The sequence below is a fragment of the Acomys minous genome (genome assembly GCF_964271855.1).
Source record: "Acomys minous genome assembly, chromosome: 15".
NCBI classification, from domain to species: Eukaryota; Metazoa; Chordata; class Mammalia; order Rodentia; family Muridae; genus Acomys; species Acomys minous.
The window spans coordinates 99,423,632-99,474,114 of NC_140497.1; the positions used below are offsets into that span (position 1 = coordinate 99,423,632).

At 51.3% G+C, this 50,483-nt stretch overlaps 4 protein-coding genes across 10 annotated transcripts; 2 read left to right on the forward strand and 2 right to left on the reverse strand.

The window, feature by feature from the left end:
• The first annotated feature begins 4,653 nt into the window (after nucleotides 1-4,653).
• MARS1 (methionyl-tRNA synthetase 1) lies at nucleotides 4,654-18,803 on the forward strand. Of its 2 annotated transcripts, XM_084759606.1 has the most exons (21): nucleotides 4,654-4,841; nucleotides 5,709-5,799; nucleotides 5,964-6,042; nucleotides 6,119-6,253; nucleotides 7,621-7,696; nucleotides 8,050-8,335; nucleotides 9,966-10,082; nucleotides 10,175-10,378; nucleotides 11,359-11,560; nucleotides 13,733-13,807; nucleotides 14,505-14,675; nucleotides 14,970-15,065; nucleotides 15,170-15,287; nucleotides 15,627-15,840; nucleotides 16,806-16,937; nucleotides 17,025-17,129; nucleotides 17,216-17,402; nucleotides 18,084-18,155; nucleotides 18,292-18,315; nucleotides 18,404-18,496; nucleotides 18,592-18,803. In XM_084759606.1, exons 1-21 carry the CDS (start codon nucleotides 4,733-4,735, stop codon nucleotides 18,736-18,738), a joined length of 2,733 nt encoding a protein of 910 aa, XP_084615732.1. In that variant the 5' UTR covers nucleotides 4,654-4,732; the 3' UTR covers nucleotides 18,739-18,803. The 2 variants fall into 2 exon arrangements, with proteins under 2 accessions (XP_084615732.1, XP_084615733.1); XM_084759607.1 differs by lacking the exon at nucleotides 18,292-18,315 and having other exon boundaries at nucleotides 4,655-4,841.
• On the reverse strand, nucleotides 18,742-24,179 carry DDIT3 (DNA damage inducible transcript 3). Of its 3 annotated transcripts, XM_084759627.1 has the most exons (4): nucleotides 23,885-24,178; nucleotides 21,131-21,177; nucleotides 19,526-19,683; nucleotides 18,742-19,290 (listed from the first exon to the last, which is right to left on the reverse strand). In XM_084759627.1, exons 3-4 carry the CDS (start codon nucleotides 19,661-19,663, stop codon nucleotides 18,922-18,924), a joined length of 507 nt encoding a protein of 168 aa, XP_084615753.1. In that variant the 5' UTR covers nucleotides 19,664-19,683; nucleotides 21,131-21,177; nucleotides 23,885-24,178; the 3' UTR covers nucleotides 18,742-18,921. The 3 variants fall into 3 exon arrangements, with proteins under 3 accessions (XP_084615753.1, XP_084615754.1, XP_084615755.1); XM_084759628.1 differs by lacking the exon at nucleotides 21,131-21,177 and having other exon boundaries at nucleotides 23,885-24,179; XM_084759629.1 differs by lacking the exon at nucleotides 23,885-24,178 and having other exon boundaries at nucleotides 21,121-21,177.
• A 1,486-nt stretch (nucleotides 24,180-25,665) lies between these two features.
• Nucleotides 25,666-32,652, forward strand: MBD6 (methyl-CpG binding domain protein 6). 3 transcript variants are annotated; one of them, XM_084759603.1, is made up of 13 exons: nucleotides 25,671-26,060; nucleotides 27,050-27,113; nucleotides 27,295-27,431; nucleotides 27,730-27,832; nucleotides 27,959-28,121; nucleotides 28,280-29,332; nucleotides 29,495-30,153; nucleotides 30,370-30,523; nucleotides 30,623-30,792; nucleotides 30,880-31,296; nucleotides 31,380-31,432; nucleotides 31,750-31,813; nucleotides 31,921-32,652. In XM_084759603.1, the coding sequence occupies exons 3-13, from the start codon at nucleotides 27,319-27,321 to the stop codon at nucleotides 31,993-31,995; spliced, it is 3,024 nt and encodes a 1,007-aa protein (XP_084615729.1). In that variant the 5' UTR covers nucleotides 25,671-26,060; nucleotides 27,050-27,113; nucleotides 27,295-27,318; the 3' UTR covers nucleotides 31,996-32,652. The 3 variants fall into 3 exon arrangements, with proteins under 3 accessions (XP_084615731.1, XP_084615729.1, XP_084615730.1); XM_084759604.1 differs by having other exon boundaries at nucleotides 25,674-26,060; nucleotides 30,883-31,296; XM_084759605.1 differs by lacking the exon at nucleotides 31,921-32,652 and having other exon boundaries at nucleotides 25,666-26,060; nucleotides 31,674-31,811.
• A 207-nt stretch (nucleotides 32,653-32,859) lies between these two features.
• DCTN2 (dynactin subunit 2) lies at nucleotides 32,860-48,150 on the reverse strand. Of its 2 annotated transcripts, none has more exons than XM_084759621.1 (12): nucleotides 47,967-48,150; nucleotides 47,018-47,086; nucleotides 39,261-39,357; nucleotides 39,045-39,106; nucleotides 38,268-38,366; nucleotides 37,762-37,922; nucleotides 37,504-37,651; nucleotides 36,912-36,977; nucleotides 36,724-36,762; nucleotides 36,326-36,578; nucleotides 36,149-36,240; nucleotides 32,860-33,448 (listed from the first exon to the last, which is right to left on the reverse strand). In XM_084759621.1, the coding sequence occupies exons 1-12, from the start codon at nucleotides 48,000-48,002 to the stop codon at nucleotides 33,362-33,364; spliced, it is 1,209 nt and encodes a 402-aa protein (XP_084615747.1). In that variant the 5' UTR covers nucleotides 48,003-48,150; the 3' UTR covers nucleotides 32,860-33,361. The 2 variants fall into 2 exon arrangements, with proteins under 2 accessions (XP_084615747.1, XP_084615746.1); XM_084759620.1 differs by lacking the exon at nucleotides 32,860-33,448 and adding an exon at nucleotides 33,593-33,763.
• Between the last annotated feature and the right edge of the window lie 2,333 nt (nucleotides 48,151-50,483).

Consider the following 50,483-nt stretch of genomic DNA (forward strand, 5'->3'; position numbering starts at 1 on the left):
TCAAGGCTGGTTAGAACTCTGTCTATATTCCAGGCTGACTTTACATTCTGCCTCAGCCCCCTGAGTGCTGAGACTGCAGGTGTGCACCTCCTTATTCCCTTTTTAAAAATTTAATAAATTGAGCTGGAGAGATGGCTCAGAGGTTAAGAGCACTGGCTGCTCTTCCAAAGGTCCTGAGTTCAATTCCCAGCAACCACATGGTGGCCCACAACCATCTATAATGTGATCTGGGGCCCTCTTCTGGCCTGTATACATGCAGGCAGAACATTGTTTACATAATAAATAATTAAAAATTTTTAATTAGTTAATTTATTTTGGAGACAGGTTTTTCTATGTAGTCCTGCTGTCCTGGAACTCATAAGGCCTTGAATTCACAGAGATCCGCCTGCTTCTGCTTCCTAAAAGCTCAGATGTTAAGAGCTGACATGTGGGTACTGGGAACCAAACCTGGGTCTTCTGAAAGAGTAGCTAGTGTTCTTAACTGCTGAGCCATCTTTCCAGACCCCCCACTGACTTTTATTCACTTTGGAACTTTTCCAAGTCTCTCCTCTCTCTTTATATAAATTTCCTTTTACTCGGCTCTTAGGTTATTAGTTACCTACCTGGAGTGGAGATTCTACCAGTAAATCCCAGTGTCTGAGGCTGAAGGAAGACCATAGAGTTGAAGGCCAGTCTGAGCTATAGAATCAAGACGTGGCTCAAAAGGCAAAGGAATACAAAGCAAACATGTCCCATCACCCCTCCCGCCCCCAGGGTCTCCTTTTCTCCCCTCCTTCCTCTGACTTCTGGAAGTTGCCTCCACAAAAGCGATCTTCACTTCACCTCACCTCTCCCCTCTGCAAGCATGCTGTGCAATCCTTAAGTTGACACTTCAGCCCAGCCCAGCTGCTCTTTCCGCTTCTGGTGTCCTTCCCTGTTCCCCTTCTGGGAGTTGCTTCTCTGTGGTATGAGGGAGAAGCTTCCTCCGCCTGTTCCTTAAACCACACAACCCCATCTGAGCTGTGTCCTTTGCACTTTGCGGCCATCCCCTCTGTGCTCTTCCTCTCTAAAATGGTCTCTGTTTCCTGCTAAGTACTACATCTCCAGTCCAGATCTTTCTCTGATCTCTGATCTCACTCACTGTCCGCGCACACACACACACACACACACACACACAAAACCAAACCAAACCAACCAACCAACCAACCAAAAAAACTTCACAGTATCTTACAGGTACTACAAACTCAGTATGCACCTAACTGAACTCTTCAACCTAGCCTTCCCTACAAATCTGTTCTCGCTCAGCTGTTAGACTTAAACTTAATAACTATCTATTGAGTGCTTCTTTTTGTTGTTGTTGTCGTTGTTGTTTTTGTTTTTTCAAGACAGGGTTTCTCTGTGTAGCCTCCTGGACTCTCTCTGTTGACCAGGCTGGCCTCGAACTCACAGTGATCTGCCTGCCTCTGCCTCCCGAGTGCTGGGATTAAAGGCATGCGCCACCATACCCAGATATATTTCTTTTGTTTTGTTTAAGGAGCCAGCAAGATAGCTTATTGAGCAGAGATGCTTGCAGTGAAAGCTTGGGGACCTGCGTAAAGATGGAAGATGAGCCTAGTGTGGTGGTGTATGTTTTTGATCCCAGCACTTGGGAAGCCCAGGGAAGTGAATTTCTTTGAGTTCCAAGCCAGCCTGGTCGGCACAGCAAGTCTGAGGCCTGTTTGACCTGCATAACATAAACTATATTATAGAGACCCTGGCTCAAACAAACAAACAAACAAACAAACAAACAAAAAGATGGAAGGTGAGAACCAACTCCACATTTTGACTCCACACTAAGGTTTTTTGTTTGTTTTTCTTTTCTTTTCTTTTTTTAGTTGTTTGAGACAAGGTTTCTCTGTGTGGCCTTGGCTGTCCTGGATTCACTTTTTGTAGACTAGGTTGGCCTTGAACACACAGAGATTCACCTGCCTCTGCCTCCTAAATGCTGGGAATAAAGGCGTGCACCACTACCGCCCAGCTGTTTGTTTTTCAATACAGGGTTTCTCTGTGTAGCCTTGGCTGTCCTAGACCCTAGACTCACTTTGTAGACCAGGTTGGCCTTGAACTCACAGAGTTCTGGCCTCTGCCTCCTGAGTGCTGGGATTAAAGGCATGCACCACCATACCCGGCTAAGTTTTTAAAAAGATAAATAAGATACCCTTTATTATGCATGTCCACTTAACTTTATTGTGAAATCTTTCATTTTCCCTCAATTTGACCTTTTTCTAACATGTGCTCTCAGCTTCCTTTGCTATAATTGTCCAGCTATACAGAAACTGGAGACTAGTGCTAGATATTATATATACATATGTATATATATGTATTATTATTTTTTTTTTCAAGACATGGTTTCTCTGTGTAACATCCCTGGCTGTCCTGGAACTCTGTAGACCAGGCTGGCCTCGAACTCACAGAGATCTGTCTGCCTCTGTCCTCCTGAGTGCTGGGATTGAAAGCATGCACCACCACACCCATATATGTATATATTTTAAATATATATATTTTTAGGATTTATTATTATGTATACAGTACTCTGCCTGCATATACTCCTACAAGCCAGAAGAGAGCTCATCAGATCACATTATGGTTGCTAGGAAATGAACTCAGGACCTCCAGTAGAGCAAGCAGTGCTCTTAACCACTGAGCCATCTCTCCAACCCCTATTTTTATATATTTTCAAGGGCCTGTTTTCATGTGTATGAGTTTTGCTTCCAAGTCAGTGTACCATTTTTGTGCAGTACCCACGGAGGCCAGAAGAGGCACTAGCATTGCAGAAGGATGCGAGCTACCTGCTGTGTGTGTGTGTGTGTGTGTGCCCAGATTGTGTGTGTGTTTGTGTGTGTGCCCAGATTGAGGGAGGGGGCGTGGATTCAGTGGGACAGTCCCTTAATTCCAGTCCTCAGAAGGCAAAAGCAGTTGGATCTCTCTGGTTTCAAAGCTAGCCTGGTTTTTATAGACCTAGTCTCAAAAAAGAGTGTTTTTTCATTTTGTTTCCTTCTTAGTTTGTTTTAAAAAAGAAAAGAAAAACAGGCTGAGAGATAGCTCAGAGGATCTTAACTTGTTTTTCTCTCGCCTTTTAATTTTACTTATACAGCTATTTTGAATGTATGTATATCTGTCTGTACCCCACATGCAGGCAGTAATCATAAAGGCCAGAAGAGGGGGTCTGATCCCCTGGGAGTCAAGTTACAGACAGAAGTGAACCAGGAGGATGCTGGGAATCAGAGCAGGGTCCACTGGGAGAAAGGCTATCTTTCCAGGTCTCCTTATTTATTTATTTATTTATTTATTTTTGGTTTTTCGAGACAAGGTTTCTCTGTGTAGCCTTGGCTGTCCTAGACTCACTTTGTAGACCAGGCTGGCCTTGAACTCACAGAGATCCACCTGCCTCTGCTTTCCTAGTGCTGGGATTAAAGGCATGCGCCATCACCGACAGGCCTCATTTATTTATTGACAACTCTCTAGTAAAATAGAGGATAAACCTGAATTTATAATTTTTTTTTTTATCCCCACCTCCTCAATGCAGGGATTACAGGAGTGGGCCCACCACAATACAGAGTGTTTACTCTGAATAAACTCATTCCCAGTTCTTAAATAATAAAATCTCACGGCTGGGCGGTGGTGGCGGAACACGCCTTTAATCCCCAGCATTTGGGAGGCAGAGGCAGGCGGATCGCTGTGAGTTCGAGGCCAGCCTGGTCTACAAAGCGAGTCCAGGACAGCCAAGGCTACACAGGGAAACCCTATCTCAAAAAAAATAAAAATAAAAAAAAAAAACCAAAATAATAAAACCTCATTAGCCACATCCTTTGTGGCTGGTGGACCCTCAAAATAATTTCCAGTTTGACTTTAATTCCTCAACAACAAAACTGATGTTTGTTGTGTTTTCTTTAACGACAGGCTAGTTAGCCTGGAACAAAGGATGACTTCTAACTTTTGAACCTCCTTCTTCTATTTCCCAAGGGCAGGGACTACAGGTGTGTGACCTTCTGAAGTCTTAAAACACTGACTACGGGTATCGAGGAGGCTCAGCGGCTAAATGCATCGCCGTTAAGCCTGTCGACCTGAGTACAGTCCCTGGGACCTACATGGTGGACAGTAAGCACTCCCGACCGGACGTCCTCCAACCTCGACACGCACGCTCTAGCACGCTCCCGCCTCCTCGCACACAAACAACTTAAAAATGGAAAATTCTGATCCTTTAAACTACTTGAATCGGCGAACGAGAGCAGGAGCAATTCAGACTGCCACTTTATCGACACCTTTGGTCACCGCCCTCGAGTCGCTTTGGAGCTGGCTGAGGTCTTTTTTTTTTTTTTTTGAGACAGGGTCTCTCTGTGTAGCCTTGGCTATCCTGGACTCACTATGTAGACCGGGCTGGCCTCGAACTCACAGAGATCCGCCTGAGCCGTCAGGCCTGAGTGCTGGGACTAAAGGCCAGCACCGCCACCACGCCCGGCCTTCAACTGAGCGGCACCAAGCTGCGGACCCAAAGTGCCGCGCTAGCCCGCGCCATTGCCTTCCGCGTCTCGTTGGTCACTAGTTCCTATTTTTGTAATGGTTCATTATGGGATAGATAGTCGACGTTCCCAGCCCGGACCGCGAACGTCCGGCCGACACAGAACTCCATTTCCCGAGATTCCTAGCGGCGGCTGTCTTGCTAGAGGAGGCGCGAAGCCGGTTCCGGTTGCATCAGCGTGGGATCCCGGGCGAAATGAGACTGTTCGTGAGCGAGGGCTCCCCGGGGAGCCTCCCGGTGCTGGCTGCGGCCGCCAGGGTCCCGGGCCTAGCGGAGCTGCTCATCAGCACCGTAGGCCCCGAAGGTACTCGAGTTGTTAGTGGCGGGGGCGGGGCGGGGGAGGGGAGCGTGTGCCTGTCTCCCAGTCGAATCTCCGTTAGCTTTGGACGCCCCAAACCCCTTTATTCCCACGATCCTTTCCTACATTACCTCCCTTCGTCGCCCTCACTCTCCTCGCCTCTCACTTTTAGTCTCCCCGCTGCCAGTTTCCCAGCATCTTGCCTCGCCCCTCTGTCTTCTAACCTCCTCTCCCACCTGTCGCGCGACTCTACGCCGACCACCCCTTTGTCGTTTTTTTTTCCAAAATCCCTTTCCCCTCTTCCAGGACCGCAGTACAGACGTGTGCCCCCACTCGTGTGTGCACACCCCGTCCTTTTGAGTTTACCTTTTATTCTCGGGCTTGTGGGGGAGGGGGTGTGTGACTTTCTGAGAGTTCACTTGTCTTCATGCTGTTCTCTCACTCGTGACCTCAGGTCAGTTGCTAGGATGCTTGGCGGCAGCACTGCCCCATACCGCTGCCTCATCTCTTCCTTCTCCATCTGTCTCAGCTGAGCACTTGCTGGCTGAGCTCTTGAGCGTATTCCAAACCCACCCCGCCCCCTTTTAGTGTTCCTATCTTGAAAACTGTGGCTTGAACTCCCCCCTGGCCCCAGCACATACAGTGGAAAGCTGTCAAATAATGTCTTTTCTTTTGGTTTTTCGAGACAGGGTTCTCGGTGTAGCCTTGGCTGTCCTTAGACTTCGCTTTGTAGACCAGGCTGGCCTGGAACTCACAGCAGTCTGCCTGCCTCCGCCTCCGCCTCCAGAGTACTGGGATTAAAGGCGTACACCACCACGCCTGGCATAATTTCTTTTCTTACCCTTGTATTTCACCCGTTTCCCTCTGTCTCAGAGTGTGTGGTGCCATTCCTGACCAGGCCTAGGGTCCCTGTCCTGCAGCTGGATAGCGGCAACTTCCTGTTCTCTGCCAGTGCAATCTGCCGGTCAGTATTGGCCCTTGGAATGTGTCGGGGGAGGCGGCTGGATCATGGCAGGCTTTACTGATCTTTTTGTGACGTTGTTTGCAAACACTGCATCCGCTGTGGGTTCATACATGAACTAGACAAAAGGAACTTTCTGTCTTACCTTACTTTCTCTCCCTGAGCAGGTATTTTTTTCTGTTATCTGGCTGGGACCAAGATGATCTTACCAACCAGTGGCTAGAATGGGAAGTGACAGAGCTACAGGTGGGACTCAGGTGCCGGGAGGGCAGGGCACCCTGCGTCTGAATAAACATCCTGACCCGGGTCCCCTGTATTTTAGCCCGTTTTGTCTGCTGCCCTACACTGCTTAGTGGTTCAGGGCAAGAAAGGGGAAGATGTGCTTGGCCCACTTCGAAGAGCACTGACTCACATTGATCACAGCTTGAGGCGCCAGAACTGCCATTTCCTGGCTGGGGTGAGTTAGCCTTGAAATGGGGCTTGGGAAGACTGTAGTCAAACCCCAACAACCCAGCTACGAGCAGTGTAGCCTTGACACATTATTTAAACTCTCTAATCCTTAATTTCTTTGTTTTTTGGCTTTTCAAGACAGGGTTTCTCTATCTAACAGCCCTGGCTGTCCTGGAATTCTCTTTGTAGACCAGGCTGGCCTTGAACTCACAGTGATCCGCCTGCCTCTGCCTCCCAAGTGCTGGGATTAAAGGCGTGCACCACCACACCTGGCACATTTTGTTTTGTTTTGGCAGGGTTTCTCTGTGTAGCCCTGGCTATTCTGGACTCACTTTGCAGACCAAGCTGGCCTGAAACTCAAGTGATTTGTCTGTCTTTGCCTCCCGAGTGCTGGGGCTAAAGGTGTGTGCCACAGCTAATCCTTGTTTTTGTTTTTCATTTGAAATGGAAGTAATAGTTCCTGCCTTATTTAGGATTTAGCTGGGTGGTGGTGGCAGTGATGGTGGCCCACACTTTTAATTCCAGCATTCAGGATGCAAGGATGCAGAGAGGTCGGTGGATCTCTTTAGTTCAAGGCCAGCCTGATCCCAGAGTGAGATCTGGGCTACACAGAGAAACCCTGCCTCAAAAAACAGAAGAAAGAAGAAAAGAAAAAGGCATATGTCTCACCTAGTACTTGTCACATAGAAAGTGAAAACTGCATATGGCAGCACACCCCTATATTCCTGGCTCTTGGGGGTAGAAGCAGAAAGATCACAAGACATCAAAGACACCTCAAGTACATAGGAGTTCAAGGCCAGCTAGAGCTACATGACACCTTATTTTAAAAAAAAAAAAGTAAGCCAGGTATAGTGGCACACACCTTTGATTCTAGCACTTTGGAGGCAGAGGCAGGTGGATCTCTGAGTTCAAGGCCAGCCTTATCTACACAGTTACAGGATAGTCAAGGCTGTCCATGTTTCAAAAAGAAAAGAAAAAGCAAACATATATATGAGTAGATTTTAAATTTTTTTTTTTTTTTTTGGTTTTTCGAGACAGGGTCTCTCTGTGTAGCCTTGGCCATCCTGGACTCACTTTGTAGACCAGGCTGGCCTCGAACTCACAGCGATCCGCCTACCTCTGCCTCCCGAGTGCTGGGATTAAAGGCGTGCGCCACCACGCCCGGCTTTAGATTTTAAATTTTAACTTAATTTAATTTTATGTGCATTGGTGTGGGGTGTCAGATCGTTGGAATTGGAATTACAGTTGTGAGCTGCCATGTGGGTGCTGGGAATTGAACCCAGGTCCTTCAGAAGAGCAGACAGTGCTCTTAACCACTGAGCTATCTCTCCAGCCCATATATGAGTGTTTTAACTGTGTACTTTCTTCCACTAGGACACAGAGTCTGTAGCTGACATTGTCTTGTGGGGAGCACTATATCCATTACTGCAAGACCCGACTTACCTGCCTGGTGAGAACTGTGCATTTTACTCCACCCCCAACCCCGGGAGCTTAGTGTGGGGCTGCAGAACAGTGAGGTGCTGAGTGTTCACTTCAAGGTGCAGCTTGACAGTGAAAGCAGCAGAATGTGGCCAAGGAGAAAGGGGCAGAGGGTGGTCCACTCCTGCCTGGCCACTCTCTGTTTGTTTGTTTGCTTTTGGTTTTGTTTCTTTCAAGACAGGGTTTCTCTGTGTAGCCCTGGCTGTCCGGGACTCACCTTTTAGACCAGGCTGGCCTCGAACTCATAGAGATCCACCCTACTCTGCCTCCCGAGTGCTGGGATGCTAGGCGTGCGCCACCAGGTTCTTTCTTTTATGCCCACAGAGGAGTTGGGAGCCCTACAAAGCTGGTTCCAGAGGCTGAGTACCCAGGAGCCATGTCAGCGAGCTGCAGAGACTGTGCTGAAACAGCAGGGTGTCCTGGCTCTGCGACCCTACCTTCAGAAACAGCCACAGCCACAGGCCCGCCCTCCTGAGGGGACAGCTGTCAGCAATGAACCTGAGGAGGAGGAGCGGGCCACCCTGTCTGAGGAGGACATAGTCAAGGCTGTGGCTGCCTGGGAGAAGGGCCTGGAAAGCTTACCCCCACTTCAGCCCCAGCAGCACCCAGTGTGAGTGGACACCCAAGAGTGGGGTTTGCTCTCATACCTGGAAATTGTTGCTGGGTAACAGAGCAGGCTGACCCTCTTTGCTCATGGAATATTGATTCCAGTAGAGAGGCGTTCACAAAGTTGCCACATAGTTGTGCATTTATGAAATTTAAGTAAGTCCCATGAAAGAAAAGAGTAGGGTGCTGTAAGGGAAAAATCATGAGAATGAAGGCCTCGCTGCTTTGAAAATATTTTTAGCCTAGGCTGGTCTTGACCTCACTGTGCTGAGCATGACCTTGTACTTTTCTTTCACCTCTGCCCTGAGTGGAGACAGTAGATGTGTACCCTGCACCCAGCTAGGCTTCTCTTAAGTGTTACGAGTTGAGGGACGGGCAGATGGCTTGGTGGGAAAAGCACTTTGTGCAAGCCTAATGACCTGAGTTTGACTTCCAGAATCCCCCACATAAAGGTGGGGGGAGACAGTGGACCAGACACAGCTGTCCTCTGACCTCTGTGTGTGCCGGGCTTTCATGCCCCACTCCAAAAATAATAGTTTTGGTTTGGTTGGCTGGTTGGTTTTCTTTTAGATTTATCTATTATTTTATGTGTCCCAGTGTTTCGACTACATGGATGTATGTGCACCACATGCATGCATGGCTCTTGGGGAAGTCAGAAGATGGCATCTGATGTTCTAGAACGAGAGATACAGATGCTTGTGAGCCACTGGGTTCTGGGAATCAAACCCGCATCCTCTGCAAGAGCAGCTGCCTGAGTTCAAGGCCAGCCTGGTCTACAGAGGGAGTCTGGGACAGCCAAGGCTATACAGAGAAACCTAGTCTTGGAAAAACCAAACCAAACCAAACCAACACAAAACAAAACCCAGAAAACCCAAGAGCAGTCAGCTCTTAGCCCCTTACCTCTCTTTTCCGTTCTGTGCCCCCATCTTTGAGACAGCGTTTAGCCTTGGTTGGCCTGGAACTCACAAGCTCAGGCTGCCTCTGCCTCTAAGTGCTAGGATTAAAGATGTGTGCCATCTTGTCTGCCAAGAGATACTATTTTTTACATGTCTGTGCTGACTAACATGTTTAAATGCTGACTTTGGCCTGGCCTGTAATTCTTCCTGGGTCATTTTGCATTTTGTTTACTGAGGCAGGGTCTGGTGCTAACGCTGGAGTTCTATCCTGTACCTCTGCCTTTACAGAGTGGGATTGTAGTCAGGTCAGCTAGCCTGCCGGGCATGTGTATTCCCGCTGAGGCCTGGCTTTAGAGTGGGCATGCAGAGGGATTGGGTGCGATTTGTGTGGGGTAATGGCAAGCTGTAATGGTCTCAGGTTAATGGCTCAGGGTCCCATTGACCCTGGACTTGGTAAGAAGAGCTCTGAGCTGGGAAGTCAGTGGCAGCAGATACATCCCGGGAGAACTGTGGGTGCCTGTGGCTTTGAACTTGAGAATGCCCTGCTGTGGTGATAGGGAAAGATGGAGCTGCTGGATGTCCAAACACAGAGCTGTGCGGGAAGCCTGCTGACCGGGCACTCCAGGGTTATAGCCCCGGCTCCCTATGGGGAAAGGCCTCTCGCTTCAGTCTGTTGGTGCTCTGTGCACTTGTGTCTCAGTGTCTGCACTGGGACTAGTGTCGCTTCTTTTTCACCAGGCTGCCTGTGGCTGGCAAACGGAACGTGCTCATCACGAGTGCCCTCCCTTATGTCAACAACGTCCCCCACCTCGGAAACATCATTGGCTGTGTGCTCAGTGCTGACGTCTTTGCAAGGTGGAGCCGGCTGTGGGGGAGAGGTCTCCAGAGGGAGGAGTGGGCCCCAAGGGAATAGGCTGGAGGAATCCCATGACCACCGAATCTCCTAGGTACTCTCGTCTTCGCCAGTGGAATACCCTCTATCTGTGTGGAACAGACGAGTACGGGACAGCGACCGAGACCAAGGCTATGGAAGAGGGTCTAACCCCACAGGAAATCTGCGACAAATACCATGTCATCCACGCTGACATCTACCGCTGGTTTAACATCTCGTTCGACACTTTCGGTCGCACCACCACTCCACTGCAGACCAAGTAGGTTCCAGACAATGAGGCAGAAAAAAAACTGAACTGAAAGCTAACAAGGGCCAGCCCAGAGTGACTGCCTGGGAACCGCCTCCTGAGCTTGGGCTCTGCGCATTGCCTGTCCCGAGTGGTTCTCAAGCTAGAGGAGGTACATGGTTTACAGAACCCTGGCAGGGCCTGTGGCCTGCAGGAGCAGCTGAAGTCCCAGTCTTCCACTTAGTGCTTTCCTTCCTCTGGTTGCCTAGGACTCTTTTGGTTTTGTTGTTGTTGTTGTTTTGTTTTTTCGAGACAGGGTTTCTCTGTGTAGCCTTGACTGTCCTGGACTCGCTTTGTAGACCAGGCTGGCCCCGAACTCACAGTTATCCGCCTGCCTCCCGAGTGCTGGGATTAAAGTCATGTGCCACCACGCCCGGCTAGGACTTATTGTTTAAAGCCTAAGCTGGTTTCAAACTTGTGGCAATCCTCCTGCCTCAGATTTCCAAAGGTTGGGATTACACCAATGCCCAGCATGGAGTATTTAAGCTGTCCCTCCCTGCCTATGTGTATCTGTACACATAGACTCATTCTGCCTTGGCAGAAGCTACGGACAGACAGGTGGACAGTTGATGTGCTCTGCACCTCAGTCCTTACATTGAGTGAAGTCCTAAACACAAGCTTACAACTGAGCTGGCTACGGTCAGCCATTTACCCTCCCCACAACTGGGAGGTGGAGGTGGAGGACTAGGAGTCCGGGTGGTTAGTGCTGGTCACAAGAGACAGATCTCAAAACCAGATGAGACCCAAACAGCATGTAAATACAGAGTCAGCAGGAGTGAGCTCTACAGTGTGGAGGGAGGAGTCCGCACGGGCAGTCAGAATCAGGAGAGCGCCTCGGGTCCATCCCCTGGGGCGGCCTCCCCCCAGTGAGTTCGGTCCAGTTAGAGCAGGAAAGCAGGGGTCCACAGTTCGCAGGCTGGCCTTTCTCACCCTGTGCTTGCTCACCTTGCTAGGATCACCCAGGACATCTTCCAGAGGTTGCTGACACGGGGTTTTGTGCTTCAAGACACCGTAGAGCAGCTGCGGTGTGAGCAGTGTGCACGCTTCCTGGCTGACCGCTTTGTGGAGGGAGTGTGTCCCTTCTGTGGTTATGAAGAGGCCCGAGGTGACCAGTGTGACAAGTGCGGCAAGCTCATCAATGCCATTGAACTCAAGGTAAGGAAGATCTCAAGGAATTCCAAAGGAAACAACTATTTTCCTTTGTACAAAATCACTTATTCAGAAGTACAGGGAAAGGGCAAATTCAGTTTTGTTTTCCTGTAGGAGCTGTGGTTCTGATGTGCAGGCCTTTCTCACTACCACAGGAGCTCTGGGTTCTGATGAGCACACCAACTGTTCTTAAAAGATATGGACCATTCAGGATTTTTATTCTGAGACAGGGTTTCACTGTGTAGCCTGGCTGGCCTGGAACTCATAAGAGATGGCACTCATGAGTGCTGGGATTAAAGTGTGTGCCACCACCGCCTGGCCAGGATGTTAATGTTTGGTACCTAAGATCTTGTGCTGATTTCTGTCTGGACAGTCACTGTGTACTGCTGGGACAGAGACAGGTGCCTTAGCATTTGGCCATCTGATCAGTTAATTTAGATGATTCTTTTATTTTATTTTATTTTTCTTTATGAGATGGGCTATCTGTATGTAGTCATGGCTGTTCTGGAACTCACTCTGTAGACCAGACTGGCCTCAAACCCAGAGATCTGGATGCCGCAATACCTGGCAGATTATTCTCTTTTTCATAAAAGAGACTGTCTTCTAGTCGGTCGGTTGGTTGGTTTACTGATTATTCATTTATTTAACAAATGATTTTGAATCCTTTTAACAGGCCAGTTATAGACTGGGCATGAGGAAATGATAGACAGGCCTGAGGGTGTCAGCTAAGCAAGGCGGTTAGGTAGGATGAACTGCATGGAGATTCTTAGGGAGGATGTGACTTGAAGTTTTAAGTGGGTGGGTGGGGGGTGCTTCTTAGAAGAGACAAATGAGGCCACAAGGGGTGTCAGCTGCCCAGTGAAGGACAGGAAGTGTAGAGCCCGAGGCGTGGAGCTGAGGAGGAACAACTGCAAAGGCCAGCGTAAGCAGGTGTGCTGGGGCAGGAGCTTTCATCCCAGCACTCGGCGGCCAAGGCAGGTGGAGCTCTTAGGTTTAAGGCCAGCCTGGTTACAAATAAATAAATAAACAAAACAAAACAACAAACAAACGGCCAATATAGCTGTGGCATAATGAGTGGAAAGGGAGCAGAGCCGACGGAAGTCAGGGAAAGGCAGGGCCCAGATAACCAAAGCGAACGGGACATGGACGCAGTTCAGATGCGACTCATTGAGCGGGAGGTGGCCGTGTTGGAGCCTGGGGTAGATGACAGGACTGAGGAGAAGCCCTGGGGACTGCAGTGCGGAGCGAGGGGATGGCTGTGCTGGGTCACTGCCGCAAAGAAGTGGGGGATACAGTGGGGGATGGTCCGGGGAAAGGTGATTTGTGGTGTGTGTTGGAGGTGTAGTGTAGTCAGCGGTAGGATACTTGGCTAGCAGGAGTGAGACCCAAGGAGCACACAACAGGAAGATGAGGTTTGGGTGTGGCATCTGTGAGCACAGGCAAGGTTCAGAGCTGAACACAGTGGTATGGTGTTGCTGAGCTTGAGCTGCCTATAGACGTGTAAAGAAGCAGTAGGAACTAGATGTGGATTCCAGACAAGAGAGACACTGTCTCACCTTTAGGACCTCAGGTCAGGGTTGGCAAGATTGCTGAGCAGGTAAAAAAAAAAAAGCACTTGCTACAGAGCCTGGAAACCCCAGACCTCATGTGGTGGGAAGAGAGAACAGACTCGATCTCTACATGGTCACACAGTCACACCCTCACAAAATAAATACATCAAAACAGCAACCCTCCTCCCGCCCCTCAAATCAGCCAAGCAGGGTGGCACACACCTGCAGTCCCAGTGCTCAGGATGCGGACACAAAGGGATCATGAGACCCTGTCTCAAAAACCTGACCCAAAGCAAAGAGCCCTCAGTTCCTTCTGCTGTCACTTCTCGGTGTCAGTGTAGTTACTCTGTACTTCCTGACACTTTACAGAGGCCATGCTTGTGTCCCGGCACATCACCTCTCCCCTATCGGTTTTAGCTGAGTGGCACAGCGCTCTGTGGCGCTGTCTGAGGAACAAATGTTGGAACAGGTGCAGGCACAGTCTGTGTGGCGAGGAGGCCACATGTTGGAGCTTGTGCGCTTCAGTGCTCCGCTAGAGGGAGGCTGAACAGCCTGGACAGTTTGCCGTCCTCTGCAGCCCTGATCCGGCCCCCACCAGGGTTACACTCCCTGCAATCTCTCTTTACAGAAGCCTCAGTGCAAAGTCTGCCGGTCGTGTCCTGTGGTAAAGTCCTCTGAGCACCTGTTTCTGGACTTACCTAAGGTAAGTTAGTCCCTCAGCCTGCTCTTCAGGAGTCGTCTCTAGCTCCTCCCTCTGCCTCAGCCACACACACTGATAGTCACCACTCTCAAGTAACTTTTGTTTGTTTTAGTTTTTAGGTGTGTGCCACCATGCCCAGATTTTTATTTTTTATTTTTACTTATTTTATTTACTTGTTTATTTATTTATTTTTGAGACAGTTTCTCTGTGTAGCCTTGGCTGTCCTGGACTCTTATTGTAGACCAGGCTGGCCTTGAACTCATAGGGATCCACCTGCCTCTGCCTCCCAAGTGCTGGGATTAAGTTGTTTTTGTTTGTTTGGTTGGTTTTGTTGAATAAATTTGTTAATTTTCTTAGATGTCCCTAAAGTCATGAATCTTTTCATTTAAATTAGGTATTACCAACTCTACTCTACCAACATGTGACTTATTTACCTTGGTGCCAGTCTTGTTTGAGGCAGTCCTGTATTGTCCTTATTTATTTATTTTTTTAAGATTTACTTATTTATTATGCATATAGTACTCTGCTGGCATGTATACCCGCACACCAGAAGAGGGCAACAGATCTCATTATAGATGGTTGTGAGCCACCATGTGGTTGCTGGGAATTGAACTCAGGACTTCTGGAAGATTAGTCAGTGCTCTTACCCTCTGAGCCATCTCTCCAGTGCCCTGTATTGTCCTTATTTTTGTCATCTCAGTTGGAAAAGCGAGTGGAGGACTGGCTGGGGAAGACACTGCCTGGCTGTGACTGGACACCCAATGCGCGGTTTATTACTCTTTCTTGGCTTCGAGATGGCCTTAAGCCACGATGCATAACCAGAGACCTGAAATGGGGAACCCCTGTGCCCTTGAAAGGATTTGAAGATAAGGTCAGTACCTTTAACCTTTATTCACGGCTTAAAATGTTCAGCCTCAGGATTGAGTTTGTGGGCAGCAGATTAAAAGGATGATATTTTGTCTTAGCCTGAAACTTTGGGTTGGGTTTGTTTTGTTTTGTTGAGACAAGGTTTCTCTCTGTAGCCCTGGCTGTCCTAGACTCAATTTGTAGCCCAGGCTGGCCTCGAACTCACAGAGATCCACCTGACTGCCTCCCCAGTGCTGGGATTAAAGGCATGCGCCGCCACTCCTGGCTCTTGGGTTGTTTCTTATTTGTTTCCCTCTAGGTGTTTTATGTCTGGTTCGATGCCACTTTTGGCTACCTGTCCATCACAGCCAATTATACTGACCAATGGGAGAGATGGTGGAAGAATCCAGAACAAGTAAGTACGCAGGCCTCAGCTAAGCTGCTGTGGGCATGGGCAGCTGTGCGGGCAGAGGCCTTGGGTGCCGGGCTCACGTAGTGCCTTCCATTGTGTTCTCCTAGGTGGACCTCTATCAGTTCATGGCCAAAGACAACGTTCCCTTCCATGGCTTAGTCTTCCCTTGCTCAGTCCTAGGGGCTGAGGACAATTACACGTTAGTCAAAAACATCATTGCTACAGGTAGGTCCTGGCAGAGCATGTGTGGGACAGTCATAGGGAGTGAGGCTTGAGGTAATACTTGCAGAACCTGGAGAGGTGCTGGTTCTTAGGTTAGGAGTTGGGGTCAAATAGGAAATAATTGAAACATGAGAATTCCCACCCAAAGGAGGGAAAACAAGAACTTGAAAGCCAAGATCTAAAGCTAAAACTAGCAGTATAAGGAGAGAGAAAAGGCCTAGACTCCATGGCCTGTGTAAGCTTCTCAGGGAAAGAGGGTTTTGGACACGCACCACTGAGGGAAAGGCAGTGGGGAGTGAATGAGCCGGGGAAGCGCGTAACTCGGCTCTTGTCTTCATCCAGAGTACCTGAATTATGAGGACGGGAAGTTCTCTAAGAGCCGGGGGGTAGGAGTGTTCGGGGACATGGCCCAGGACACAGGGATCCCTGCGGACGTCTGGCGCTTTTATCTGCTGTACATTCGGCCTGAGGGCCAGGACAGTGCCTTCTCCTGGACAGACATGCTGATTAAAAACAACTCTGAGCTGCTTAACAACCTGGGCAACTTCATCAACAGGTAGGAGGGTTGGTGGATGGAGGCAGAAAGGGCATGGGATTGGCTGCAGCACACACCGAGCCGTGCGATCTTGAGGCAAGTTAGCAGTAGTTTGATGGGTGGTCACAAAGTGCTCTATTCCTACTGAAGGTCTCTCTAGAACTGGGCCTCATCTGCTCCTCACAGCAAAGCTAGCCTCACATCACTAACTTGTCTTGTCCGAGCGGCTGCCTTAGGCCCACACTTATGTTGCCGTGTCTGCTATTGTAGCAGTTCTCCAAAGGAAAGAAACGCCCAGGAATGGAGATAGAGTTTGCTGGTACAATGTGTATCTAGCAAAACCAGATCTCTTGAGTTTCATCTTCAACACATACATGTGCCTCCTGCCATGACCTGAGATTCTTCAGTCAGTTCTGGGCCTTTAACTTGGCTCTTAACCATATTATTTAGCAGCTTTCATCAGAATGTTAGCTTATAACATACTTGATAATTCTTACTTCTAAAATATATAAGCTGGGCATGGTGGCGCACACCTTTAATCCCAGCACTTGGGGAGGCAGAGGCAGGCAGATGATTGAATTTGAGGCCAGCCTGGTCTACAAAGTGAGTTCTAGGGCAACCAGTGCTACACATAGAGACCCTGTCTTGAAAAAAAAAACCTCAAAACTCATTTCTTTTTTTGCAATTTACATTCTTAGGAGAGTGAAAGAATGTAATATTTAACTTTTACTTCTAGTTTGAGAGGCCAGGAATTCATGGGCTTGCACAGGAATGCCACGAGAATGAAGCTTGTTTAACATCTATTTACTGTTTGTGAGGTGCATTGACACTGTGCAGTGTAACCTCTGAGTTAGTTCTTCCACCGTTTGGCTTCCAGGGCCTCATGAGCTATCTGCTGGCCAAAGCACAAAGCCTTGGGGAAGTGGGCTGACATTTCTAAGGAAGCCAGGCAGTGACTTTGTCCTTTCTTCCCCCTTCCCCCCAAGAGCTGGCATGTTTGTGTCTAAGTTTTTTGGGGGCTGTGTGCCTGAGATGGTGCTAACCCAGGATGACAGACGCCTGCTGGCCCACATCTCCTGGGAACTCCAGCACTACCACCAGCTGCTGGAAAAGGTCCGGTAAGTAAAGTGACTTCCTGCTCAGTCACATGTGTGGTATATTGATGTGGTTGACAGTCCCATGTACTTTGCCTCCTCCCTTCCCAGGATCCGGGATGCCTTACGCAGCATCCTTACCATATCTCGGCACGGCAACCAATATATCCAAGTGAATGAACCTTGGAAACGGATTAAAGGTGGTGAGGAGGACAGGTATGTCCAGGAGCCAGGGCTGGCTGTAGCAGCTAAGCAACGTGCTGTGTGTTCTTGGTGGCCTTGACGTACCTCTCTCCCCTCAGGCAGCGGGCAGGCACAGTGACGGGCGTGGCAGTGAATATAGCTGCCTTGTTGTCTGTCATGCTCCAGCCTTACATGCCTACAGTTAGCTCCACCATCCAGACCCAGCTCCAGCTTCCACCTCCAGCCTGCCACATCCTCCTTACCAGCTTCATCTGTACCTTACCAGCAGGCCACCGAATTGGCACGGTAGGTCTCAGTAATGTTGGTGGGGCTGGCAACTTTTAAAAATCCTTATTTTTACACTGTTGCCTTTGGGGAACATCTCTGGCTTAGGTTGGGGCTCTACGGCTGTTCACAGAAGCCCTCCCCAATTCTGCAGTCTGCCTTCTTTTTTGTGTTTGTTTTGGGTCTTTCAAGACAGGGTTTCTCTGTGTAGCCCTGGCTGTCCTGGATTCACTCTGTAGGCCAAGCTGGCCTCGAACTCTCTGGTCCACCTGCCTCTGCCTCTCTGAGTGCTGGGATTACGGGTGTGCGTCATTGTGCCTGGCTGCGAGGTCCGGCTTCTAATAAAAGGTTCAAGGCTCACGAGGACAGTACTATCCATATCATTATTGCTATTCATGCCAGAAGCCAGTAAGTGGCACAGCACAGAAAGAACACTGTGATGGTGGGGACAGCCATTTTTCCTGGCGCTAGATGATAAGTGTATATACTTACCCTCCCTGTCTCCATGGTATCCATGGTATCCGCTTACTTTCCTTCATAGTAACTGCTGCCTTGTGTGAACTTTTTGCAACTGCCAGGCACTTGTTCAGTGTTACAGCCCTGCTGCTTCTTAGCCGTCTGGGATCTCTAGTGTGGGAGCTGGGTGGGAAGTGTCTGTGTGTGGCAGTTATCAGGGACTGATTCTGGCATTTGTTGTCACAGGTCAGTCCTTTGTTCCAAAAATTGGAAAATGACCAGATTGAAAATCTGAGGCAGCGCTTTGGAGGCGGCCAGGTGAGCGAACTAGAATGAGCCCTCCCCCAGCAGAAGCCTCAGCAGCGCTGCCTTAGTTTCCCATAGTCCTCGCTCCTCATCTCTTCCCACCTTTGGCCTCGCCACTTCCTCACTTGGCTTTTCTTTCCTGTCTTAGCTGGAAGAGTCCTTGGAGTTAAAGGTAACCCTTTCCTCTGAGGCGATAGGTAAGACTGGAGGCCAGCGGGCATTTTTGGCTGCCAAGTAACAACTGTACTGCTCTTCCCCAGGCTAAAGTGTCCCCCAAGCCAGCAGCTGTACAGGCAGTCACAACAGCAGGGCCCCAGCAGATCCAAGTGCTGATGGATGAGGTGACCAAGCAGGTATGAAGGCCCGAGGGAGGGAAAGGAAGTGCTGACCCTACACAGGTCTCTCTCCGTCTCCCGGCTGTCTCACCCACACCCCATTCCTCTCTTAGGGCAACCTAGTCCGGGAACTGAAAGCACAGAAGGCAGACAAGAACCAGGTTGCTGCAGAGGTGGCTAAACTCCTGGATCTAAAGAAACAGTTGGCTTTGGCTGAGGGGAAACCCCCTGAAACTCCTAAAGGCAAGAAGAAAAAGTGAGGGTGCTCACAGAAAGTCCTTTTACTGGCTATGGACAATAATAAAGGATGTACATGTATATACAAGCCGAGACCCTTCCCTTGGTCTACCCTCAGTCCTCCCTGCTCAGCACGTGCACTTGAGGGCCACATGCTTGGCACTGCCACGACGGTGTTTGGTGCGCTCCCAGAGGCAACTCATTGGTCATGATTGATGCAGGCTGACCATGCGGTCGATCAGAGCCCGGCGTGTAGTCTCCACCTCCCTGGTCAGGCGCTCGATTTCCCGCTTGAGCCGCTCGTTCTCTTCGGCTAGCTGTGCTACCTTCCTCTCGTTCTCCTGCTCTTTCTCCTTCATGCGTTGCTTCCCAGCTCGGGCTGGGCACTGACCACTCTGTTTCCGCTTCCTAGTTCTTCCTTGATCTTCTTCCTCTTCCTCCTGAGCCATAGAACTCTGGCTAGACTCAGGAGAGCGAGGGCTTTGTGAGGTGCTTGTGACCTCTGCTGGCCCTGGCTCCTCAGTCAGCCAAGCTAGCGATGCAGGGTCAAGTGTAGTGAAGGTTTTTGATTCTTCCTTTAGGGGAATGAAGAAGGGGAGGTGTATATTAGTTCAGGAGAGGCAGGCGTGCTCCCCAGTTTCCTGGGGTTTGCTTTATTTTTGCTTGTTTTTTGAGACAGGGTCTTACGCTAGACACAGACTCTAGCTTAAGCTGGCCACGAACTGAGCCTCTTGCCTCCACCTTGCCTGTGCTGGGATTGCAGGTGTGCACCACACACCTGTGTGCCCGATTTAAGACTAGCATTCTCACCTCTGCATTTCCAGGGGATGAGATATAGGAACCCCCAACTTCATCTGCGGACAGGACCTCCTGCAGATCCTCATACCAGGCTTCCAGCTCCCAGCTGGACACGGTCTCAAAGGTGAAAGGCAGGGACTCAGCTGCCATGTCTGTAGTTGGACCAAGTTCTGGAAAAGAATATACAAGAATAGGTTCCATTCACCACAGTTGGTCTTACAGGACAGGGAGGGGTGTGGGCTGTCAATCCTTGAAAGCCACACTGGCAGGGAGTTGCTCTCTGACCTCCACATGTACAGCACTGCATACAGGCACACACTAAACGAAAGCTGGGATGGGGACAAGGCTGCCCCAAGCCTAACAGTCCGGATAGGAGGGACGAACTCTCTCAAGTTGTCCAGACTTTCACGTGCATACCACAGCCAGTAACCCCCCACAAACACAAATAAATGTAATTTAAAAACTATAATCAGTAAGTGTATTATTTAGTAATCTCCACTATTTTGTTTGTGTATGTTCACACAAGTGCCATGCCTGTGGTGGCCAGAGACATGTAGTTCCAGTCCATTTTGAGCCACCTGATGCGGGTACTGGAAACCCAGTTCAGGTCCACAGGAAAAGCAGCAAGTGTACTTAACTGATGAGCCTTCTCTCCAGCCTATTTCCCTTTTTATTTTTTTTCCCCCTCTTTGAGAGAGGTTTTCTGTGTAGACCAACCAGGCTGACCTTGAACTCAGAGATCCATCTACCTCTGCCTCCCAAGTGCTGGGATTAAAGGAGTGCACCACCACCACATGGCTCTCCATTTGTTTTGTTTTGTTCATTTTTTTGTTGTGTTGGGAACTGAACCGGAGTTCTTGTTTCTATGCTGGCTTAGAAGCACACTACTAAACTATACTCCCAGTCTAGCCTGGACACATATTTTTTCCCTGAAGATGTATTTATTTGATTGTCTGTGCATATGTATGTGTGAGTGCCTGCATGTAAGTTTGTGTGCTGTGTTACGTCCCTGGTGTACGTGGAAGCCACAAGAGGGAATGAGTTCCCTGGAACCAGAGTCACAGATGGTTTTTGAGCTGCCATGTAGGTACTGGTGCTGCTACAAGAGCAGCAGAGCAGGCTGGCCTTGAACTCGCAGATCTGCTTGTCTGCCTCCCAAGAGCCCAGCAGAACATACCTTTTATTGATAGGGATTTATTGATTTCATTGATAGGTAACTTGGGCTGGCCTTGAACTGCATAACCCTCTTGCCTCTGCCTCTCAAGTTCTGAGATTACAGGAACGAGCCACTGAACTTGGCTATGTGTATTCTTACGGGATCACAGTAAAAGCATTCAACTCACTTGGGAGCACTGCTGCTAATTTCCAGGGCAATTACCAGGCCACTTGCGCTTTCTCTTGTGTGGGAAGCTTGGGCAGAAGGTCCTGTGGGCCTAACCTTGGTGTGGACAAACAGAAGACATACCAATTGCCATTGCTGAGGCTGACTTTGGGAGCCAGCTTCAGTTGGGAAGTGCTCTAAAAGCAGAATTATGGGGTCAGAGAAAGATACGGTCTGACAGCAAAAGCACCCCAGCAATGCAGCCTGAGCAGGGTTAGGGGCTGACCTGAGATTACCTGCTTCAGGTGTGGTGATGTATGAAGACACACTTCCTTCTGGAACACTGTGGAGAAAGGAAGAGACAGCTGCTTTACCTCCAGTTCCTGCTCTCTCTCTTTCCTTTTTTTTTTTTTTGTTTGTTTGTTTAAAGATTTATTTATTTTATATACAGTGCTCTGCCTGCATGTACACCTGCAGGCCAGAAGAGGGCATCAGATCACATTATAGATGGTTGTTGCGCCACCATGTGGTTTCTGGGAATTGAACTCATGACCTTTGGAAAAGCAGCCAGTCCTCTAAACCTCTGAGCCATCTCTCCAGCCCTCCTTGTTTTTGTTTTTTTGAGACAGTTTCTCTGTGTGGCCCTGGGCATCCTGGAACTCACCTCTGTAACACACACACACACACACACACACACACACACACACACACACACACACACACACATCCCCAAAGCCAATTTCAAGGACAGAGGCCAGCGTGACTTTATTTTTAGTTGCTGACATTTGTAGTCCTGATTACATAATAGCAAAGCCCCGGCCAAGTAAGTTTTCTCTAAATCCCAGATAGACCTCAGAGCTGGCAGAGCGAGGCCTAACCTACAGGAAGGAAAGGCAGCGGCCCTTGCTTAAACTCCATTCCCACACCGGCAGCCTCCGCTATACCTGTGCTTCCTGTCTACTCTCATCTCCTTTGGAATGTCCTGCAGACATTCATACTACATTTAAAGACCTTTTCCTTCCAAGGTTGTGTCATTCAGACTCTAGGTGCTTAAAGCAAAAAACCCTTGGTATCCTTGATTGCTCTTCTCGGTCTAAAGCATTAGCAACTTTAATACAGTTCTTAAAAGTACCTAAAACCCAAGTATTTCTCAGTATATATTTCCAACTACAAATCAATTTACCATACCTTCCATTCCCTAGATTATTTTGGAAGCCTCCTTGAGGTCTCCCATTTCTTTTAGGTTTTTATTTTGTTTTGTTTGAGCCAGGGTCTTACTATGTAGCTTTGGCTGTCCTGGAACTTGCTTTGCAGAGTAGATTGGCTTTGAATTGAGAGGCCTGCTTCTCCAGTGCTGGGATTAAAGGCCTGTGTCACTCTAGCCAGCTAAGACCTCCCATTTCTATTGTCTTACTTTTGAGGCTGGGGGTTGACCCTGAAGTCCTCTACATACCAGGCACACATGCTACCATTGAGCTACATCCTCACCCCTTTATTTTTGTGTTCACTTATTTTGACTCAGAGCTTCATTATGGAGCCCTGGCCATCCTGGAGCTCAGAGGTCTGCCGGCCCCTGCCTCTCTGTGTACTGGAACTCAGTGCACGTGCCATGATGCTGGGCCTTGCCCCAACCTTCCCAGTCTAGGTCATTCCTCTGCTCAGGTCCCCCAGTGGCGTTCTGTCTCATGACTGGTAAAGACTGACATCCCGAGAGCGGCTTGCAAGGGTCGCCATGAGCTGCTATGGCAGTTTTCTCAGATCACTCTAGTCCAACCCCGCTGCCCCATTCCTAAAGATACCAGGCATGCTCTATCTTAACCCTTCCGCTCTGGCTCTGGAAAGCTCTTCCACATCATCTGCTTGGCTCACAGGCTTGCCTTCTTTGGGTCTTTCACGTAAAATCCCAGTGAGGTCATTCCTGACGTGACAAAACACAGCCTCTTGCCACCATTCTGGACACACTATTCACTCCCTGCTTTTGTTTTCTCCCTTTTGCTTTCTACTGAAATGTAAGCTGTTTTAAGAGCAGTACTATCTTTTGCTCCCAAAATACATACCTTGGGTCCCCAAATGCTTGGTACATAGTAGGTGCTTATTAAGCAATTGTTAGTAATGAATGGGCCAAAGCCCCTCCCCAATTTCCTTATAGAGGAGAACTAGGCCCAGAGGCAGAGCTGTGCTGTCTGTCTCTCTCTGGGGACTGGAGACGCAATATTGCCCTGAGTGTTTCTCTGCAGGGTTGTCCTCTAGGGGAAACTCCTTTGGTCTTCCAGTGTTTGGGACCTGGCTTTCATCAGCAGTGCTGCCCCAGGCCAGAGGGTGCAGAGACAAACAGTGGGCTGGCCTGATGCAATGGTTACAGAGGTTAGCAGGGAGACGGGACTGAGGAAAGAAGCAGAGACCAGTCCTGCGAGAAGCACAAGGCCCTGGAGAGATCCCAAATACTTTCCCATAGTTATAGAGACACAGGTTGCTCTCTTGTAAGGAAGCCCAGAAACCTCTGCGGAAAAGGGAAAAACCCACCGATGCTCCTCCCACCGGCACCCCCACTCGCAAAGGTCTGTCAGTCTTAGTGTTTTCTTGAACTTTAGAGTCAGCTATTAAAGTGGCCATGCTGTCCCCCAGCCACCGCGGCTTAAGTTTGGGAGAGTTGGGGAGAGCGAGGCCAGTGGAGAAAAGGCCGGTGACAGCAAGAGCCCCCAGCGTGGGGGTGTGTCCTGTTGCCCCGCCTTTCCTGCGAACCGCCCAGGCCTAAGACGGCCCGAAGTTTGCAATACAGAGAATTAATTTCCCAAATGCAACCAAAGCCCCTTTGCAGATCAGGGACCAACTCGAGGCAGGGGATCCGTGATGCCATTGCCCAAAGGAAGATGGGGCCTGAAAGTACCACTCCTGAATCAGGGATTCCGCGCTTTCACCCCTCCCTCAATCTACAAGCTCGCTGTGGAAGGGGTGGGGCTACATCCTCAAGAGCTATCGCCTCCAACTTTATGAAATAGCTCTGCTGGCGAGGATAGGGGAGGGCAGGGGTAGACGGAGTCAGTACTCGCCTCTCTCCTCAGGTTCCGGCTTTTGTTTTGGCTCTGTCGCTGCCACCCGCTCATCTTCAACATGATACAATCTGCGTGTTAGACTCAGGCTACTGACCTCCAGAGCGCCGAGCGATGATCTTTTATGCTGTCTTTTCACGCCCGTTGGGGGCGGGGCCCGAGACTCAACCAATCATCAAGCGGCACGCTGGCACTGGCTCCGCCTCACCCCTCACATCCGCCACTCAGGAGCCCCGTGGTCACGCCCCCATCGCGCCCTCTGGCTGGAGCGGCTACGTTGTCTCGGACCCGGAAGTGGCTTTGGGTCACGAGGCTCCGCGGAGGAGGTGAGTGAGTCATACGCGCGCGCACCCGCGCGCGCGGAGGAGAGTGCGGCTAGGGAGGGGATGACGGGGGGCGGGGATGATGCAATGTTTGGCAACCGGTGTCTGCGCGCGCACGCGCAGGGGCCGTCGGTGGTGGTGGGAGGCATCGGGGGGTGGCGGGTAGGGTGGGGGAGCGAGGAAGGAAGGCGGAGCGCCAGCTCCCAGTATCCAACGGCTCCAACGGCTGTCCTTCCTGAACTTGTCTGTCCGGGAGCTGCTGTTCTTTCTACCCACCTCCCATCACCTTTAACTAACTCCTCCATAAAAGACTCCCATGCTCCCTGGCCCCTCCCAGATAATGGGCGCCGAGGCTCTCGAACCTCTTTAAAGTTTCCATTTGTCCACCTGGAATGACATCTTCTCCCAAAGGCCGAGGTCCTGGCATTTCCTTGGTAGTCCACCTGCTTCTCCCAGGAAAGCAGCCTTGACGTTTGTTCTGGATCGTCCATTACGTGGCAGAATGCAAGTTCTTTGTAGAGTGCGGGTTTCTGCCTCCTACTTACCCCACCCCTGCTCTCTGTGGTGTGCTCTTACGCCCTTCGCGAAGTCGAGGACCCACACTTTTCCTTCTCCCAGACAGCAAGTCCTGTGGCTCCCCGCTGAGGAGCTGGCCTCTTGCCTCTAGGTGACTGGGGCCATGACCTATAGCGGAGGCTGGGACGTGCGTGCACTTGAGCGCACGATTGCCCTGGACTAGCTTTTCAGAGGGAACGCAGATTCCTGATTAATTTGCCCAAGAATTCTATCTTACTCATTTGTAACTTAGAGAACGAGAGGTAAAGGTAAAAAGAGCATTGTGGAGGGAACTTGAACAAAAGTAAAAGCATCCTGCGAAATGTGTTTTTGAGCCACGAAAGCAGAGGCCATGTGGTGGCCTCTTGCAGCCTGTCGTGCGCTCAGAGGGGCAAGCCGGAGTTTGTCCAAGTGGAAACTGCACCGAGAGCGGTTGCTATTGGAGGGTGTGACAGTGACAGGTCCTTGGCCAGCCTGCTCTTCGGCTCCAGACCTTCATTTCCCCTTCTGTTAGCAGAGATGGGGGTGGGCTGAACCAGATGGTCTCTCCTGGCCTAAAGACAGACCAGGTTGTCAGTGACAGGCAGAGGTCATGTGACTTGACAGGCCGAGGTCGTGTTGTGACATGTTGACCTGGAGAGGCGGGTCAAGTCTCAGCACACTACCCGGGAAGCCTTTGGGGCGGGGCAGGGCAAGTCGCGACTTTCATCTTTTAGGGCTGGCCCCTCCCGGACCTGACATTCCTGGCTCCCCCAACAGATTGTGGCTTCGGAAGGGGCCCCTCCCGAGGGAGGACTGGGATTGGCCACCAGTGGCCTGGGAAGAGGCCCAGATCCTTCCGCGGAGGGCGGGGGGGGGGGGCCGCGTGGGGTGTTTGTTCTCTTGGGGATTAATGGGGGGTTGTGGGGGAGGGGTAGGCGCGCTCCCGCATGCGCACTGCGTCCCCTCCTGTTGGCTCGCTGCTGTCCGCTGGGCGGGGGCCCGGCCCCGCCCCTCTCCCGTCCGGGCAGCGGCGGCGGCGGCGGCGGCTGTGGCGGTGGCGGCGGCAGCGACGGCGGCGGCGGCGGCAGTTTGCGCGGTGCCTTCTGGGAACGGAATCCCCAGGGCTGCCCCTGGCCCCTATGGCGCATGCGCGGGAGGCCGCTCGGTGATCCGCGGCGGCGGCGGCGGCGCTTCCTGCTAAGACCGGCCGGGGCCGTACCGGAGGCTCGGGCTCCACCGACCCACCTCCCACCCCCTCCCACTCACCCTCTGGGCCGCGACTGCGCAGGGCGGGGCCAGCCGAACCATGGGCCGCGGTGAGTGCGGGGCCCGGCCCCCCCGCCCCTCCCCCTCCCTTCTCTCTCCTCCCCTTCTGTCCCTACCCTCTGCCCCCTCCGCGTCCTCTCGGCCCCTTTCCCTGGCCCCATCCACAGCCCCCCACCCTCACCTGCCCCCGCCGTTTCTCCCCCTCAGTGCCTGACTTCTGCCTTCCTGACCTCCCTCCCTCCAGTGCTTCGCCCACCCTCCGCCCGCCCTCTCCCCAAGTTCCTTCCTACTTGGTGCGCCTGCCTTCCCCTCCTCCCCAAGCTGAAGGAAGCAGTCTGGGTGACAGGGCGCCTTGTTATGAGAGGGAAAGTTTGGAAGCCGGCAGTGTGCGGTGGGAGCGATGGTGAGGTTGGTGAGGATACTTGCAGGCTTAAGGGCCAGAGAATACTTCTTGTTGCTAATTGGAAGCCAGTAGGAGACTATGTATCCCTTTTCGTCGGCTGTGGGGGACCAGGAGCGTCTCAGGATTCTGGAGGAAGACAGAGCTCTGGTTCCAAATGAATTAGACCCGAGATTGTCTAATGGAGTGGGCATGGGGGAGATTTGTACTGGTACCACCTTGCCAGGCAGTTGGGCAATTGCTTTGGTGACCTGTGGGGCAATCTGTACTTTTTATATGATCTTCCTGGGGGAGGGGACTGCAGTGGCCAGACACTGGGAAACTTCCTAGTGGCCTGGCATTGTGGGAATTAGCCCACACTCCTTGTTGAAGTCTTCTGTCCCTAGACAAAGGGAACTGGCCCTTTCTATGTCAAGAATTAGGTATGATTTTGTGGTCCTTAGGAGTGGAGGTGCTGAGCTCTGGTCCCTAGGGGCTGGGCTCGGAGAGGACAGTTGTGGACATGGCCAGCAGATCCCTGAGGTCCTTACAGGCACTACGTCATGTTATTTATGGACCTTTCCTTGAGTGTTCTGGGCAGTGGTGCTTTCTTGAGTTAGGGGGGTTCTTGAGAGGCCCTTCTCTTTCCTTGTGTTGCAGGTGTGGGCTAAGCTGGTGGCCCCGGCTTTAGACTGGACCCCACAATGTTTGCAGAGATGTTCAGGTAGCACCGATGGTGTGGCAGAGGATTCCTTCTCCCCGGCTCTCTGAGGGGCTCCCCTGCGGTACTCAGGAAGCCTGAGCTTCCGTGGGTCTCCCACCTCCTTTGCCTTCCCGGAGTTCTCCCTCAGGTGCCCAGCGCAGTGTAGCCCTCCCGGGACCCACATGGCTGTCTGTGTTATCAGGCACAAGGGAGCTGACTACACACAATGAATGGACGCAATGAGAGCAGTGGAGCAGACAGAGCTGGGGGCCCTGCGGCCACGTCTGTCCCCATCGGTTGGCAGCGCTGTGTGCGGGAAGGTGCAGTGTTCTATATCAGGTATGGCTGTCCAGAGACCCTGAGATGGCTTAGCTCAGTCAGTGTCTTCCTGCCTGAGTGTTCTGGCCCTTACCCCTCCTCACGGCTTCAGTTTCTGATACTTTGTTGCTCTCTACTGTGGCCTCCCCCCCCCCCCCCCCCAGCCTTTTTGCTCTTTCTGTCTGGGTCTTTGAATCCATTCACTCTTTGTTTCTTCTCACGTTGCCTTGCCCTTCCTAGGAAAGCATTAACTGTCCTTTAGGAAGTATCCAGATGGGCTGACAATTAACCCCATACCTGTGACCCTGTTCCTCCCCAGCCCAAGTGGCACAGAGCTGTCTTCCTTGGAGCAAACCCGGAGCTACCTCCTCAGCGATGGGACCTGCAAGTGCGGTCTGGAGTGTCCACTCAATGTCCCCAAGGTCAGAGTTCTCGGGGTGCCAGAGACTATAGGCATGAGCCATAAGACTCAATGCCAATTCCTGGCTATGATGCCTTCTTGGCTTCCACCCCCTCAATGTCCCTGGTCCATGCTTTCTACCTTACAGGTTTTCAACTTTGACCCTTTGGCCCCGGTGACCCCGGGTGGGGCTGGGGTGGGGCCTGCATCAGAGGAGGACATGACCAAGCTGTGCAACCACAGGCGGAAAGCTGTTGCCATGGCAACTCTGTACCGCAGCATGGAGACCACCTGCTCACACTCTTCTCCTGGTGAGTTTTTCTGCCACTTTAGAGAAGAATGCGAAGACCTGAGGGCCTGGCGGGTGGATTGGGGATGAGCCGGTGGGGAGCAGCTGGGTGAGAGGGCGGGGTGGGAACCTGTGGCACTTGAGGCCCACAGCTGACTCGTGGTTTCTCATTTATTGCAGGAGAGGGAGCAAGCCCCCAAATGTTCCACACTGTGTCCCCAGGGCCCCCCTCTGTCCGCCCTCCTTGTCGAGTTCCTCCTACAACTCCACTTAATGGGGGTCCTGGCTCCATTCCCCAAGAACCCCCTTCAGTTGCCCAGGCCTTCCCGCCTCTAACAGGCCCTGCCGGCCTCTTCCCACCACCCAGGCTCCCTGATCCAGCCCCTTCTGTGGGCAGCGGCAGCCCTTGTTTCCTCCCACGAGGCAATGCGCCCTCCCCAGCCCCACCTCCCCCACCTGCTATCAGCCTCAATGCCCCCTCATACAACTGGGGCGCTCCCCTCCGACCCAACCCGGTGCCCTCCGACCTGGGCTCCCCTCCAGCCCCTCATGCCTCCTGCTCACCACCTTCAGACTCTCCTCTCTTCCACTGTAGTGATGCCTTAACACCTCCTCCCCTGCCCCCAGGCAATAATCTCTCTGGTCCCCCTGGCCCCCCTGGCCCTGCCACTCAGCCACCAGTGTCTTCAGCCACTATGCACCTGCCCTTGGTCCTGGGATCCTTGGGAGGGGCCCCCACAGTGGAGGGGCCTGGGGCACCCCCATTCCTTGCTAGCAGCATACTCTCTGCAGCAGCCAAGGCCCAGCACCCCCCGCTGCCCCCTCCCAGCACTTTACAGGGCCGAAGGCCCCGTGCCCAGCCACCCTCAGCTTCCCACTCCTCGTCACCCCGTCCCTCTCAGCGTCGTCCTCGCCGGCCCCCAACTGTCTTGAGGTTGCTAGAAGGGGGAGGCCCTCAACCCCTTAGACGGAGCCGTCCTCGAGCCCCTGCTCCTGTCCCCCAGCCCTTTCCTCTTCCAGAGCCTTCCCAGCCTAGTCTCCCTTCCGTGCTGTCCCTCCTGGGACTCCCCACCCCTGGCCCTTCCCACTCTGATGGAAGCTTTAACCTTTTGGGGTCAGATGCACACCTTCCTCCTCCCCCAGCCCTCTCCTCAGGGAGCCTTCCCCAGCCCAGGCACCCCATTCAGCCCTCTCTGCCTGGGACCACCAGTGGCAGCCTCAGCAGTGTGCCAGGTATGAGGTTTCTGGGGTCTCCAAGCTCGGCTGTAGTCACCCAGGGCACTGAGGGGAAGGTTGAGAGAGCTCTTTGGTGGTGTTTTGGGTTTGTGTCAGAGGTTGGGTCTGTGGGAGCTATAGAGAGGGCTTCCCTAAAGCTGAATTTGTTTTCTTTTACAGGTGCCCCTGCCCCACCAGCTGCCTCCAAAGCCCCTGTAGTCCCCAGCCCTGTGCTTCAAAGCCCGTCTGACGGGCTGGGGATGGGGGCAGGCCCAGCCTGCCCTCTGCCTCCCTTGGCTGGTGGGGAGGCTTTCCCTTTCCCCAGCCCTGAGCAGGGCCTGGCACTCAGTGGAGCTGGCTTCCCAGGGATGCTGGGGGCCTTGCCGCTCCCTCTGAGTCTGGGACAGCCTCCACCTTCTCCATTACTTAGCCACAGTTTATTTGGTGTGCTGGCTGGGGGAGCACAGCCTCCCCCTGAGCCCCTGCTACCGCCACCAGGGGGACCTGGCCCTCCCTTAGCCCCAGGCGAGCCAGAAGGACCTTCCCTTTTGGTGGCTTCTTTGCTCTCACCACCCCCTTCAGACCTCCTCCCCCCTCCGTCTGCACCCCCTAGCAATCTCCTTGCCTCTTTTCTGCCCCTGTTGGCCCTGGGCCCCACAGCTGGGGATGGGGAAGGATCTGCAGAGGGAGCCGGGGGTCCAAGTGGGGAGCCGTTTTCAGGTTTGGGAGACCTGCCCCCCCTACTATTCCCCCCACTTTCAGCGCCCCCCACCCTCATAGCTTTAAATTCTGCGCTGCTGGCTGCCAGCCTGGATCCCCCCTCGGGGACACCCCCCCAGGTAAGGCCTAAGGGTGTGAATTGGTGGGGCAGGATGAGGAGTCAGTTGGGAGGGGGCTCTTCCTCAGCCCCTGGGGAAGACTTAGCCTTGGCTGGGGTAGGGTGGGTGTAAGAAGGGCGCGCGGCCTACCTCACTCGAGGTTTCAGTCAGATAGTGCCTGTGAAGGAACTGTAAGCTTGTTAAACACTTCACCACATGCTATAACCCTTCTCTTAGCCCTGTGTCCTGAGTGCCCCCCAACCTGGACCACCTACCTCCAGTGTCACCACGGCAACTACTGACCCGGGGGCCTCCTCTCTGGGCAAGGCCCCCTCCAACTCAGGGAGACCCCCTCAACTTCTTAGCCCTCTGCTGAGTGCCAGCCTGCTGGGTGAGTCCTATGAAACAGCCATTAGGATTGGGAGGAAACTCCAACCATTGGGTAAACCTGAGTTTGTGTGGAGAGTCCCTGACTGTAACTTCTCAACAGGTGATCTGTCTTCACTGAGCAGCAGCCCTGGAGCCCTCCCCAGCCTGTTGCAGCCTCCTGGCTCTCTTCTTTCCAGCCAGTTAGGACTGCAGCTCCTCCCTGGGGGGGCAGCGCCTCCCTCCCTGTCAGGGGCTTCTAGCCCCCTAGCCTGCCTGCTACAGAGTCTCCAGGTGAGCGTGTGGGTGGGTCTCTGTTGGGAAGAAAATATTGCCTAAAACTGGGAATGACTATGGTTGAAACGGAGATGTTTTTGCCAGCAGATCCCTCCAGAGCAGCCAGACGGCCCCTGTCTGCCCCCCGAGAGCCCTGCCTCAGCCCTCGAACCGGAGCCTGCCCGGCCTTCCCTCAGTGCCTTAGCCCCACCCCATGGTTCTCCTGACCCCCCAGTCCCTGAGCTGCTCACTGGGAGGGGGTCAGGGAAACGGGGCCGGAGGGGAGGAGGGGGACTTAGGGGCATTAATGGTGAGACCAGGCCAGGCAGAGGCCGAAAGCCTGGCAGCCGCCGAGAACCTGGCCGACTGGCCCTCAAGTGGGGGACACGTGGTGGCTTCAATGGACAAATGGAACGGTCCCCAAGAAGGACCCACCACTGGCAGCATAATGGGGAGCTAGCTGAAGGGGGTGCTGAGCCCAGGGATCCATCCCTTCCTGGGCCCCATTCTGAGGACCTTAAGGTGAGTGTGGTCAGGTCCAGGCTCAGGGCTCTCAGGCATGCGTTATTCTCATTTCCCACGTACACGCGTCCATCTTTCCTCAGGTGCCCCCGGCGATAGTCAGGAAGTCTCGTCGAGGCCGGAGGAGAAAATACAAGTGAGTGTGAGGCCCACCCTGTGCCACCTATTTGTTGGGACTATCGGAATGTCCATAGGGGCTTAGTGTCATTTTGTCTTTATGGTGTTGGGGATCAAATCCAGGGCCTTATGCATGTTAGGCCAACTGCTGTACCGCTGAGTTATACATACCCCTGTCCCCAGACTGTGGCTTGGTTTTTCAAAAGTGGCAGGTACTGGAGCATGAATAAGGACATTGTGCGTTTGCTGTCCAAATGTAGACAGCCTCTCACCCAGCCTTCTGAAATTGACCTGGTGCTTGGGAGCTGTTCCTGATCATCTGTGCCCTTATTGCAGCCCTGCCCGGAACAGCAGCAGCTCCCGCCAGGACGTCACCTTGGAGCCCAGCCCTACAACTCGAGTAAGTGGGTGTGTGGGTTAGAGGCTATTGAGCCAAGAATTGAGGTGGGGAGGGAGACTCCTGTCACCGTAGCTAACCGGTCACTTCTTTCAATTTCTCCGCTATAGGCGGCTGCCCCTCTGCCTCCCCGGGCCCGCCCTGGACGTCCTGCCAAAAACAAGAGGAGGAAACTGGCCCCGTAGCAGCCATACCTGGAGCTGGAATCTGACCCTGACTGGGGAGAGCTGAGCCTTGGGGGCCCTGCCAGCCACCTGCACCTGTGGACAGTGGGTGGGGGCACTGTGCCCCACTCAGCACAAATGCAACCCCTCCCCCTACAAATCCCATCCTGAGCCATTGCAGGGGTCCCCCCAAAGCCATGTCACTGAAGAGGCCTGGGGGGGTGGTATATGGCCCTCTCCCCATCAGGCGCTAAGGGGAACACCCCTTCCCCAGGTCTTTTATTTGTTTAAGTTATTTTTGCACAAATGACTCTTTTATATTTAATTCGACTTCATTGCCTCCCTTCTTAAAGCCAGCAGGCTCAGTTTACAAACCTGTGAGCTACTGTTGGCTGCTGCCCTTCTTCCCAGTGAAAGGTACAAAGCAATAAGCATCATGCATCTTCCCCCATCCCTCTGGCACCCACCTGCCTCTGGCTCAGGTTGCTCAAAGCACAGACCCCCCCAACCTGTCCCCAGGACTGAAACACATAGCCTCATTTCACAGTGTAGCCAGGTTCCCTCTGCTTTCCTCTGGGATATGAAAAGGGGGTACGGGGGCACAGAGGCCCTTCAGACCTCTCCTCCCATACACACTACACTGCCCTCTCTCCCCCATCAAAACGCTCAGAGACGTTGTGATGATACGACTGAGGATTATGCAACGTGGTCCAACCAGAGCGGCCAGCATGACCAGCTGTCCAGGGGCTGCCTCCTGCCTTTTTTTTGTAAAGACAAGACCCTTGGGAGTTTTAATTCTGTTTTGTACTTGCCCTGTGGGGCCTCCACTGCTTTTCTATGGGAGACACTCTTAATTTAACAGATGAGAATATTTTGAAACTCTGCTTCTGGCTCTGTACTCTTTATTTAGTTCTTGGGTAAGAACAGATTACAACTGCAATGGTCTCATGACAGTGTGGCTTGGACTGTTCTACATGGCTGTCTCGGTGCTGCCTCTTGGAAGCCCAGGAAACACAGCAGAAGCTACACGGTACAACAGCATTTAATGGTCAGAAAGTTGTACAGTAGTATAGTCAGCCACAGAGCTGTGTTGGAGGACAGATCCAGTCCTCCCCCACACCAGGCAAAGCAGTGATTGGACTCGAGCTGGCGTGTGGCTGGGCCCATACCCTCATCCGTGAGGCCTGAGGGAAGACCCCCATCCAACAGCCCCCAGCTACCACATGTTCTCCAGGGGAGGGGTATGCACCCCACATGCAAGAAGAACCCTTGCCTTTTGTCAGGTGGGATGGGGCTGTGAGTTACGGTGAGGGAGAAGGAAGTCCCTGGAATGGTCTGACCAAGCTTGGGGACAAGGGCGACCCCGCTCTGCAACTCCCGAAGGCCCTCACTTTCCCAGCTGCTTAATCCGCTCGTCAACGCTGGCAAAATTCCCCTCAACTGTGGCCAAGTTTTCTCGCATAGTTGTCTGCACCTGCAAAGGGGGATGAAAAGTCTTGTTTTTGTTTGGTCCAGGTGTCTATTGGGAGATAAAGAGCACCTAGAAGAAATACTCTTTAAAGGAAAAGGAAAAGGAGGCTAAAATGTACCTCAGTTGGTAGAGTGCTTGCCTAGCAGGCATAAAGCCCTAGGTTCAATCCCTAGCCCTACGTAAGCCAGGCTGTGGTGGCACACACCTGTAATCCCAGCACTTGGGAGGCAGAGGCAGGCAGCCCTCTGGGTTTTGCATCCAGCCTGGTCCACAGGGTGAGTTAATTCTAGGACAGCCAGGGCTGTAAACACAGAGATCCTGTCTCAAACAAAACAAAGTCATAGTTTGAGGCCAACATGGAATACATGAGAATTGTCTCTAAAAGAAACAAATGGAAGCTGGGCGTGGCGGCACACACCTACAATCTCAGCACTCGGGAGGCAGAAGCAGGCAGATGGCTGTGAGTTCGAGGCCAGCCTGGTCCACAGAGGGAGTCCAGGACAGCCAAGGCTACACAGAGAAACCCTGTCTTGGGGGGGGGGGGCCGTGGAAGAAAGAAACAAATGGAAACATAGTTTTGGACCTGTGGTTTTGAGAGGGTGGGTGGATGGAGGAAATGTTTATAGCAGTAGTTCCCAAATTACCCTGAATACTATGGTCTGAGTGACTAAAAATTCCAACCACTCTGTCTTCACGTATTTTATGAAAGGACAGACAACAAGACTTTGATAAAATGAGGTTTTCACTGGTTCAGAATTTTAGAAAGCTAGAGGGAAATACACCAAATACTTGTTTTGTTTTGAGACAGGGTTTCTCTGTGTAGCCCTGGCTGTTCTGGAACTCACTTTGCAGACCAGGCTGGCCTTGGTCAAGAGACCCCCTCCCCTCTTCCTCTGTCTCCTGATTACTAGGATTAAGCGTGCATGCCACCACATCTAGCTTTTTCTGTTTTCCATTTATTTTGAGACTGGGTCTCATTATGTGGCCATGACTGGCCTGGAACTCAGTAGGTGACTAGGCTGACCTCAACTCAATGTAGCCCCATCTCTGCAGTGGATTGTGATACTGCCCTCCCCACAGCACTAAGAATAGCTCATCCAATAGAAACTGAGTATTAGCTAATTAGCTATGTGCTGAGCATTCTATAGAATGAGTAAGAACAGGTGGCAGCTGAACAGAGTTCAGCAGTTAAGAGCACTGGCTGCTCTTCCAGAGGACCCAGGTTCAATTCTCAGCACCCACACGGTGGCTCAAACCATCTGTAACTTCAGTTCCAGGATCTGACACCCTGGTACTAGGCACACAGGCGATACACCTATGTTCATGGAGAAAAAATACTCATACATATAAAATAAAATCTTTTAAAAGTTAAAAAAAAAAAAAAGGCAGATCTCTTAAGTTCAAGACCAGCCCGGTCTACAACTCGAGTCCAGGATAGCCAGGGCTACAGAGAGAAACCCTGTCTCAGAGGGGGGAAAAGGGGGGCGGGGGGAGATGACTGAGTGAATAACGTGTTTACTGTGCAAACATCAGGACCTGAATTCAGATCCCCCAGCACCTAGGTAAAAATACAGGAAAAATAAAAGAAAATACAGGCAAGGCTCTGGAGCTGTTAAGAGCACTGGCTGCAGGCTGGAAAGGTGGCTCAGCGGTTAGGAGCACTACCTGTCCTTGCAAAAGTCCTGAGTTCAATTCCCAGCAACCACATGGTGGCTCACAACCATCTATAATGAGAGCTTGTGCCTTCTTCTGGCCTGCAGGTGTACCACTGTATATATAATATCTTACAAAAAAAAAAAAAAAAAGCACAAGCTGCTCTTTCACGGGACCCAGGCCTGGCTCACAGCTGTGTGACTCCAGTCTCAGGGGACCTGACGCACACTTCTGCTCCCCTGGGCACTAGACACACGTATTGGAGGAAGGGGACCTGGAGCACGCTAAGTCTAGTCAGAACAGTGAGTTCCAGAAATTTGTCTCAAGAATAAGTTGAAAGGGCTGAAGAGATGGCTCAAGGGTTAAGAGCCTTACTACTCTTGCAGAGGACTCAATTTCTGTTTCCAGTGCCCATTTTAGGCAACTCACAACTGCCTCAAGTCCAGCTCCAAAAGCATCTGATGCCTTTAATGTCCACAAGTTCATGAGCATACAATCTCTCTCCCCCACCCCACCCCGCGGCCCCCCAACATGCGCGTGCGCACGCGCGCGCACACACACACACACACACACACACACACACACACACACACACATGAGGACAAGACATGCTCAGGCCTAATTCCAGTTCCTTCAAGTCTAAAGCAGCAAGGTGTGTTTTGTTGTGAGTCTGACACCAGTTTAGGCCACACAAATACCAGGCCAGATAGGGTATATATACCAAGACCTGTTCCCAAATAAAAAGTTAAGCTTGGTAGCACACTGCTGTGATCCCAACACTTGGGAATAAGGAGGAGGACTGCCACAAATTTGGGGCCATCCTGGTCTACACGTTTCAGACTAGTCAGACACACTGAGACTCTGTCCAACATCCTTATTTTCTTCTAAAAAATAAAAAAATAAAAGTCCAAGGTTAGAAAGAAAGAGGTTAAGTAGGTTGGGCACAAAGGTTATACAAGAAAACAGAATGGACCTCCTGACCCTAAGACAGGACCCTCTGAGGCAGGGCTGGGACCCTCTGAGGTGTGCCCTGGTCGGAGATGCACATACCTGGGTCAGGAGAGCGGCATTATCCTTAAGGGAGCTGGCGATCATCTGCTGAGTCGTGTCCAAGTGTGTCAGGAGCTGACCAAACTGCATAGCTACAGAAGTGAAGAGAGGCATGGTTGAGAGCAGAATCCTAGGTGAAGGCGAGGGAAGCTGAAGGGGCCAGGGGCAGCCTCACACCTTGCTCATGCAGCTGCTTGATGGTGACAAGTCTCTGCACCAGCTCAGGGAGGGTGGAGGCGATGGGGCTCCAGCGCTGTATGGTTTCATAAAGCTGGTTCACCTTGCTCTGTGTGTCTGCATCCCCCACAGGGCCTTTGTGCTTGGCAATCTCATTCACCTTTCCCAGGACACTCTGTAGCCGAGCCTCTACTTGGTCTAGAACTGCAAGGTCCAGGGCACTCACCTTGGCCTGCAATAGTTCTACCGTTTCCTAGAGGGTCAGGAAGGGTTCAGACAAGTGTCACCAGGAAATGAAGCAAACCAGACCCTGGAGTTCCCACCACCGACCGGCACTGTTGTAAGTCACCCGTGCTGCAGCCCTTTGTGCCCAGGTATTCAGCTCCCTCCCTACTCACCATAAGGCAGGCTCCCTGCAGACCTGCAGAAAGGGGATTCTGGCGGGAAAAAGAGCAAAGAAATCAGTAACCTCCACACATCCACAGGGTAATTGCCTTCCTCCATAATTCCTGGCTCTAGCTGCAGCCCAGAGGGTGAGGAGTCAGGGCTCTGATCACTACAGACTAAGCACACGAGGGCACCTGACCTGGGCATCCTGGTCACATCGGACAGCGGCCTCCAGCTCTGACAGACGCTTCTCGAGTTCTGCAACCTATGGAGAAGAAGGTGGAAATGAGGCTTGCCACCTCTGCGCCTGCATTCCGGCTCCTAGGACTCCTTCCTGGAACACACCCCGAGCTACAATCTATCTTATCTTTAAATTCAAACTAGACGGACCACTTAGGAGGTAGTGGCTGGAGGATCTGGAGTTCAGAACCAGCCTACACTACATCCTGAGTTCAAAGCTAGCCTAGGCTGCATGAGACCCCGCCTCAAAAAATAGTTATACAAGGAGGCAAGGAACGTAAGACTTGTAGAAGTGGGGCACGGTAGTGCATGCCTGTAATCCCAGCACTCTAAAAGGCAGAGTTCTGTGAGTTCAAACTCTTGTGAGTCTGAGGCCAGCGTGGTCTACAAATAGAGTCCAGGACAGCCAAGGCCACACAGAGAAAGTGCAAAGACTTGAGGAGGAGTCAGCACCTTTCCTAGCGCCCTCCCCAGGCCTGATCCTTAAGGGACACAGGCAAAGTGAAAGGCTCTAGCTCTCTGGCTCCCAACCTATGCTAACACATACTTACTTTGGCAGCTTGTGAGAACTTGTCCTGCTCAGGCCGAGAGTGTAGTTCGTAAGTGACAAGGTTGCTGCCTGGGGAGGTCCCTCCTGTGGTCTTTCCCCCTGAGCCTCCTTTGCTGTTCTTTGTTGCTTCCAACTGTAGCAGTAAGCGCCTGAGTCAAGAGAACAAGTGATAATGCCATGACTGAAGGCCGAGGGCTACCTACACCTCCCTACTGCCTGCTGCTGTCACTATCGTCTTTCTATTAAGGATGGTCCTCACTTGGCCAGGGCTCCGTCTGGGTCGGTGAGGTTGATTGCAGCATCTGGTCCCAGTAGCTTCTCCAGGTGGGAAGCAACCAGCTGCTGCTTCAGGGCAGCCAGCTGCTTCGCTAGCACCACAGGGGTGAGCTTCTCCTCAGTGGCTGACTCCTTCACTGTAGTCTGACAGGACAAGAGGTTGGTAGTGAGGGTGGCAGGAAGAAGCAAGGAAAAAAAAGAAAAACAAAAAAACCCAACAATATCCCCAAGAAAAGCTATGGCCAGATAATTTAATTTATATATATATGGGTGTTGTGACTGCACGTATGTCTGTGCACCTCAAGCATGCAGTGAGAAGCAGCTTCTCTAGGACAGGCTTTAGAACAACAGCCTGAGTTTAACAGATTCTATGTAATTTCTATTCCCCAAACCTGACAACCTCACTGTCCAGGATGCTTGTTCTGCCCGCTGGGAGCTGCTCCTCTGCAAAGACCTGGCAGAGCTTGGGAGAAGCCAGTGCACAGTTACCTTGATTTTCTCCACCTCAGTTGTCAGCTCTTGGACTTCATGCAGCAGTCGCTGGTACTTCTGCTGCGGTGTCTCCTTCACTCCCAGACCCTCTCCAAGCTAGAAAGCAAGCAGGAAGGTGATATCATCTCTCCCATTACAGGACGCCTGAGGACTCAGTCCCAATAAGGTAACCCTCCTTGATGCCTCACATGGAGGAGAGGGGAGAGTCAGAGGTGTGCAGACCCCAGAAGAGCACAGGGAGCAGAGCACCTTCAAGAGCAGCCTGCTCTAGAGCTCAAATAAGACTGCTTCCCTCAGGCTCAGGAGCTCAGAGTGCTAGCTGCCTGCACAGAGGACCTGAGTTCAGTCCCCAGCACCCACATGGTGGCTCACAACCACCCATAGCCCTAGAGGCTCCAGTGCTCTCTTCTTGTCTCCCCAGACACCAGGCACACACATGGTGCACATACATACATGCAGGCAAACACTCGTATGTACAAAATAAAAATAAATACATCTTAAAAAAAAAATCAAACAAGCTGGGCGTGGTGGCACATGCCTTTAATCCTAGCACTGGCAGGCAGAGGCAGGTGGAGCTCTGTGAGTTCAAGGCCAGCCAAGGATGCACAGAGAAACCTTGTCTTGAAAAAACAAGAACAAAATAATAATAACCCTCCTCCCCGAAAATAAAAAGACAAAAAACAAACAAAACTCAAACCTTGACATCCCTCACTCCCAGCTACACGCCTGCTATAGGCTCACAACCCCAGGTCCATCAACACACACACAACAAACCATCTCATAGTCTCCAGATTCATATCCTGTCCTCTTGGTTTTTCCAATGCGATCTGAGAAATCTGCGAAGAAAAGAGGACTACTGAGTGCATCGCAGCCACAGACCCAGCGACTATAAGGCTCTTACCAGAAGGCTCCACAGGGCCCTCCTAAGAGCCCAGGACATATGCAGGCTGCTTCTCTAGAATGCCCACCCAGCTTCCAGCCCAGTCTCACCAAGTCCCTTTGTCCCCACTCTCTTGTCCTTGAACTTGTCGTAGGCAGCATTGGGGTTGACAATGATATGCTCCACACTTGTGCTGGTCAGCTCCTCCTGAGGGGACAGGGAGTTCAGGCCAGGTGCAGCCCCATCTCCACCTCAGTATCCTTCCTATCCCATAAAGCCCCCAAACTACTGAGACACTGGGCCCTGTTTTCCAAGGGGAGAGAAGGTGATTCCATTCCAAGCTGCCCACCCTGGCTCCACCTAGGAAAGAGAAGCTTCCTGGTGAAGCTGGAGCCTCCGTAGTGTAAACAGTAACACCCCGATTTAGCTAGGAGCAGAGGCAGCGTAACCTCCCCCACCCACTCTGTACATAAGCCTCCTCTCCCTCAGCCCCTCCCAGTTATCTGGCACACACATGCACTCAGGGCAAGAGACCAACCTGACCTCTCTTAACCTCCCTCCCAAAAGCAAATCTCCTTTTCCTGGTTGAACAAGTCCATTTAGAGCCAACTTCCCATCCTTGCTGGGGGAGAGGATGGCCGACAGCAAGGACAGTACTCTAAATGTAAAACGGCAGGTTTAATCTTGCAGACATAGCTCTTAGATGGAAGAGGAGGGTTGGCAGAGGGTGTCTTAGAAGCCTGGCTTCTGGGCTACTATGGGGCTACTATAGTTCAGGGTCAGAGAGGAGCAGCAAGGGCTCGATGGGTTCTTTTGAAGGACACCTCACAGATAACAAGCATAAGTAGCTGTTTCTTGGGAGCACCTTTGGCAAGGGACATATACAGCCCTCAGCAGAGAAGTGCGGCATTTGTCCCTTCTCCCTGCCCCCTCCGCTGCATATAAGCACTCAAGTAGGGAACATTGCGGAGAGAAGAAATACTGCACCCTAGAACTGAGGCAGAGGCTCCTCCTTACAACCAGCTTGCTCTTCAATAATCACATCAAGCTGGTCCTCAGGGAACATATCCCTCCTCCCCACAGAAAGGCCACCACTCTGCTGAAGGAAGGAGGGGCCTAGGAGTGCTGTTTTGTTTGAGGTGACACCTCCCTATTCTACAGAAGGCAAGACCGGCCCTCAAATCCAAATCTAGATAAATGACTCTCAACTCCGGTTGCACATTAGAATCACTTAGAAAAGGTTTTCTTACTCTTTCTCTGAAAAGGAAAGGAGAAGGCCTGGGCCCATCACCCAGGCAATCTTATCTGCATCCAAGACAGAACTTCTGCCTGTGTGTGGGTGCGTGGGAAGCAGGGAGGAGAAACAGGACAGGAGAGGAGGCAACAGCCAGAGGGAGGCTCCGTCCTGCACCTCTACTCTAATCCCAGAAGGGATCAGAGTGGGTGGCAGCTTCAGAGGCTGAGGACAGGGAGAAGCAGGATAAGAAAGCAGCAGCGTCCTTCCTTCGACAGAGGGAAAACAAAAGGGCTCAGCGCCCTCCACAGAGGCAGGTCCTGAGGAGAAGACAAATCAATCTCCACCGTCCTCTTTGCCGAGGAAGTCCCCACTTGCCAAGTCACTGTGTGGCTTCTGGTCTCTAAACTGTCTGGGGACGCCAGCTCAAGAAAGGCAAGCTCCTTCTACCAAGCCAGTTCCTGGAAACAGGTTTTCTCTCCACAAAAGCCAACAAGATACAGTCCCTTTTTCAGACAAGCACAGTGGCCCACGCTTGTAATCCCAGCTAGACTAGAGAATGGTATAGCAAGATCTTGTCTCAAAAATAAAAAATCACACTGGGTGGTGGTGAGGCACGCCAGGAGGTAGAAGCAGGTTGGCTCTCTGTGTTACAGGTCAGGCTGGTCTACACAGTGAGACCCCATGTTAAAAAAAGAAGCCGGGCATGGTGGTGCACGCCTTTAATCCCAGCACTGGGGAGGCAGAGGCAGGTGGATCGCTATGAGTTTGAGGCTAGCCTGGTCTACAAAGCGAGTCTAGGACAGCCAAGGCTACAGAGAAACCCTGTCTTGAAAAACCAAAAAAAAAAAAAAAAAAAAAACCAAAAAATAAAAAGAGAGGCACAACAGGCTGATGTAACTCAGTGGTAGAGGTTAGAGTACCAGCCTAGAATGCTTAAGCCCCGAGCAGTGACCTCTGCTACCACATACACACAAAAGGAAAAAAAAAGAAAGAAAAAGGCATGGCAGCCTTAACTGGAAGAATATGAAAAGTCAGATTATAGTTCACGCCCACTAAGCCCTCACAGATGGAGGCTCTGTGAGGGAGAACCTACTTTCTGACTTCTGTTCTTAAGTAGGTAAAGAGAGCAACAAAGGGTTAGAAGTGAGGAAAGGCTCAGCTTCTGCTCTAGAAGCGAGGCTTGGGCTAGGAGGGCCACCCAATGCTGCCATCTTCTCAGCATTTCCCTGAGCAGTGGCCCTGGGAGGGTCAGGTGGCTGTACCCGCTGGCCTGCAGATGGTACCTAGAACACCAGCATCTCAGAAACCTGCTGTATCACTACAGTGACCTGTGAGACAGGAAAAGGTGCTGCATGTGGGGCTGACAAGGATGCCCAAAGAGTTAGCAGAGACAAAGGACAGAAAACAACTGCCCATCACAGCACACCCCGTTAAAAGCAGATGAAAGGTCGGACTTCTTACCAGCTCCTTGTGGTTTCCCCAGAGGTGAGAAAATCAAGAGTTAAAAAGGAAAGGGTGTGGGGGAATAGGGATGAGGGAGGGAAAAAAAAAGACAAAATTGTTATTAGCAAATTGTCACATGCACTACATGACAGTCTTCAAACACTGCACCACAGGGCCCCAGGGGAGCTTAGCAAAATTTGGGGGCCAAGAACTCTAGCTGAGGTCAGAACATGCCCCGAGAGAAGGAAGACCACGTGACCCTTTCCTCTCTGGTGATGAAGATGTCATGAAGCTTCGTGGTTGCAGCGGCCGCATAGGGTGCTGGGCATGAGGAGTTAGATGTTACAGCTGGTGCGCAACAGGGAGAGGGCAGACTCAGGTGAAGGAAGCTAGAGGAATGGCAGGAAGAGATGCAGAGGTGGAGCTTCTGATGACCTGACATGGCTGACGCTGGCCCAGAACTCACCAGGGAGAGTCCCTCACTAGCTCACATTTTCTAGTTGAATGGTTGGTAACTCACCCTGCTACAGTTACAGGATGCAGGGTGATTTTCCCACTATACAAGAGGCCAGAGGACCATACGACCCCCAGCTACAGCCTCTGGGCAGAACATGTTTTCACAAGACTCACAGCAGGTCATGGAGGAGGGCGAGTGTATGGCAAAGAAGTCTCACTTTAGTCCAGGCCACAGAGACACGGCTTGATCCAAAGCAAGACTTGTGGGTTCAGTGACGCCAGGAAGGGAACTCCAACTGTGCTCTGCCTGTCTAGCTCTGCTGAGGGGTAGGTGGGGAGGCAGCGGGCTGACCGTCATTACATGCACAGAAACCCACGGTGAGGTTGAGGGACGGACGTGCACTTCCTCCACGGCAGTTTGTCTAGATGCGCTGGACAAAGGCAGAGCCCAGCCTAGCCAAGGCTCCTCTTTTATTTTAGCCTCTTACCCACATTCAAGGTAACTCCAGGCCCTGAGATGTCACTGTACACAAGTGGGCATAAGCACCCAGAGGTGCAACATGCACACACACAAGAGAGACAGGTGTACTAGATCTGTTTCTGACTTGGTCTCACCAAACTAAAAGCAACTTGGGAGAAACTCAAGGAGAAGGAGGGAGAAGATGGGCCATAAAGCTAAGTTCAAATAAGAGGGAAGGGACAAAAACCAAGCCAAACCACCACCACCAAAAAACAAAACAAGGATGAGCAGTGGTGTATGCAGTACATACCAAGTCTGTGCTCTGAGTGGGCTGAGGGATGACGAGGGTCAGGGCATATTTCCTATGCTATGGGTACGAACAGTTACCACAGAAAACTACAAACCTCCGAGTGCTCTGACCCTGGGGGCCAGCTCACCTGTACGTAGCTCCCACTCCCTCATTAATGGTTGTTTGCTAAGTGGCTGTACCTCAGAGAACAAGGCCTGAGGCTCTAAGCCAGACAGGGAAGATGGCCACTCTGCCGAGGCTCTATGCCTAGACTTCAGCCAGGGGACTTCAGAACCATGGTGACAAGAAACATGGAGAGAGCTGTAGAATAAAACTGTCCAGGACGGGCCAACATAATGCTGATAGCCCATCCATTTTTAAAAGAGGAGTACAGAAACACAGAGACTCAGAAAGACAAATAACCCAAATTATTGTCCCGAAGCACAAACCTCACCTTTTCCATCCTACCGTTCACCAAGAGTTACTTAGCACGGGACAGCAGTCACAGTGCTTTCTCTTCCCATCATCTGCAAACACTAGCAAGTGGGGTGGGGGCCTGGGCCCCCGCCCCCCCCCCATTGTTGTCTAGAACAGCCAAAGGCCAATTCATAAAAATCTCTTCTTGCATCCTCTTCCAGGCCTACACCCCTCCGTCTAAACGCCTCCGTGTCTGTGCTCCCTCCTTCACTCCAGTTTTATTCTGCAGACCTCACAAGGTGAAGAGACATTAACTCACAAGGATTCGTGCATCATAGTTGTGTTTCTAAACTGTGATTAGTGATCTTTAAATATAAGGCCAGCAAAGCCCAAGTCGGGACCCACTGGGATTTGAAACAATTAGCTACAACGATTGCAAAGGGTCAGAGCATCACATGCAAGAGGGCAGATGAACAGATCATGCAGAGAAGAAGCATTGAATGGCCTTACTTGTGCAAACTAGTGTCCAGGCAGGGTGGTGAGGAGGGAGGGTGGGGAAGCATTGGGAAAAACTCTGGTAAGTCAGTGCGCCAACAGTCAGTGAGCAGTCAGCATACTCTACGGCATTCTAAACTGAGAGGAAACCGCAGCTGTCGGGGCACCCCACCACCTAGAATTGGAAATCGTCCTTTTACATGGCCTTGGGGTAGTTATGTCATGCAGGGAGATGCTGAGTCCTGTTCTTCTGAGATGTTCTTAATTGTCTCTGCTTAAGCCATGAGCAGAGAGTGCTTTGGGGACCCAGGCAGGCTGTGGGCCAGGGGAGGGCACTCCATTCGGCAAGCAGCTTTCCAAAGGGGACACTCTAAGGAGTTACTGCTTCAACCACCCTGGGAGAAGCTCAGACACAAGCTTCCCCAGGCTGTGAAGGGAAGGCTGCTGGCCTCTGCTGATTTCCAGCCCATTCCTGCTGTAAAATACTTTACTTCCTGCTAAAACTGTTTTAAAGGAATAGAAGAAAAATTGGGCTCATTGGAAAAACAAACAAACCGAATCTTTTACTTCTTTCCTGTCACTCTCTTCCCACTATGGGAATCATAACACCTTAATGTCAAATTAAACTAGCAATTAAGGTCTATTGTTATTATTGGCAGTAGAGAAACCAGAGGAAGGTTAAATACACCAAAGGGACATTCTACTTCATCTTCCTTTAAATTAACACCTGGAGGTCAGGAGTGGCGGCAAATGCCATTAATCCACCAGCACTTGGCCAGCCTGGTCTACATAGGGAGTTCTAGGCCAGACAGGGCGACATAGTGAGAACCTGTCTCAAAAATAAAATAAAAAAATAAATGAACACTTATAGACCCTCCTGGCCATATTGCTTGACCCCAGGTAGGCAAAGATGAGGACCTTTTCACTACACAGCCTTAAACATTTTTTTCCATGCATGTATGACTTAATTTAAAAACAAAATTAAAGTTGAAGGCTGGGCACTGGCGGTGCACACCTTTAATCCCAGCACTTGGGAAGCAGAGGCAGGTGGATCTCTGTGAGTTTGAGGCCAGCCTGGACTACAGAAAGAAACCCTGTCTTGAAAATCCAAAAAATAAAAAATTAAGTTAAAGTCGAAAACAATCTGGAAATTATAGCCGTGCCTGTAGACCTCGTGGTTCAGCCGCAGATGAGAAGTGGGCCAGCATCCAGGCCTCACAGCTGCCATGTTTCTGCAATGGTGAGCCACACAACTCCAGTGCTCACTTTGCACTTTACGTCAGTATTATGAGCAGCAGAGCCATCATGCAGCTGAGTTCCCGAAAGCTGCCTTCCTAAGGCCCGTGGGGACATTTAGGGGCCGGAGCCATTAGCTGGCAGCAGGGAATGGCTCAGCTCTCGGGGCTCCTCCCCAAGAGGCTGGTGGAGCCATGCTGATGAGAGTAGCTCCCAGGCTCCCACTCGGGCTTCCTGGGTCTTACACTGGGGGAGCACACTCTCTGGTGTCCTCCCTCCACAGTCAGGAGCTGCTATGTCCACGGACTGCTCAGGTTCAGTGAGGAAAAGGGACCAGTCAGAGGGTTATACACGGCTCCATCACGCCCAAAATGGGTACCATCTTCTTTTAAGAGCTATCTCTGTACTTCCAGAAAGAAAATGATGACACATTAGTTTGGAAAGGCGGCTGCAGTGACAACCATTTGCATCATGGTAAGTGACAAAAGGACAGAGTTGTGCTCTCTCTCTGCAGGCTTGGTATGTTATGGGCAGAGGTCTTGAGCTGTCTCCGAATGAAGGCAGTTCAGGAATTCCTCATCTTATACTTCCCTGACCTATGAGGACAAGTTAGCTAGGACACCTCTTGAAGTGACAGGTTCACATTCAGGTACCGGGGCAGTGACACTGTCTGCACCTTCTCTAGATATTTAAGCTTGAGGAAACAGAGGGTGGTAGACTGACATGCCAGCAAATACAGAAGCCACAAGGAACACACTATTGAGAGGAGGGGCGGGGAAGTTATTCCCTACAAGGTAGGAAGCGCTTCTGCACGGAAAAACAAAATAAGGAATAAGTGAGTACGCCAAGCCATATCATTATAAGCCAACAACCAACATTCCCCAGAACTAGCCAGCCCCACAGACATGGCCACAGGACTGACGACACACACACTGGGCCTGCAAGAATGTCCCGACTTCTGGCCACACCTTGACTGGTATCTCAGGGCATCGATGTGAGCCCGATGTCAGCTGATGCTTCTTCCGTGATCTATACACGCCCCAGCTCTGTTCTACGTGTCCTGTGTGCACATCTGAACTGTCACACTACTCAGGGGGCTCCTTAGGGGGTAGGGGTGTCTCTTCCTCTGCACTGGGCAAAAATCAAAGCAGAATGAACATATTCTGTTAAATGATACTAAATGACAGCCTTCCTAGTTAAAGTGTCATGTGTGTGTGTGTGTGGGTGTGGGTATGCAAGCGCACGCGCGCCAATTCCTCAGAGCTCACAGGGCAGACTTAATATAAACCATCATCTTGTCTCTCCAGATTAAAAGATTTATGTTCTTCCTCAAAATTATTTTGGTCTGACCAGGCCTCTTATTTTTCTGAAGTCTCCAAGGCATTTGTTTACACCTTGCCTAATAGCTACTATAGTTCAAATCCAAGTTCTTGGTAAATACTACTAAGAATATAGTGATAAAATACCTTATAAGACAAAAAGGCTTACTCCCACCCAATCAATGTCCATGCTTTATTAATGCATCGATTAGAACCCAAAGGCCTAATAAACACTAGTCAGAACGTAACTGTTTTGAGATATTTCAGTTGTATCTAAGACCTGGGTTTTACTAGCAGGTTGTTACTTGCAATCTCGCTGGCTTGACTCTCCTTTCTGGCACTGTTGGTGGTGGCTGCCATCACAGCAGGGCCTTTAAAAAGCCCAGAGACCTACACAACACCCAGGCTGGGGTTGGCATACCCACTTATTGTTGTGGCTTGCCAAAGGACAAGGACCTGTATCTGGGGAAGAGAGGTCAAGTCCAGAGGGATCCTGAAGCAGTGCGTAGTCTTACCGCATCAAACTCTGCTTGGTCATCCTCAGGTAGATCGCTGGTTTCATAAACATCTGGCTCGTTCCTGGCCTGCGGGGAGAAGCGGTGAGCACGCAGTCTCAGTACCCCGCACTGACCTCCTAGCCCACTTCCTTTGAACCAGCTAATGGAAAACCCTTGTGGTCCAAGGATTCTGTGGGTCTGTCATTTCCCCTGCCAACTGTATGTCAGTGGGATGACCGCAGGTACATACTGGGGCCTGGCATAAACAATCGGTGTAAAAAGACCTGGACACGGCCGAGAGGCCACTCCTTGCTGCTCATATTGTCTTAATCAGGTGAGGCTTCCTTGACTTAGGCCCTGTACATCTCTCCACTGCTACAAGGGTTGAGAGTGACTCAGGACCTTACTTCTCCAGGTCCTGCGCGCCAACTCCAAACCCTGGCAATGCAGGCTAGGGCAGCAGCACAGAGGGTAAATGCCAGGCCAATGCCTGAGGAGCAGGCACAGGTGCTCCCCACTGGCACAAGGTTTCTGCAACAGTCACCTCTTCCCCGGCAGGATGAAGGCCATCATTAGTGGCCTAGTGAGTACGGCTGGAGAAAGGGTGTAGGGATGGGCAATCGGGGAATCTGGGGCGACAAGGCAATGTTGACGTGGATGTTATAAACACTGGGGGGGGGGGGGGACAAGGAGATAAACACCCGGAGGCGACTTCTGGGCGGAGAAACCGGCTATTGCCAGAAAAAGGGGGGGGGGGGGGGAGAGGTGGCCCGACGCGGAGTGCAAGGACCCGGCCCAGGCGGGTCTGTAGTCCAAAAGATGTAACTTGCCAAGGGCGAGCGGCGCTAGCCCCGGGGGCGGAGGAGGGGCTGCCAGCGGGAGGGCTCGCCGGCTGGTTTCTGTTGGGGAGGGTGTCCTCGGGAGGTCGGGGGCGCGGTCTGGGGAGCCGGGCCGGCCCTGTACTCACAATGCCGGGGAGGTCGGCGTATTTAGGGTCCGCCATGGCGGCGGCGAGGCGGGGCTGGGGGACCAAGGCCTCGGCGGAGCCGGGGCCGGTGACCGGGTTTGGGGAGAGGCTGGGTCCGGGTCCCCGGCTAAGGCGACGGTAAAGGGAGCGGCGGAGGAGCAGCAAGTCTCGCGACAGGAGCAGGCCGGCAGAAAGGAGACGGCAAAAGTCGCGAGGACAGCCGGCTACCACACCCCTGGACGGGCTGGGATTGGTGAGAGCGATGGGGAATGAGGTAATGGCGAAGAGACGTCGCCTGGCATTGTGGGATATGTAGTCCTGGTCCTCTGTGGCTAGGAGCAAGGACGCACGGTTAGGGATCTTCCACTTTTCAAATAGTCTTTTAATAGAAGAATTTCATAATCCCTGCTTTAGAAATCCTAGAAATTGACTAGGTGAAATCACACAGCTCTCCACGTTGTGAACAACAGCAATATTTAGAAAAAAAAATGTAAGGAATGGAAAAGTGAAGCCGTCTTTTCAGGTCAGGGCTGCTGGACAAAATAGAGGGCCCCTAGTTAAATTTTAATTTTAGGAGCTGGACAGATGTCTCAGCGGTTAAGAGCACTGGCGGCTCTTGCAGAAGGCCTGGGTTCTATATCCAGCATCCACTTAGTGGCTCGCAAACATTTATTATAACTCCAGGACAGGTTGATCTGATGCCCTCTTCTGGCCTCCAAGGGCACTGGACACACACGTGGTACACAGACATACATGTAGGCAAAACACCCATACACATAAAATAAATAATGGTAATAATTTTTAAAAACTGAATTTCAAGTAAACAACTAACAATTTTAATATAAACACATGTCTTATTATATTTGCAATATACATATGATAATCTGAAATTCAAATTTATCTGGGCATGCTATCTCTGTTTTGTTTTTGTTTTCAGAATCTGGAAATCTTAAGTTCTAAAGGGATTGCTCACAGTTCCAATGAATGTTGCATGAAGGCCATCACTTCATTAATAGTTCCCAGAAATTAGGAGGAAGGAATTTACACACAGTCTCAAACTGTAGCCAGGGTGACCTGGAACCTTCTCTCCAGTGCCAGGGACTGAACTCAGGACCCTTGCATACAGTAGCTTTATGTCCAGGCCAACAACAAACCTTTTGGTGGATAGGCTTAGTATAGCTACTCTTTTCACTTTACCAAGTAAATACATGACAATAGAAGCCCCAATTGAATTGAATTGAATTGAAACTGTTTATTTTATTTATTTATTTATTTATTTATTTATTTATTTTTTGAGACAGGATCTCTCTGTGTTAGCCTTGGCTGTCCTGGACTCACTTTGTAGATCAGGCTGGCCTCAAACTCACAGTGATCCGCCTGCCTCTGCCTCCCGAGTGCTGGGATTACAGGCGTGCGCCACCACGCCCGGCTTGAAACTGTTTATTTGTGTGTGTGTGTGTGTGTGTGTGTGTGTGTGTCTGTGTGTGTGCGCGCGTGCATGAGTGTGGAGGTCAGAGGACAACTGTTATTAACCTGGGGGTCCTGGGAATCAAACTCAGGTTATGGTTTGTTGGCAAGCCCCTTTACCTCCTGAGCCATCTCATTGACTCAAGGCAAGGTTTCTTTGTGTGGCTTTGACTGTCCTGGAACTCACTCTGTAGACCAAGCTGACCTGGAGCCTGCCTCTGCCTCCCAAGCTCTTGGATTAAATGTGTGGACCACCACTGCCTGGCTTCACTGACCACGCCCCCTTTTTTTTTCTTCAAGATTTTTTTCTTTTTATATATTTTTATTTATTTATTTATTACATATACATGCCAGAAGAAGGCACCAGATCTCATTACAGATGGTTGTGAGCCACCATGTGGTTGCTAGGAATTGAACTCAGGACCTCTGGAAGAACAGCCAGTGTTCTTAACCTCCGAGCCATCTCTCCAGGCCCCACTGACCCATTTTTTTGTTTTGTTTTGCTTTGTTTTGTTTTGTTTTGTTTTGTTTTTTGAGACAGGGTTTCTCTGTGTAGCCTTGGCTGTCCTGGACTCGCTTTGTAGACCAGGCTGGCCTTGAACTCATCCACCTGCCTCTGTCTCCTGAGTGCTGGGATTAAAAACATGCGCATGACACCCAGCTCTGACCCATTTTTTAAAGCAGAAGAAAAAGCTAGATGTGGTGGCAAGCCCCTTTAACTTTAACCCTCAGGAGGCAGAACTCTGAGGTCAGGGCCAGCCTGATCTACATAGTAAGTTCTAGGACAGCTGGAGCTACATAGTGAGACCCTGCTTCAAAACAGCAACAGAAGAGGAGGAGGAGGAGACAGGCTGGGGGGGGGGATGAATAGAAAACCTACTACGTATTATTGCCATCGCTGCCTCGTAGAGAAGTAAAAAGACACTCGGGATAAAAGGAAGTTCTCAAGCCAGACATGGTGGTGCCCATGTATTCCCAGAGTAATGCAAGAACAGGCTAGCCTGAGCTATAGAGAGACCCCACACACACCCCAAAATTAAAATAAAAGAA

Coding starts and splice junctions, on each gene's coding strand:
- DCTN2 (XM_084759620.1), bottom strand. CDS start 48,002: ATGGCGGACCCTAAATACGCCGACCTCCCCGGCATT. Junction 47,087..47,966: donor ACGCCGACCTCCCCGGCATT/GTGAGTACAGGG, acceptor TTCTCCCCGCAG/GCCAGGAACGAGCCAGATGT. Junction 37,652..37,761: donor CCAGACGGAGCCCTGGCCAA/GTGAGGACCATC, acceptor CTCTTGACTCAG/GCGCTTACTGCTACAGTTGG.
- DDIT3 (XM_084759628.1), bottom strand. CDS start 19,663: ATGGCAGCTGAGTCCCTGCCTTTCACCTTTGAGACCGTGTCCAGCTGG. Junction 19,291..19,525: donor CATCCCCTGGAAATGCAGAG/GTGAGAATGCTA, acceptor ATTCCCCTAAAG/GAAGAATCAAAAACCTTCAC.
- MARS1 (XM_084759606.1), top strand. CDS start 4,733: ATGAGACTGTTCGTGAGCGAGGGCTCCCCGGGGAGCCTCCCGGTGCTG. Junction 14,676..14,969: donor TGAAAGGATTTGAAGATAAG/GTCAGTACCTTT, acceptor GTTTCCCTCTAG/GTGTTTTATGTCTGGTTCGA. Junction 15,288..15,626: donor CAAAAACATCATTGCTACAG/GTAGGTCCTGGC, acceptor GTCTTCATCCAG/AGTACCTGAATTATGAGGAC.
- MBD6 (XM_084759603.1), top strand. CDS start 27,319: ATGAATGGACGCAATGAGAGCAGTGGAGCAGACAGAGCTGGGGGCCCT. Junction 28,122..28,279: donor CTGCTCACACTCTTCTCCTG/GTGAGTTTTTCT, acceptor CATTTATTGCAG/GAGAGGGAGCAAGCCCCCAA. Junction 30,793..30,879: donor GCCTGCTACAGAGTCTCCAG/GTGAGCGTGTGG, acceptor TGTTTTTGCCAG/CAGATCCCTCCAGAGCAGCC.